Source organism: Rhinoderma darwinii, chromosome 11, assembly GCF_050947455.1.
Source record: "Rhinoderma darwinii isolate aRhiDar2 chromosome 11, aRhiDar2.hap1, whole genome shotgun sequence".
NCBI classification, from domain to species: Eukaryota; Metazoa; Chordata; class Amphibia; order Anura; family Rhinodermatidae; genus Rhinoderma; species Rhinoderma darwinii.
Window position 1 is genome coordinate 38,630,653 of NC_134697.1, and position 72,089 is coordinate 38,702,741.

Below are 72,089 nucleotides of genomic sequence, written 5' to 3' on the forward strand. Positions count from 1 at the left end.
ACGGGAGAATTGCGGCCCCATTCTTTTCTATGGGGCCGTGCACACGACCGTAGTTTTTGCGGTCCGTGCACGGCCTGGGAGCAATGGCCGCGGCCATGTGCATGTCCCACGATTTGCGGGCGGCCTGCGGCTGACAGTCCGCTGACAGTCCGCAGCCGGCCGACCCAAAAATCACAGCCATGCACACGGCTACGGTCGTGTGCATGAGGCCTAAAGGAATAACGCCTGAAAAAAACACCATACCCAGAGCATGCTGCATTTGAAGAATAACGCAACTAACCACAAAATTGGCTTAAAAACACCACAAAACAAAATGCAGTTGTGTGTAGTGAATTTTATCGTTTACTATAGACTTTAATGTAAAATTTGGCCACACTAAAAAACACATAAAAAAAACAAAAAACGCCATTAAAAACCCTCACGAAAAGCACAGAGAACCCCAGCTAAATGAACTGTGAATCCAGTTACAGTATGGGAAGATGATTTAATTGAACCATATGAACTCTAAGGGTATGTTCACACGGCAGCGTCCGTAACGGCTGAAATTACGGGGATGTTTTCAGGAGAAAACATCCCCGTAATTTCAGCCGTAACGGCATGTGCAGGCGCTTAAATGCCGCGTCCATTACGGATGTAATTGGCGCTGCTTTTCATTGGAGTCAATGAATAAAGGCTCCAATTACGCCCCAAGAAGTGACAGGTCACTTCTTTGACGCGGGCGTCCATTTACGCGCCGTCATTTGACAGCGGCGCGTAAATATACGCCTCGTGTGAACAGACAAACGTCAGCCCATTGCTTTCAATGGGCAGATGTTTGTCAACGCTATCGAGGCGCATTTTTCGGATGTAATTCGGGGCAAAAACGCCCGAATTACGTCCGTAATTAGTGTGTGTGAACATACCCTTAGGGTATGTTCACACGGCTTATTTTCGGCCGTTTTTCGGGCTGTAAACTCTCGGGGTTGAATTGCAGATTTTACTAGCCTACACATTTGACATCAATGGGAACAACCAAAACAAATATGCAAAGGACATGACATTTTGCAGTTATTACAGGAAGCTCTTTTAGATGCAATTTGTGAATAAGATTTAGTTAAATCTTATCCACTACAATAAAACATCTGGGCACTGCCTTTTTTCCACACAACTGCAACAAAATACCATTGTTTTTACTTAGACCGGTGTTTCATATGCCAGTCTAAAAGTAAAATAAATTGGAGTAAGATTCACATGCCTCCCTGGCTGTTCGTGCCAAGAGCTGGAGTCGATTTCCGCTATAATTTCCACTGCTGCTCCATTCAAAGTCTATGGAAATGACGGGAACAGCCGAGCGCTCTGTCGGCTCAATTCAAAATCCTCCTCACTGCGATCGTGAAGTGAGAAGGAACGGGTTCAGGACCACCGTTCTAGAGATTGGTGGAGTCCTAGTGGTGGGACCTCCAGCGATTATACATTTATCACCTTTCCTGTGGAGAGGTGATAAATGTCCTAAGTAGGAAAACCCCTTTAACACCCTGGACTTCAGACTGATACATTGTAGCAAACTATCAATGAGATTTGTGAAGATGTTGTTGATGTATTGTATTTTGCTCACCGACTATTGTCGGGACTAGATACAATTGTATCCACTTCTTAGTAGATTTAACAGCTCTTCTACTGATGTTATTCATGAGGTATTCCCCTTTACATTTCCTACAGATTTCCTGCCAGCCCATATCAACAGGATGTTTTATAAAAGTTTTTCCTATTAATTTATTAAAATCCACTCCATTTTGTACAGTATATGTATTGTCTACAATCTTTCCTTTATGTTATTTCTCTTCTTTTAAGGGACATAATAATCATTTTCAACATTTCCCCTTGTTTACCAGCTCAATATTGGACTTTCTATTAATAAAAGTAACAAGTGAGTAGAGAAGAAAATGGTCGGTGCTGTTCAGTAAACGGCAGCCGGGCCTCATGCAGTTACCATGACAACGCAGCCTGCACAGGGAATGAGGTGGCAGTTGCTGAGTGAGGGCTGAGGTGACTGAAGACAGGGACAGGACAAGGCCTCTGACAGGAAATAATCCACACACCTCACTATAAGGAAAAAGTACCATATAGTAAGAGGTAGATAATGTCTTCCTGTCATATATTTTATTGCTATCTTATCTCCATGGGGAATTTAAGAACATTCAAATCCTCCAGCTCTCAGGCACAGGAAAGTGGGTCAGGCACGTACAGCACGCAATGGTCTAGTGTCTCCATTTAAGTGACAACTACAGCCCCCATATACTGCAAGATCCCTCCATATAGTGACATTCACAACCTCCATATACAACCGCAACTTCTATATACAACCACAACCCCATATACTGACAACCACAACTTCCATATACAGCGACAACTTCTATATACAGCTACAGCCTCCTTACAGTGACAACCACAACTTCCATATACAACCATACCCCTTATATAGTGATAACCACAACTTGCATATATACCCACAACTTCTATATACAACCACAACTTCTATATACAACCACAATCTCCATATACAACCACAACTTCTATATACAACCACAATCTCCATATACTGACAACGACAACTTCTATATAACCACAACCCCCATATAGTAACAACCAAAACTTCCATATACAACCATACCCCTTATATAGTGATAACTAAACCTTTCATATAAACCCACAACTTGTATATACAACCACAATCTCCATATACTGACAATGACAATTTATATGTAACCACAGCCCCATATTGCCCATATAGTAACAACCAAAACTTCCATATGAAACCACAGCCCCCATATAGTGACAACCACAACCTTCATATAGTGACAACCACAACCTCCATATTCAGCCATACGCCTTAGATAGTGACAACCACAACATCGATATACAACCAAGGTCCCCACATACTGAAAACCAGCTTGGGCTGTCCCACTGAATCCAGGGCACTAAGGACTATGTTACAGCCGCAATTTGGTGCAAATTGTTTAATGGATTTCTATATCTGACACTGTTGATGTTATATTTAAAGATATTTTTTTTGCCTATAAAGTGCCGCATAGATTATTATTAACCCCTCGAATTCCAAGCCATTTTTTGACTTTTGATTTTCGTTTTTCACTCCCCGCCTTCTATGAGCCATAACTTTTTTTATTTTTCCATCAATGAGGTGGTGTGAGGGCTTATTTTTTGCGGAAGAAATTGTAGTTTCTACTGGCACCGTTTAAAGTACCATATAATGTACTGGGAAACTGAAAAAAATATATATGTGGGGCGGAATTGGAAAATCTGTGATTCCTCCATTTTCTTTTAGGTTTAGTTTTTACGTCTTTCACCATGTGTCAAAAACAACAATTTAACTTTATCCTGCTCGTCAATACGATTACGGTGATACCAAATTTATATAGTTTTCTTAAAGAGGCTCATTATAAGTGCCCTACATAATATGATCGGCGCTGTAAGGGCATGGCCAGACGTGGCGGAATTGCTCTGGAATTCCGCTGCAGACACTCCGCAGCGGAAATCCGCAGCGGACCCGTTTCTCCATTGCCTTCCACAGCTTTTTAGTAGGGTTCGTTTACACGTTGCGGACAATTCCGCTGCGGAGCATAGGCTGCGGTGCGGAATTTGGTATCCGCAGCATACAATCGTTGTTGCGGACGTGTGGCGGACTGGTTGCGGACTCATTGCGGAATTTCTCCATTGACTTCAATGGAGATTCAAAATTCTGCAATGAAGTCCGCAGATGTTATGCAGATGTTATGTGTGCTGCGGAGCGTATTGGTTTTTTAACATGACATTTCTTCATTCAGGCTGGACCTATTTATTTCTAGGTCTACAGCCAGACTGAGGAAGTCAATGGGGCTCCCATTACGGGTGACTACGTGTGTGCACCCATAATTACGGGTGACTACGTGTGTGCACCCGTAATTACGGGAGCGTTGCTAGGCGACGTCAGTAAATAGTCACTGTCCATGGTGCTGAAAGAGTTAATCGATCGGCAGTAACTGTTTCTGCACCCTGGACAGTGACTACCGATCACAATATACATCAACCTGTAAAAAAAATAGAAGTTCCTACTTACCGAGAACTCCCTGCTTCTTCCTCCAGTCTGGCTTCCCAGGATGACGTTTCAGTCTAAGTGACGGCTGCAGCCAATCACAGGCCAATCACAGGCTGCAGCGGTCACATTGACTGCCGCGTCATCCAGGGAGGTCGGGCTGGATGCCGAAAGAGGGACGCGTCACCAAAACAACGGCCGGTAAGTATGAAATTCTTTTACTTTCACTAGGGAAAGTGCTGTCCCTTCTCTCTATCCTGCACTGATAGGGAGAAGGGAAGTACTTTCACCTCAATACGCAACGGCTAGTCCGCATCAATTTAATACCCATTTTGGGCAGATCCGCAACAGAATCTGCAACGCAGATTCTGTGCGGCATTGATGCGGACAGTTGCGGAAGAATTCCGCCACGTCTTGGCATGCCCTAATGTAGATCACAGCAGTGTTTTTTTTATTTAGAAAAACGATCGTTTTTGACGGAGTTATGACCTATTTTAGCTTTATGCTAATAACTTTCTTAATGGACAACTGGGCGTGTTTTACTTTTTGGCCAAGTGGGGCTGTATAGCACTGTCTATGGGGGGGGGCTGTATAGCAGTGTCTTCAGGGGTCTGTATAACACTATCTACAGGTGGGCTGTATAGCACTGTCTACAGGGAGGGATGTATAGCACTGCCTACAGGGGGCGCTGTATAGCACTGTCTACAGGGGGGGCTGTATAGCACTGTCTACAGGGGGCGCTGTATAGCACTGTCTACAGGGGGGGCTGTATAGCACTGTCTACAGGGGGCGCTGTATAGCACTGTCTACAGGGGGGGGCTGTATAGCACTGTCTACAGGGGGGCTGTATAGCACTGTCTACACGGGGGGCTGTATAGCACTGTCTACAGGGGGGGCTGTATAGCACTGTCTACAGGGGGCGCTGTATAGCACTGTCTACAGGGGGGGCTGTATAGCACTGTCTACAGGGGGGCTGTATAGCACTGTCTACACGGGGGGCTGTATAGCACTGTCTACAAGGGGGCTGTTTAGCACTGTCTATGGGTGGGCTGTATAGCACTGTCTACAGGTGGACTTTATAGCACTGTCTACAAGGGGGTCTGTATAGCACTGTCTACAGGGGGGCTGTATAGCACTGTCTACAGGGGGGCTGTATAGCACGCTCTACAGGGGGGGCTGTATAGCACTCTCTACAGGGGGGGCTGTATAGCACTCTCTACAGGGGGGGCTGTATAGCACTGTCTAGAGGGGGGCTGTATGGCACAATCTACAGGGGGACACTATCTAACAAGGGGGGCTGTGTGTAGCATCCAGGGGAGACGACGGGGGCATTACAGTCAAAAGTTTGCTATGGGGCCCAGTGTTTCCTAGTTACGCCCCTGGAGGCTCCCTAAAGAGTTGACAAGTCCCTCAGGTGCCCTGTATCCTGACTAAATACTCACCTCTCCTTGTTCCTACAGTCCTCTTCAATCTTAGGCGCTGGCGGAGACAACGTCCTGATGCCTTGGCTTGCAGGATGGTAACAACCTGTATAAGAGACTTCAGTGCGTTAGCTATGCCTAATTATACACTGTTGAGTCACATTATTATGGCCACCAGCTAATATCCAGAGTAACCGCCGTGTGCAGCACGGACAGAAGCTAGACGGTCTGGGAGTGACTCAATAAGATATGGTAGATTGTCTCAGGTACCTAGAGCCATGTTGACTGCAGTGCATCCCTCATTTGCTGGATGTGGTTGTGGGGGATGCACTGAACTGTTGTTTTAGACACACATCTGGTAGCCCCCTGGTTGATTTTCACGGTGAGCTGCTCGACTTTAGCGTGTTGTTTGGCCCTCGTACACTTTCGTAGTCGACGTTCACCTCTCACACTAATAACCGCAGTTTCCACATCGGTTATTCCCAATGATGCCATTTGTCCACTCACGATACACTTTCACCACAGCAGCACGTGAACAGTTCACAAACTGCGCTTTTTGAGAAATACTGCCACCCTTGGCCCGAAAAGCCAATAATCATCTCCTTTTGCAACTCTGATAAATCGCCCCTTTTACCCATGGCAGCAACGAGTGATATGTCTTCAGACAGACTATCACACACCTTATATACCCACCAAGCCAGCCCACGACACGTCACTTCATTCATGGACTACGTTCTGCTCACGTCGAAAGTAGGAGGTGTTCATAATAATGTGATTCAACTGTGTAATAACTCACACGCTAACATTGTAATATGGTCAGCACTGATCTTAAGGACATTTTCTTAACTAGATGGCAGAAAAAAGCACAGACAACGATAACTATGAAGATGTTTCCAAGATGTTGAAAGACCTTAACAAAGATCTGGAAAGAATGCTAGAACAAATGGAAAAGATATCAGGTAGAATTTCTAATAAGTACACAATGGGAACACATGTTTTTCTGATAGAACCCCCCCCCCCCCCACACAAATCTATAAAATAATTCAAGTATTCAATATTTGAACTTGAACCATACCGCTAGTGAAAATAAAAGCAGTACCTCTGTAAAACCATTCTCTTCAAAGCTCAGCCGTTTGTGTTGCAGACCTCTACTACGTTATAATTCACTAACGGGAAGTCATTATCATTGTGTGCCATGTTACCGATATAGTGGAGCTGAGGTTTGGTCATAGGGACTAAATTTAGACATTACACTTGCCACCCCTCCCCCTCCCCTCTCACAGGCTTGATTGAGAGTGCAGATGCTGCTGTAATCAGGGGACTTTATTAGCTAGAAAGTTCCCATTACCCGCAAGCAGCTTGCAATTCCCTGTTCAGCTAAGATATTAAAGTTATTGTAACCATAATTGTATCTCTCTCTCTTTCCCTCTCTCCCTCTTTCTCTCCATCTATCTCTCTTTTAGAAGGGAGGAAGTAAAGGGATGCACTTATTAATTATTATTGTTATTTACTTATATATTTATTTATTTATTTATTTATTTATTTATACATAGCAATAGAGGACCCACCTCTATTAACTTAGAATTCCCTATTAGGGTATTTAACAATGGGTTTTCTAAACCAGACAATCTCTTTTATGTGATGGATCCAGTTTTATTGCGCATACTATTCTCTCATACCTATCTAGGAAACCAATAAATATCTGCTAGACAGTATTTCTGTTTCATACCTGTTAGAGTTAGCACAATCTGGTGATTTCTATAACTTTGTACTGTATTTGTCATTAGTTAAAGCTACATGGATGGTGTATGAAATGGTAATGACACGTAGCGATCCTGCCGTGGTTGACCAAATGAAAGGACTGGAGGAAAGTTTTTTGCAATGCAGAGAAGAGATAGAGAAAAAGTGGAAAGAGATGTTAGATGAAAGCAAGAAGACATCATAGAACTACAGCGGTCAACGACATTCTTAGTGCAACATTTCCTTTTAATAAAGAATAGTTCAAGCCTGTGGGTTAAATTTTTTTTTTCTGTAAATGACATCTTCTTGTGTGCACTCTTAAAAATGGAAATCCTGGAAATTGCCTTAAGTTTTCTTCAGACTGCGTGTGAATTTTTTTAGTTCTAACCATTTATTCAAGCCCACATTTATTGAATATGACTTTAAAAACAAGCATTTTATAAATCTATTTATTCTGGGGGAACATGAAACTTTGAACATAAAGTACAGGTTAATTCCTAAGACTCCAGATAGGTTAAATTGTCACATTTTAAAGGTTTCCGAAGTATTTTTTTTAATTCTTTTTTTTTAAATACCATATTAGGACATTCAGAGTTAATATAAGAAGTCCCTAATTTGGGATCTCCATAAATTAGCCTGAGTGGAGAACAGCTACAAAGAGAGTCTCTCTCTCTCCCTCTGGAGGATACAACATATTCGTACTTCAGGGTAAACTGTAAACGCCTTGAAATACGCCTAGAAAAACAATAACAAAACGCCTACAAACAGCTTCCATTGAATTCAATGGGAAATACACTCTCGCGAGATTTCGATGTAAACGAGATTTTGTTTCCCTTGCTGTAAATCTCACAGAAAAGATTCAGAAGTGTCAGGATTCTGAATACACATGACGTCCAGGCTGGAGGTCATGTATATTCATTATCAGGACACTTGATTAACGTTAATGTCTGTGTATGCGGCTGCTGTAATGAATGGAGAGGAGTGCATGACTCTGATTGGTCAGCGTCATACACTCCTCTGCACAATGCCCACTTGGTCGAAAGTAAAAACACGCCCACTTGGGCATTAAGAAACTCATTAGCATAAAGCGAAAAATCGCTAATAAAGTGGTTTAAAATAGATAGTTTTTCTAAATAAAAAGCATCACTGTCACCTACATTATAGCGCCGATCTTATATAGGAGATAGGGCACTTATAATGTGGTGACAGAGCCTCTTTAAGCCTTGGGAGCGTTGCCATTCCAAGACAGCCTTTACCTTTTCAGGATCCATTTTGAGGCCCTGATCGGAGATGATGTCGCCCAGGAAGGGTAGAGACTTTCTCTTGAACACGCACTTCTCCAGCTTGGCATATAGGTGATTCTCCCTTAATCGAAGCAAAACTTGGCGGACATGTCTCTGATGAGTTACTGGATTTGGGGAAAAAATCTAAATGTCATCGAGATACACCACAACACAGACATAGAGGAGATCACGGAAGATGTCATTGATGAATTCTTGAAAGACTGCAGGGACGTTACACAGGCCGAAGGGCATAACCAGGTATTCGTAGTGCCCCTCACTTGTATTAAATGCTGTCTTCCACTCATCACCCTGTCTTCCCTTGAAAACAGCTCCGTAATTTTCAGCCACTTCTTTTTGTACATGGCCTCACGCACACGACCGTGCATTTGCGGTCGTATACTATCCACAATTGCGGAGCAGCAATTGCAGATAGTATAAAACACCTGTTAACCCATGGGCCAATGCACACAACTGTGGTTTCCTTATTGAAATCAATGCGTGCATGGTCCGTGATTTGCAGACGGCCCGCAGATGACACTCCGCGGCCCTGCGGTGCCGTAATAACGGACCGTGCACACAGCTACGGGGGGCCTAAAATGGGACAGTTCATTGATTTCAGTGGACACCAGGTAATGCTTAGATTTCACTGCAGCACCACCACAAAAGAAAGTAACACTAAGATTACTGGTGATTACTGGGGAAATCCAGCAGCATAGCACCTTTTTATTTTTTTATTTTCAAGGGAACCTTCTAGCAAAAAGATGTAATCGTACTTCAAAACTTTTCATGCTTCATATGTTTTCCTAGTACCATGGCTTCCAAGTGACCCCACAAGTAAAAATCGCACTATATGAGGCCCATTATTTCCTATGTATGGTGACCTTAGAATCACCCTCTTGTTTTATGAGGCATAATTGTTTTTGTATTGCTGTAATGAGCCATAACAACCACAAGGTGGCAGTGTAAGTTTATAATGTCCCCAAATTCTACTTACAATAATCAAGTAATGTGATGATAATAATAATAATAATAATAATAATAATAATAATAATAATAATAATAACAAGAACCTTCATTTATAGAGTACCAGCACTCCACAGGGAATCAATTAACATAAAAAAATAACATTGAAAAAAGAATGCAAACATCTGACAAAGGGAGAGAGGACCCTGCCCATAAGAGCTTACAATCTAAATGGCATCAATATATAATTAAACTTTTTGGAAACAAAATTGTCGGTGGGGGTAAATGTTAATGCAGCCGTCAAAAGCTTTTTAAATATAATGCATGTCACTTCACAATAATAACAGGTATACAACGTGTTGGAATTCTGGCCTCATGCAACATACTGGGGGAGATCTAACAAAACTTGGAAAGGAAAAGGGGAGTAGTTGCTCATAGTAACCAATCAGATTTGTTCTTTCATTTTCAAAAGGGCCTCTACAAAATAAGAGCTTGTACCTGATTGGTTGCTATGGGCAACTACACCACTTTTCTTTACACCAGTTTTGATCAATGCTAAATCTTACATTCTCTTTTGTGCATATGTAGCTAAGACAAATTTGCACAATTTTTTCTCTTTCTACATTTGACCTTAATGTCTATTGAATAGAACACAGCTAGAGATGTTGCTTTCTCTGCATTATTTATTTTATTAAATTATAACATAAAATTCATACTTGCAACTATAAGGGACTATAGAAATGAATGCTGTACAGAAAACTTTTGCATTTATATGTTGCAAGCCCTGGACTTTCTATATGACAGAGCTGCCAAGTGTAACAAGGACTGGTGAGCCTGACGCTACTGCTTACTACAACCATTTTAAAATGCCTTGTCACTTGACCTTTGAACTTGTATCCTCGAACCCCATGAAGTGCAGCCAGAAATGTTAACCTGGATACTTTTGTTTTGTTTCTTTTTCTTACCTCTGCTGGTTTCTATAAATGTACATTGTCTCTCATCACGCACTGTAGGAGATATGCTGCCCCTTCTCCTCCTCCACTTTTCCACTAGTTTTACTATTCCTGTAGTATTTACAGTATTTATGAGTATTTTGCAGGGAAAACCCTGAGTAACATAGCCCCCTGAGTAACATAGTCCCAATTGCATTGCACAGACACAGGTGGCTGTAGTATTACTACTATCTACAGCATGATGTAATAAATACAGAACAAAAGCAAATAACTGCAATAATATTTCAACTCCAGAAAAAAAGTTAATAAATAATTCAAGTTACACAATAGACAGCTGACCTTGAGAAAAGAGGTACTTGAAATTCAGACATTGTGGAAAGGGTTTTTATCTCCTGCTCCGTATGGCTTATACAGAGTTACAGTTCTCCATTATTTATCACAAATTACTGGTGTGGAATTTTGGACTGACCTGCATTTAGTATCCATCGACATACACCTTCTATTGATATCTATGGGAACCACCTCATAAAATTAAGTACAAATTACCATAAAATTATAGAATTACTTAAAAAAATAAATGTAACTCGCGATGCACCACCCCAGAACCATTGCGGTAAGTGGATTACATCTGAAAGTACTTCAATCTAATCACTGAATTGGTCCAGCATTACAGTCAGTTGACATGGGCAAAGCTGACAGTCCAAGGACCCGGAGACAAGGATTTCTCCAAGCTGCACATCTAATTAGACCTATTCACTGAGTGTCCAGAAGCAGTACATAGACCCTCCAAACTGTAATTGGGAATGTGGCATACATAGAGGAGGGAGATCCAATAGTGAAGAGAAAAACTATCTTTCAGGTGCAACTTGACACCACGACACTCCTAACCACACACAACAGGAGGTCCCGGTGCCCAAAGGCATTTTCATGACTCAAGTACTATTTCTACTTCCTTGCTTGCTAACATTGCAGAAACTGTGGAGACCACATCTCTGTGCAGATCACCAACGATTAAATTATGGGCAAAACAAACATGGACTGGACACCCTCTCATTACGGTACACATGCCCTCACAGGCTTTGTAGGGGACTCTTAACTTTCTATAGGCGTATTATACGAGTGTATTTAAACTAAAAAATCAGAACACATCCCAGTAGAAGGAAACAGAAAAGCTTCTCTATATTAAAGGTTTTCCTTTCTTGCTCCTGCTGGGTTACAATGGAGGGGTATATGGAGCTAATGTATGGTTATGTAAATGAGCCCTAAAATGATACACCAAAATACTAGACAGGTGTAACAAATATTTATACCGATGTTTGAGATAAGGATCCTTGTAGGCTTAACACAACAGGACAAGGGTAACCTACCCCCTTAGTGGGGACTTTGCTGATCACAGATGACTCAAATATTGCTTTTTCCTCCTCCACTGAAAAGCATACAGTCGTCTCCCTGTTTAAGCAATAGATGGTACCATCCAAAACAGCACATCTAAAGGGAGCCTTGCTGTTTGGAAAAGTTGTTGTATATTCAGACCACACCTTGGCAGTGGTGTTATACTTGAAAATATGGACAGTAGAGTCCTTGTGCATGTCAAATCTATAAAGGATATGGCCGACTGCTACCATGTCACAGGAACGGCCCTTGCTGGCGTTGAAAGGACATTCTTCCCACTGATCTCGTGAAGGGTTGTATTTTAAAAGTCTGTAAAATAAATGACCTCCTGATATATAAATTTCTCCTCCACAAGCTGCAGCTTCGTGAGCCACAGCAAAAGAGCCCTTTGGGAGCGATGCTACAAAGGTCCATTTGTTTGATCTTGGATCATATCTTTCCATTGTGTGCAAGCACTCTCCTCCAATGGCAAAAAGGTAGCCATCAAGTGGAACAAGCTTCAATTGGGACCTTGCTTGGTTCATTGGTGTGAGTTGGGTCCATATGTCAGTTAGGGGATTATAACAAAACAATTTGTTGGAGCATGATAAGCCATTTTTGGTCTTTTGGATGCCTCCTCCAATGAATAGGTAATTATGCATAGAACAGATACTACAACCTTTGAGACAGGCTTCCTCAGGAATATAAGTGACTTTTTCCCATTGGTTTGATTCCATATCCAGTGAGTAAAGCTGGTCTTTAGGTTGATCTTGGCTCATATCCTCAGAACCGCTGATATTTTTATTCATGCCAAATATACTCTGTGTTTCAATTACACAAAGAGACAATTTTCCTCTCATTCTGAAGTGAAGGATTTTCTCCCTCTCCAAGCAGTTTAACTGGCCGTAAATAGCAGAGTTCTTCAGCACATTTAAGTAGTTGTCACTGATTAAAGTGTAGACAGCTTTCAGAAGTTCGGGCACACTATTCTTTCTGGCTAACCTTAACAATTCCAGGCAGTTCCCCAGGGTTAACTGAAACCTCACACCTTCTCCTATATTCTGAAAGCCCTTTGGTATACGAATGAAACACCCTCTTGCAACTTCTTCAAGTGGCCCATTCTCCAAGGAATGTAATTTAGTTGTGTAATATTCTGTAAGTAAACATAACATGCTCTGTGCTTTGTTTTTCAATGCCGATCCCTGGAATGAAGGCCCAGAATATATATTATCACAGCTCTTAGTCATTAGGGGCATCTTCCTTTCAGAAATGAACACTGATTGGTATTCTGGTAAAATTAGTTCTGGAGTTTCAGCTATAGTGGACATTATCCTATCCCTAGAAAAAAATGTAGCATCTGTTTCTACTGTATCAATTCTTTCCTGATCTCTGTGTTGTAATATTTTTTCTTGTTCCTTATTTTGAGCAGGACTTGATGTGCAAGAGGTAACAGAGTCTTTTTCACAACATGTATCATTGGAGTTGGAGTCTCTCTGTATAGGATTTTCAGCAGGAGAATACAAAGAATCAGGAACCCCAGATGTTTTTTCCACCGTGCATACATGAAAGTCTTCGTTGGACAGATTAGTGTCCGTCTTTATTACTTGCATAGTTTGTAGAAATTTTAGTTTGCTCTTAGATATGTCCATCATAACACATGAAGCGCTGTGGTTTTCGTTGGAGGAAACTGGGCTTCTACTGGAGAATTCTTCAGCAAGTGTCACAGGGTTCGGCAGAGAGTTTGATAAGGGTTTGCAAATGACAGACTGTTGATTTTTATCATAGAACTCTTCTGGCGTATTTTTGTCGAAAGAACAAACAAAACCATTCATGTCTACTGGTTTCTGACACCTACTCAAATATCCATTAGTGATTTCAGTACAGAACTCCTTATTGTCCATGGAATGAAAGTTAGCATCATGTTTGTGGCAGTTGTAAATTACTTTGTTGTCTTGTTCATTATTTACTGATTTGATACTTGAAAGAAATTCAGTCTTGGTGACCAGTGTTGAGTTGAGTGTGGGAAGAGTGGAAGGATCCCGTGAGAAATTACTTGTCATAGTGCACGGCACAGGTTTATCATTTGTTATATTGTGAGCTCTAGAACTTTCAAAGAAACTTTCCACATCAGCATTAGAATTGTTATTTTCTTTTTCTTTACACACATACATTAATTTCCCAGTTGAAAGTGAAACATTGTCATCTAAATGGGCTTGGCCTTCATCTTTCTCTATAAGAGGAATAATTGAATGTTTAGGTGCATGACAATCCATTGGGTACATCAGGTCAATAAAGTCTTTAGAATTGTATACCGATGTAGTATTCCATTGTAGTACATGCTTAGTATGATGAGAAATTGTCGTTTTGATTTTGCTTTCATCCATTGCACCAGAATTGGGTAAGTACAAACGTTTGATAGGGTTTTGAGAACCACCAGTAATGGGATCATCTCTTGAGGGTAACACTTTGTTATGTTTTCCAATATGATTATTATGCAGAGTGTTGCCTGATAAAAATAATTTCCCATTTTCCTCTTCAACAGCCACGTGCTCTTCGGGAATATGTGCAGAAGCTGGAATGAAGCTTGTACTGGAAGATTTCAAGTTTTCATTTGCTTCCTCTAGTATTTCTTCGGAAGGCACATAAATCTTGTACTCCACACTTGTTTGCTGTGTACACGTAACGTGATTACTGTGCTTAAAATTGAATGTTTCATCCTGCGAGCTTCCTTTACAAAGTGCATTTGTCAATGCAGTGTCTCCATTGGATACAGTTAGGGTGGTCTGTTCAACCTCTTGGATTACATCTACAGTTTGAAGAATATCCTGCATTTTGAATGCTGTATATATTGACAGCTGTTTAGTATTATGAGATCTTGTGAGTAATTCATGAGAATGTGGATTATAAGCACTTATAAAAGTATTTACACACTCGTGTGATTCAGGAAGGCCTGGGGCACATGCATTCATAGCGTTCTCTCTTTCACTGATATATTCCTTGGTATTGATTTCTAAATTCTTGCCACTTATTGAATCGTGCATGTTGTTTTTATTCTCAACCGAGTATTTAGAAGGAGTGTCTATTTCGGAATCATAATTTAAATTTTCATAGGTATCCAGATGGAATAGGTCTTCATCCCAACCAACGTTTACAGTCTTGTGCTTTAGACATATTCCAGGCACCATGTTGTCATCACCCATAGGCTGGCTTTTACACCCTAGGTACTTTAAATTCATAACATAAGTGCACTCACCATTGCTTGTTCCAGTATCGGGCTGTTGCACCTGTGACCTTTCATAAGATGTCTTATCCCATGTCTGTGTTAAGCAGCTAGAAAATACTTGATCATGTGCATAATTTGTTCTTTCGTCCACAATGGCAGTCGGTAATCCTGAAATACTGACATTTGCTCCCCATGAGTCGTGCAAGGCAGTCTGGGGTCCTGCCACATTGTAAAGTTTACAGGATATTGTTGTAAGGTCACCTAACAGTCTTTTTGGATCAGTCAGACATTCACCATCTTCTTTCACATTATTTTGACACGAAGTGTCTAGAGAACTTTTCAAAAGTCCATGTGAACGACAATCAAATGCTAAAACTGTCATTCCTTGTTCATCACTAACCTGAGTTTCCTTTATAGTATATTCTGGTATTTCTTCCTCTACTTTAGGATGATCCCTTGGAGATTGTCCATCTTCTATTGGATCTTGGTTGCACTGGAACTTTGACTCATTATCATCTGTATTTTCCGTCTTGTCACGTGAAATAAACCATTTGATGGCTACAGCTGCGACAGCTGCCAGAGCCAGCGTCCCCAGGGCACGAAGTACAGCAGGAATATCCTGGATGGATACAGAATCTTTTTCACTCATTGTTAAAGATATCAATGCCAATGAATACCTGCTTGTTGCAGTCGTCAGAATATGGAAGCTGAAAATCTGTTTCTTTCGAATTAAGAGCAGAAATAACAACGTATCGTATGAATCAGAGAGTGGATTTCATCTGCTAGATTTCAGTGAAGTACATTTTCCGAGAATACTGCAAACTGTTGCGTCTTGATGCTTGTGGTGCATCTCTGTTAATGTATCTCTCAGTGATCGTCTCTTGTTTTTTTCGCTGGCACCACGCCACTGGTAATGTGATGAAAGCAGACGATGGTTTTTAAGGTAGATCTCTTAATATCTCCCAGTGACAAAAAGATCTACTGAAGCTGAGATAGTGAGGTGTGTATATTGCACTTGTTAATATGATCGCCTGATTTAACCTATAAGTCATACACTTTCTGAAAATATATGACTCAATACATGTTTACAAGCTGCATCCTGTGGACATATAAGTTATTTAATGGTTAGTATAATTAAAAAAATATACATATACAGTACATTAATCAAACTATGAGACTATAGATTTTCAAACTAAAATAAAAAATACATATATATTAACGTTATAAGAAGAATTCAAATAAAGAAGCGCTCTGCAGTTCAGTTTTATATTCTAAATCATTGGGCTTTCTGCTGGTTTTGATTCCAAATTAATATATTTTTATGTATCCATAACTATTTTTGATTTCTCACCATTTTCTTGCACCTTTGGTTTCCTTTTATTGTGTAAAGAAATTGAGAAAGTAACAGATAACGTTCATATATGTTGGTAAATTTGCACCATGATGCACCACTTCACGTCTACATTTGGCTACAGCAGTCACTTGTAGGTAGTCGGCATGTCATCACTGCAGGACAGCTAAGAGTATGTTCACATGCAGTGACCAAATACGTCTGAAAATACGGAGCTGTTTTCAGGCGAAAACAGCTCCTGATTTTCAGACGTTTTTGTAGCAACTCGCATTTTTCGCGGCGTTATTGGAGCTGTTTTTCAATGGAGTCAATGAAAAACGGCTCCAAAAACGTCCCAAGAAGTGACGTTCACTTCTTTTTCACAGGCGTCTTTTTAAGCGCGGTATTTTGACAGCGACGCGTAAAATTACACCTCGTGGGAACAGAACACCATAAAAACCCATTGCAAGCAATGGGCAGATGTTTGCAGGCGTATTAGGGGCATTTTTTCAGGTGTAATTTGAGGCATAAAACACCCGAATTACGTCTGAAAACACTGCATGTGAACATACCCTAACAAAGACCAGCGGGAGTAGCAGCGCTGGAGCTGTAGGGAATACACCAGGTTAGTAGTTTTTCTTTTATTATTTTATCACATTCCTTTCCTTTAGCCAATTTTTTATAGTCTGGAAAACCCCTTTTAACAGTGAAAGAAGGATCGGACATATTTAATTTGCACATTACCATGGTTGTCTGTCAAAGCTGTCAGCCGAACACTTAGCTATAAGGGTATGTTCACACGGCAGCGTCCGTAACGGCTGAAATTACGGGGCTGTTTTCAGGAGAAAACAGCCCCGTCATTTCAGCCGTAACGGTATGTGCAGGCGCTTGAACGCCGCGTCCATTACGGACGTAACTGGAGCTGGTTTTCCATGGAGTCCATGGAAAACGGCTCCATTTACGTCTGAAGAAGTGACATGACACTTCTTTGGCGCGGGCGTCTATTTACGCGCCGTCTTTTGACAGCGACGCGTAAATACACGCCTCGTGTGAACAGACAAACGTCAGCCCATTGCTTTCAATGGGCAGATGTTTGTAAACGCTTTAAAGCCGTAATTTAGGCAGTGTGTACATACCCTAACAAGTGTATAGCAAGCTTTAGAAAAGCTTTATGGGAGAAAAGTTACAGAAGGTTGAAGATGTATGCAGGCATTTCTATATAAATAAACTAGATTATTAATAAAAGCAAAGTCTAACAATGTTTGCTTCTGCTAATAAACAAAAGTCCCAATGGGCCTGTGCTATTACTGCTAGAGTAGAGGTCTTGTCCTCCCACTTTCATCGAGAAAGACAAAGGACACCATACTGTAACTACCTTTTCAGTGATATTGATCACCAGAAGGGTTCAATATGTACATTACATTGCCTGATTGCCAAATCAGACAGAAAATTGGGTCAGTTATGGCCAACATTAGCTCAGTGCATAAATCCTGGTTAACCTCATCTACTTTCCAACCATTTTTTAATACTTCCATAAAACGTGTGATACAACAGATCAGATTGTTTTCTTACATGAAGTTCCCAGTCTACCTTAACAGCGGACCGTCCTATTCAAATGCAGGTACTCAGGTATATCATTACAGGAGTCAGAGGCTGCTCTGTGTCATGTTACCTTTGTTTATCTCTCAAGTGCAAGGCTCCAGGGACAGAGGTGTATGCTGTAACCAGTCACTTCAGAGTATATGAAGTTGTCCTTTTGCACTGAATATTCTTATATAGGGCACCATGGCATTGGTTTTTATGGAGACATATCTTCTATTGTATAGATTGTTGTTTTTTTTTGTTTAGTATTTGTCCTTTTATTCTTATTAAATTGTTCTTAATCGTAATGTTGATCACTAAGGACAGGCTAGTTGTTAGACTGCAGAAATCAGATTAGAAGTACTGATGACTATTTTCTTTAGAGAATCATTGTTAATAAGTAACATGTATAAAGATATACTTTATATGTATAAGCTATTACGTGGTTAATTTCAAGTAGCAAGAAATGGTGGGTTTTACAGGGCAAAGCACATACTGTATAAGGCCCCATGCACACGGCCGTAAAAAATCTCCATAATTGCGGACCGTAATACGCAATTACGGACCCATTAAGTTCTACTGGCCGCGGATCGCTACAGATAGGTATCCATGCCGTAGAACTGTGCAGGGAATTATGGAGCATGTCCTATTTTTCGTATTTTACGGGCCGTGCTCCCATACTTTGTATGGGAGGACGGCCCAAAAATGCAGGCCGTGATTACGGGCATGGCCATGTGCATGAGGCATAACTCAAAAACATAATGCTTATTTAGTGGGATATCATGAAGAAAATGTCTACAATGTTTTTTAATATTATGCACAGTTGCATGCATTAGCATCTGACAATACCCGTAATGCGCCACTTCATCTATGCCACAATGTTGTATTAACACATGAAATACAAACGACATAAACTTAATTCATGAACAAATGTGAATGAGCCCTTAAGCTTACCATAAACATTTAATAGTTAGTCTTGAGTCAGGCTGTGGCCAACTACTCATATACATTTCATTTTCTGTGGATTCCTTTTTATGGCCAGTTTCAGTTTAAAGATCCTAGATGACTTATGGCTAAGATCACAGAGATCTATTTTCAAGATGTTATGAATGGATGTTCTCGTATATTATAAGTGGATTTCGTGGTACTAAGATTGACGCTTGCCAGAACCAAGCAGCAGAGTCTAACAGACACTCACGTGTGAGCCCTGCAAGGAAGTAGAGTACTTCACTGCGGAGGATCAACAAGAATGGCCTCCTAGCGTAGTAGGTTGCATTGTTTGTTAAGAAAGATTTAAATATACAGATGTAGCCATCTTTATCTTGACTTTTAACGCTTTAAATGCAATGTCAGGAAACTTTAACTCTACTTTTTTAATGACATTTCAATGGCTTTTGTGATATCACGCTGCAGCAAGTTATCAGAGTCCAGATAAAGATGGCTACATCTGTAGTCAAAGTGGCCAAGGTTGCAAACCATAATTCAGAGCACAAAGTACAAAGAGACAGACAAGAACATAGTAAGAGTTAAAGGGGTTGTCCACCTTCTAAAAACTGATGACCTATCCACCGGATAGGTCATCAGTATGTCATCGGTGCGGGTCCAACACCCGGACCCCGCACTGTTAAGCCGCTCCGGTGGTCTGCGGGCACATAATGCTATGTACGGAGCCCGGAAGCAGTTGGCTCCGTACATAGCATAGCGGCCGTGCTACAGAACTGCAGGTCTGCTCCTATTCACTTGAATAGGAGTAGAGCTGAAGTACTGCAGCTCGGCCGCTATTCCGTGGCCGGAGCTAACTGCACGGAGGCACCGGACCAGCTGATCTGTGCGGGCCCCGGGTGTCAAACCCCAACAGATCATGTACTGATGACCTGTCCGGTGGATAGGTCATCAGTTGTCAAAAGCTAGAAAACCCCTTTAAGGTCGAAGAAAAAGCAGAAAAGTCAGATGGGCAAAGATTGGTACAGATGTAGCCAAGTTTATATTGACTCTGATAACTTGCTCTAGCGTGATATCACACAACAAAAGCTACTGAGTCAACGTAAAGTTTCCTGACAGTGTATTTAATGCATTCAAAGTCAAGATAAAGATGGCTACATCTTTATGCTGGAGATAGCTTTGCACACACTCTATCCTACCATGCACAGGGATAAGTGTAACGATGTAGTGTACAATGTAGAAAGGGGGGAAGCATTTGTGCAAGGAAGGAAAGGAAAGAAAATATACAAGCAACTAGGGGTAGAGTTAAGGGGAGATCAGTAAGCCAGGGAGTGGGACAGTGAGTAGAGCCACAGATTGATACTTAGGAAACACTGAAAAGAACATATTGAGAAGACTATGTAAGTGCGGGTGATCCCATCTTACACCATGACTCGTTACATTTCCTACTTTTCTGTGGCCTTATCAGTGTTATGAAAGGGGGGAATTTTCATCAGACTGCAACCTCAAGCTCCAACTGGCTTCTAAACAATTATTCTAAAATATGTTTGGGACCCTGGTTTCCCTCTCCGTCACAATATATCTTCCTGTAGCCTCATGTGTCAGTATGCCATGTGATAATAATCAAAACACTAAATTTGACTCGAAAAACTACCATTTATAAAAAACAAACACTTAATGGCCAGTTATGACCATACTAGGGGCAGACATAGACATCTGTGCAGAGAATGATCTCTGTAGTGGTTTTCCACAAATAACATTTATGGCATAACAATTTAATATGGTATAAACGTCCGAGCTATGGATGACCAATCACTGAGACCACCACGATAACAGTGAACTCAAATGTTTCTGTATCTCCTATACACTATAAGGGCACGTTCAGACGTGGCAGAGTTTTTCCGCTGCAAATGTTGGTGCAGATTTGGGGAAATTACGCAACGAGTCTGCACCAACATTTGCATATTTGACAGGTAATTGAGACGTTGCAGAAAACACTGCGGACTTGCCACAGATTTCAGTTTTTGCATTGAAATTCCGCTTCTTCTCCGCAACAGACAGTGCATGCTGCGGACTGAAAGTTCCGCACCGCAGCCTATGGTCCGCAGCGGAGTTTTCAGCAACTTCTGAACTAACTTTCCTAAAAATGTATAGAAACAAATGTAAAAAAACGCCGCTGGAGAATTACACTGCAGACTGTCCGCAGTGGAATTCCACAGCAATTCCACCACGTCTGAACCTGCCCTAAGGGAGAGTGAAAGTGCATGCATGGCAAATCCCCTGCAAGGAATGGGGAACAGAGAAACCCAACTCACTAATCTAAAATTACTTTAATTGGGCTTAATAAAACACGACACATTATGATCTTCAAAATGATTCATTTTATTTCAAGGCATACGATGGTTGCGTTTAACTTGTGCAACATAACAAACCTGCCAATAATGTATCTGTGAACCAAGGTCATTATATGGCCCATGATGTCATCAGATGTGCAACAACTAGAAGGGGAAAGGCTGAAGCTTTTTTTTTTTTTTTTGCATTCCATTTTATCGTCTATTCTTTGCTTCAAAGTGCATTTATATCTGCTGCAGTAAATGGAAAGTCCACTCTCATTAATCAATACATTTACATGCCCTTTGTAGTATTTGGCTCAGCATATGTTAGTCTTTCAAATGCTTCAACTCAATGGATCTTTGACAGACAGTCTTCAATATTTGTTCTGCACATCTCAATGTGTTAACATTTTTTTGTTCATGTTGATATATTTATTTATTTAGTTCTGACATGGCAGGTATTGGTTGTAAAGCACCAATTGTTCATAGTGCAGAAATCCGCAGCAGGCAAGCTCAGTGGAAAAGAGGCAGTCCGTCACCCTTCTAATTATTAGGCAACTTTAGAACTTCTAGTATTAGTAATAGTTAGTGGCCACAGGTTCTTCTTTCTACATTCTGCCTGAAAAGGAAAAAATAAAATGATCAATGCGCCCCTCTAGATCTGGATGATAATGTCTTTCACTGCACCTTACAGGGTAGTAATCAATGTGTATGGGCAGCATGGTGGCTTCTATGAAATTGGCGCTAGTGTGTGTCTAAGATAACAGAAACAGGGACTGATGTGAAGGGTGGTAAATCTTTGCACAGTGCTCCCGAATATGTTTACGCTATTTAAGCAATAATTATTATACACCGACAAGGGATCACATGTGGAACGCAAGCCCTGTTCCTTCATCTCTGAAATCCTTGCAAAGCCGAAATTGAAGGTACACCTATCCAGTTATTTTAAGAATTATATTATTTCAGATCACATGCAATTTCACAAATAAAGTCAGGTTTATTCTACACTGTGTACACTGCACATTTGAGCTATGAGTGTGGGTAGAGATGATCTGGCACTACATCTTTCATGTATTGAGCTTCACACACAAGATCAGGTATAGGTCTGAAAACTAGACCCACACAGAACTGCAGTGGAGGGCATCAGTTTATTATCCACCTTTCCACTTTCTGTTGCATATGAACAGAATAGGAGGATTAAAGAAACCCTGCAGTTCACAGTAAAAATGTCACTATACATGCATAACGTATAGTTAACATACCTGGCGCCCTTCTTTTTAATGTTGCTGCCACGGTTAGTCCCATTACCAATCTCCTTATGTATAAAAAATGACCGCCAGCTTTACACACTGCCCTAAGTACAGTGTGGTTTGGTAGTCTGAGACACGCCCCCTGCTTTTAAGAGCAGGGGGTGTGTCTTAGACTACTACAGCACACTGTACATAGGGCAGTGCTGGGGGGCATTTTACACACATAAAAAGAGGACTAGGAATAGGACAAGCCATTGCAGAAACTTTGAAAAGGAGGGCACCAGGTAGGTTAACTATATATTCTGCACATATAGTGCAGGGTCGCTTTAAATGGATCATTTTGTCTTTTTGGAATGAAACTTGAATCAGATGATGATCACAGTCCTGTCGTGAATTGGGCAGAGGCACAGAAGCAACTGCATATTTTGTAACTGTAACTGACCATCTCACTTACATGATGGAAGATCGGGTCACTCAGATTACACAGCATTGCTTTTCTCAGCCACTGGCACGGGCTTCTCAGCTGTGGTCTCAGTTGGCTACAGGGCATAGATAAGACAAATTATTTTAGCAGCAGCTGTAAGTACATCATTTATGGGGTTATCTGGGGACCATACAATTAAATAAAAACACACACAAAATCATATAATCTTAATACATTGCTAAATGCACTCCGCCTGCACAAAAACATATTTTCATGTTACTCTATGCCCTCCAGTGTAATGCTATTGCCGTTCAAAAACTTCCAGTCATTAGACGGGAGTTTCAGCGCGCTCTGAATACTATAGGTCGTGCCATCCCTTTCATCTCTGTCCCCCCTGTTACAATGCACATGCCCCAGGAAATGAGACTCCAAGACAGCGCTGTGAAAGAAGAGGGCTGGCGTACTTCTTCTGTATCATCCCACTGCCAGCCCCCTTGCGGCCTCATGCTATGATGTCAACACAAGAGATGAGGAGAGCGATCTCGGTCACGTGGGCCTGTGTCAGCGCGTCATCAAAGTGGAAAGAACTACTGAAATTCTGAGAAAACTTAACTGTTTTCTTAGACAGGGAATCGGCACACAACACGAATAACAACTATATTAAGTGACCTTATTTTATGTCATTAGATGATTGGCATAACATTTTCTGGCACTGAATGACCCCTCTACTTTCTCTGATAATAAGATTACATAAATAGCCAGAGTAGATCAGATAGGAAACTCTATATTTTACATATTCTTGTTCGAAGTCCTCGTCATTTATTATTCTAGTAACGTTTTGATGATTGTTCACCTGACAAACTTGTTATTATATTTCCTAAGGTCCATTTTGGAAATGTTCTCTAAAATGATTGAGCCAATGTTACAGGGACCTAATTATTATTTTTTTTACAAATACTCATCAAACACAGAAGAAAATTTAAAATAAAAACAATTTCCAAGATGTGCATTTCCACTGCCCTGCTCTTGGACCACCACAGCAAGTCAAGTGAGACTCTTTGAATTGGATTAAGATTTGGACTCTGGCAAGGCCACATTAACATTGTTGGTTATATGGCATTAATTTTCAGTTTTGGCTACATATTCATGGTCACTGTTTTTCTGGAAAATAAATCTTTTCCCAGGTCACCTATACCACTGTATTTTGAAACAGTTGTATCCATGACCCCATTAAAATACAGTTGCAACATATTAGTTTTCCAAATCTTTGTCTCATTAGACTATATGACCGATCAAAGTGTCCAATTTTCCAAACTGACTTTCTGTCCACACATGACATGCTGTGGAAGTTGGAGAGTCCTATTGCTGGTCACATGACACAGCGGAGGACCAGAAGGGAGCGGATAACTCACAAATACAGCCACAAGATTACCTTCACCACAATTTACATAATGTGCCTCTCTAATGGCCCAGATAATAAAAAAAATTGTAGGAGTGCTTCTTTAATGATTCACTCAACTGTACAGAGCTTACAGTAACCGGTACATTTTTGGTATCTAGATTTTAACTGTACATTTTCAATAATCATGTTTGAACAGTTATTTTTATTTTCATGGCATTGTGTCTGCCAGTTGGACCTTCCACAGGTGTATTTATACTACAGGAATTGTAAATGTTATTTTAAACAAAAGTTAATGTAGTGCATCTTACAAACCTTCGCCTCCTTAGTCCCCGGTATTGGAGCACCTCCTTGGTTAGGTCGACGGCGGTAGTTGTACGGTCTACGGAAACCACGTCGGTTTTGTAGATCTGGAGCCACTGACTCATACTGGTTTTCCTTGTTTTCATTTTCTCCAGTAGGTGGAACAGGTCTGGACTGAGGCATAGGTCTGTGAGAAAATATATGTACAACTATTTAAATGATCCTGTATGGTTTTCTTATTGTGTAAATACTAAGAGATATGTTAGAGTAATATAAATGAACAACAAGAATAATAATTATAATAGTTTCACAATGTGTATAGCCAGTTATTAAACTCCTTCTGAAAATTTGTAAGGGAGAAAAAGAAAAAAATGCACGGCGCCACAATAGTGCAGATAAAAATGGTAAAAAACAAAAATAAAACACAGGGTGAGGTATAAGCTCACCTATAGGAGTTGTGCTAGGTCAGGCACAACTCTGATGTGTGCATGGGTTAATAGAAGAATAGCTGCTGCCAAGGTCCGATCCGGGAAACAAGGATTGTTACCACCAGAGTAATGTGAGAAAAAGACCAAATAAGGACTTATAACGGCGCTGCTATAATGAAGTTTTAAAATCAAGGTATATAAATAAAGGTATATAGCCTACCTACCAATAAAACATTTATTTCTTTATATACCTTGATTTTAAAACGTCATTATAGCAGCGCCGTTATAAGTCCTTATTTGGTCTTTTTCTCACACTTCTGAAAATTAAGCCGGCTCGGCTCCCTCTCTGACGTCTATGGACCCTATGGACAGAAGTTTTTCTGATAGGACAACCACTTTAGCAAATCATATACAGTTTAAAGCCAAAGCAAGATTTTACTTGTTAATGGCTTGTTAACATAAACCATGTGTTATTGATTTCAGGTAACTCAAATGAAACCGAAACTCCTGTATATTCCACAAAAGGAAGCAGTGTTGACGTAAGCTCCATCCGAGAATCTGTAAGGGCCGGTTAACAAAAATGCACAAGCGGGCACCGCACATATGTTGCCACATACCCTAAAAAGCTAAAGTACAGTAGATAGAGAACACACACACACACAGGTATGTATATGGCAAAAAAGTCTGTAGACACTAAGGATATGATAAAACATATACATTTATTGAAAATAAATACTCCACAAAGACATGATAAAAACACTTAAAAAAGCACTGTGACTGGTTTTGCTGGGGGATGCCGCCCTGATAAGCAGCCCAATACAAACAACCCCAGAAAAAAACAAACTCCTGTATATTCCACAAAAGGAAGCATTATTGACGTAAGCTCCATCTGAGAATCTGTAAGGGCCGGTTCAAATCAGCCGACTGCGCTATTGATTCCGTCGGAAAAACGGAAACCTGCTGGAACAGTGACCAACGGAAACCATTAGCAATGTTCCCGTCACCATTGATATCAATGGTGATGCAAACGGAAGCTAAGGTTTCCGTTTGACTTTCCGTCCCCCCCCTTATTAGTCATTTTTTTAAAGTGTGCCAAGAAAAGGTTGTGGCTTAGTGGGAAAGGGGTGTGGTTTACCAGAAAGGGGCATGGTTTAAAATGTGCGGTTCACTGACATTAATGTCCCACAAGAAGACGGGAAGTCTTTACTAGTGTCAAAAAATCTAGTTCATGATTTAGAACATCTTGAAGGATGTTGCTGAGAGCCATGGGCTGTTTTCATTTTGTAACGGGAGCCATCAAAAAATTCAACAACTCAAACAAGGCACTTTAATATGACATAAACAATTTAGACATTAGTAAAAAAATAAAATAATGATAACTTGGAGAACATACCTGCGATACCTTGGTCTGTAGTTGGCTGGCTGGCGAATTGGTTGTTGGTTTAGGGTTGCTTCAGGGGGACCGTCTTTAATCTCTCCATCACCTCCCTGTAGTACGGCAAAGGGATATCTTAGTTATCAGGTATAAGCATTTGTACAGTATTATTAATACATAAGAAGCAAATGCAATTTGGATCTCACACTTTAAAACATTGGGCTTCATGATGAAAACTGTCTGAGAAGAAAAGTGTCCAAAAACAACCAATATGAGTTCAGATTTCATTTTCTAAACTACACTGGAAACAAAAATAATGACTGTTTGCTATGGGCAACAAGACGACTTTTTCTCTAAGACTGTTCGGACACATAAGGCCAAGTGTAATGCCTTTTAAATGCATGTAAATAACGCTCACATAACATATAGTAGGATTGAGGCTTAAACATTCACATAGATTGTTATGTGCACATGACAATCACTTATAGTGTCCCTCCCCAGTATCAGGGTCATATAATGGGTGGATAAATATAGCTATCCATACATATTACATATTTGTTGGCATATGCCATCAAAACCAACAGAATCTGCCAAAAATCTAATATTTATAGGGCAGCCCCGTCTGCTATTGGGCGGAACAAGGATTGTCTATGTTAGATGTAAACATCATCGATCCGTTGTTCAACCCAGAGAAAAGCAAAACGAAAAGTACAGATGTGTCCTCCCATACCTCTGCTTAAATTTGGTTAAGGACTCCAATTTCTCATGAAAACAATTCAATACTATGTCGCGATATGCTAGCAAAACCCTTGACAGTCTGCAACTCACATCACAACCACTGGGTGGCCACTTATAGACACATAAGGCATATACATCTCGGGACAGAGTATCGCAAAATCAATCTCGTGCCACATATCTCAGGATATATTGAGATAAAGGAAAGGTAAGAAGCGCACATCTGTATGTAGCAGCTGCTACAGTTAGATGTGCAGGTGGAGCATTGGGGATCTGAACATGGAGAAAGAAGCCCGACTGTATGGCGAGGAATATATTTACGTAGATGTTATATGGAAATTATTCATATGCAGAATAATTCTTACATATGTAGCTGTCTTTATCTTGACTTTTAACGCATTAAATATAGTGTCAAGCAATTTTAACTTGACTTTTTTAATGGCTTTTTTTGTGTGATATCCCGCTGCAGCAAGTTATCAGAGTCAAGATAAAGATGGCTACATCTGTATGCTTATTACATTAGATGAAGCTCTTCTCCAGGCCTTAAAGCATGACAAGCTATCGTGGGCATGACCCTTAGACATGTGTGCTTGTAATCTGAGTTGTTCAAGTTGACTGGGCTTTCACACTCCTTTTTCTCTTATAATCCCAGGCATCTGTTTCTCTCTCTCACAGTCTGAAATTCAAGAGACAAATTTAGACTTTCAACAACAGCAGCTGCTCTAGTTAATTCTTCATCTACCCATTCATTTCCAGGAAGAACCGACTGACAGTCATTTAGAAGTTAGAACTGTGTCATCTATATCAGCTATTAATTTGCCTGTTCTGGGTGTTGATTTAACTTGAATAACATAAATCTGTAAAAATTGTAAATAGTGAAAATATTACTAAAATTTAGATTCATGTATAGTAGGTAGAGACATATTTTAACATCTCCTGTGCTGGACAACGCTATTGCTGGGTGTGCTTGTGAGCTGCTTAGAGCACTTTTCTCTTTTTTGGCTATTAATACATAATCTATTGTCTAGCATTATTAAAGAAGTTAAAATAGAGTTTGATTTGCATAATTTCAAATAAGATATATTCACACATACTATGAAAAAATACATTGAGAATCCGTAACTATTGCAACCTATTGCATACCTCCCTTGGAGGTCCTCTTCTGCGTCCATAATAACCACGACGATATCTACGCCGATCAGCAGCATAACGACTACCTTGGACTGGAGCTCCTTTTGGGCCAGTTACATTAGCTGCCTCGGCACCCTGAAAAGATTGGTTTTGGAACACAAGTAATTCATTTTATTTATGAAAGACGCTGCAAATAAATACAGTTATAAGTCCTGCTAATACAACACTTAAAGGGGTTTTCCAAAATAAAACTACTGGGATTCCCACAATTACTAGTAAGGGGTCTTGAATCCTATTCATCTGCACAGCTACGGTGAGGGGGAATTTTGATAGAGCGGCAGCTACCGAGTACATGTAAACAATGAATGGCACTAGAATGAATGCATTGCAAGCAAAGAGAGTGACAATGTACTTGGACGATTTTAGGGTGGAGATCCACTCTAATATAAGTTTTTTTGCTTTAGAATTTTTTTTTCTGGAAACCCAAAAAATTCAATATGCTACGTGTTGACATGCTGAAAGTTGAAGAAACCAATCCTTTAGTGATATATACTGAAATATAATACATTAAATTATTTGGTGGGGTTAACCAAGAAGATATACATTAATCGGGGAAAAAAAATAACAGTGTTATTGTTTTGTAAATGGAAGAAAAATATACTATATACTCCAGATGATGACTTCCTGTGAATATGGCACATTTTAAGAACAAAGTGGTCATCACAATCCATAGCAGACCTCTTACCTTTTCCCCAGCAACAACATCAAACTCCACCACCTCTCCATCCCCTACACTTCGCAGGTATTTGCGAGGATTATTTTTCTTGATTGCTGTCTGTAAAGTGGAAAATTCGACATTTTAGAAAACTGTATACAAAAAGCACCTTCTTAAGAAAAAATATACTTAGCATAATATGTTATTAAAAAAGAAAAAAATCTGAACACTCAGGGTCATAAAGCTTTGCTTCGGTCCCTGCAATTAAACTTTCCATACAAGTAGCGAAACTCTATTCTCCCAAATTCTCATATGGAGATCAGGAAGTGACAAGAAAAATCTGACTAGCAGTTGTAATTTTTTGACACGCCAATAACCACCAGTGCTGGATCAAGGTTGGTGGAGGCCCTTGGGAAAAAGATCCCGCCGATGTTGTCAGAACCCAACGACAATCTAATGTGTATGGGTCATGAATTTTAACATGCACAATCCTATGTTTAACTGGGAAATAACTAGAGGCAGTGGTGTCTGGCAGCTGCTTATCCCCCTCTCAAGGTAAAAAACCATGCATGCTCGACCATAAGATTTCTTCTAGGTCACAGTGAAACCAGATGGGGTATTGAAGCTTTGTACAAGGAGAGCTGAGCTCCAGTCCTTAGTGATTTCTATTAGTAAAATCACATCTTCTGCTATATATTAAAACTTTTATAATGTCGGCGTTAAACTTCGAAACTTTTCAAACTCAGATGTCATGTCTTCTAGCTGAAAAATTTTGTGGAAGCACAGGAGTGAACCCTTAGCGATTTCCCCATTTGCTTTCCCCATAATTCGGCTCTGATAACCCCCATAATAAAATTGCCATCCTAGGCTGTAAACTTTTTATTCACAAGTTATAAAATTAATCTTTGGGCAAAGTGTACGAATAATACAGGGTGAACACAAGTGGTTTAAAATGAGATGTGTGACATAACCAGGACAAGCTGATGATTCAGACCATAAGGTCCACCTCATCAGCACTTTTGCTGTGCTGGGCGGTATGTGAAGGGAACAGGTGCCTGCTACATAGGACAGCAGCAATAACAGGCTCGGTGCCATCAAATGGAATGAAACACTCCTTGAAGACTGCTTATCACCAAGTTAGGAAAAGCATGCTCATACAAACAAATGGTATTGTCATTCCCCTCATCTTACTATATGATTTTTTATATTCAGTCTCTAGCTGTGATGCCGAATTGTGTGGGTGTAAACGTAAGTTTGCTATTATTCAGACAAGATTGTCCATTGATCTCTATTATTGACCCTTCTCTCCTCTCTCAGTGTTTGAATTTCTCAAGTTACAGCCTGACAGACCTGGCAGTAGATGAGTGTTCTATTTTAAGGGCCTGTTCACATTAGCGTTGGGCTTCCGCTCATCGGTTTCGTTCGACCTTTCCATCGGAGGAACCGATGAACGGAAAGCCAAACGGAAACCATGGCTTCCGTTTGCATTACCATTGATTTTAACGGTAATTCTTCCGTTGCAGTTGATTTCCATTTGTTTCCGTTCCGTAAAGATTTCCGTTTGTTTCCGTGAAAAAAGCTGAAACTTTACAGAACGGAAACAAATGGAAATCAACTGCAACAGAGGAATTGCCATTGAAATCAATGGTAATGCAAACGGAAGCTATGGTTTCCGTTTGGCTTTCTGTTCATCGGTTCCTCCGATGGAAAGGTCGAACAGAACCGATAAATGGAAGCCCGATGCTGATGTGAACAGGCCCTTACCATTTAAATAAATGGTAATGCAAACAGAAGCTATGGTTTACGTTTGGCTTTCTGTTCCTTGGTTCCTCCGATGGAAAGGTCAAACGGAACCGATGATCGGAACACGACGCTGATGTGAGCATAGCCTAAATGATCAGCACAAACTCCTATCCAGAAGGAATGAAGTCAGTAATAAATCTATCATTAATCTAACCATAAAGAATTCAGGGAACTTGTAGGTATAGACACAATTAAAAAGTATAACAGCAATACACTTAATTGTAGACCAGGGGTAAGCAACCTTATTAGTATGGCATGCCGATAACAAAAATAAAAATCTGAGATGAAGTACCCAGTTTGCCACACTACTGAACACCAGTTTAGTGGAGGGGTGCACATAGGAGAGATCATGGCTACTGAACACCTGCTTAGGGGAGGGGGTTGCACATAGGAGAAACCAATGCTACTGATACCCAGCTTCGGGGGGATACACATAGGAGAGACCATGGCCACTGAACACCAGCTTTGGGAAGGGTGTGCACATAGTAGAGACTGTGGCTACTGAACACCAGCTTCGGTGGGGGGGGTGTGCACGTAGGAGGGACTGCGGCTACTAATCATCAGCTTGAATAAGGGGGGGTGCACATAGGAGAGACTGCGGCTACTAAACACTAGCTTCGGGGGTGTGCACATAGGAGAGGCCACGGCTACTGAACACTAGCTTAGAAGGAGGGGGGTGCACATAGAAGAGACTCCGGCTATTGAACATGAGATTAGGGGCGGGGAGGTGCACATAGAAGAGAGAACAGCCAGAGATTGCCTTGGGGTGGTTTGCACATAAGAGAATAAGCTGCCAGAGATTTCCTTGGGGGTGGGGGGGGGTTTCTGGGACATACATAGTGGAAAATGCTGCCATACATTTCGTTGTGGTGGGGGTGAGAAGGACAGGGACAAAGAAGCTTGAAATCTTTGCCACTGTGGCATTGATTTCTAGAGTGACTTTAACTTACTTTTATAGAGACCAGTGATGGTTAAGCGCTGATCACCAGGACAGGGAGAGGCACTTCATTATACGCGTGTCAGCGCTGAACACCAGGAGAAAGAGTGGTGCTGCATTGTGTGATTGCCAAGCACACAATACAGCGCTGCTCAGTGTTCAGCGCCAAAAAACACAGAATGAAGCGCCGCAGCTTTTATTTACTGTCATTATGTGCATGCGTTTTCCTGTCATACCTAAAGCAGATTTTAAATAACGCCATTGACTATAAAAACGCTTCAAATACATCCCAAACCAAAATGCTATACATGTAGGCTGTCTCATATTTTTAGATGTATAGACTTTAAAGTAACATCTGGCCGCAGCGTTTTTGGGCACAAATAAATGTGGGGAAAAAAATGCAGCAAAAAAACACCACAGAAAACTCAAGTAAACACTGTGCGTGAATCCAGCCTTACAATGGATTGTATCACATCTCACCTGGTGGACAAAGACATCTTCTTTGGTGTCATTTCTAGGAACATAATAACAGATGAGAAAATAATTATTACTTACAAATGTTTGTTCTACATAGTTTGATTGTGATTTCTTATACATGGGCGGTGAGAGCGTGAGCGGAGCAGTGATAAGAAAGCACCAAACTGCGCGTCCATGCCGTGACAAGCACTATGCCTACTGTCTCGGGATAATGGTGTGGTATTGTGGTCTAGAAGATGTTATGGTGCCACGACTAGTTATGTTCCTGGCTGGATGTCCTTGGCAGGTAGTACAAGCCAGTTTTATTGACCAATAACAGCAATAAATATTACAATAGGAAAATATCTTGGGTATTTGGTTTATTACTATTATATAGGTCATTAGACTTTAATGAAATATTTGGCTGGTTATAAAAAGAACTCTGGCTTAAGATTAGAGGTCTACCCAACACAGTGTAATTGTCAATGATTGTTGAATTGGGTCTTCTGTTTGGGTGTGTATGGCCAGCCTTACTGGGTGCCAGGTGATGATTCAGTTATGCATGCAATGATTGCCTTAGGATAAGTATTTCATAACGTGACACATATATTTGGTAGTATAGTAGTTACAACAAATTTGGACCTCATGCACCTGGCAGAGTCATGTATACAGAGGCTGTACAGAGGCACAAGGAGCCCCTGAGGCCCCGTACTACAGAGCAATTCTAATAATACAGCAGACACTTGAGCAGGCCATGTGCTATTTTTTCTCTGTGGGATTCATAAGAATTGCAACAGAAAAAAACCCCTGTATTACGTTAGAGGCATATGGAGGTACATATAGGTTTATAGACACCATATAACTGATCTGTACAACTCAGAGGTTGTACAGAACTATGATATGCTTGTAACCATAACAGGAACTGTTGGAACTGCCAGAGTGATCAGCCGGCTCCCGAAACCCCTGAAAAACAGTGAATTTTGCTAGGGAAAGTTGCCATCATGGTGCCCATTAAAAACAAGAAACAATGTTTGACTATGAGGGCATAAAAAGGCATATGGACAGTGGTTGTCCTGATGGGACAATCCCATTAATATGTATATAAATATAAAAAAAAGACAAATATCTTCTCTGATTGAAAACTTACCGATTTATGAATCCATAGCCATTTCTTACATTGAACCATTTTACAGTCCCCTGGACTTTTGTTGCTGGAAAAAAATGTGTCGTTTCAAAAGTCATTTTAGACATAGTATTTTTATATCTAGTATACACTTATTTCTTGAGCTCACAGCTCAGTCGGTCATGTTGTATATGTGTACGATGGGTCACTTCTAATAAACATTTATATTTTGAAGGTGTTTAAATATGTGTCATTTGGTATTATATATTAGGTATATAACTTGTTTAAACTGTGTTAAATATAATCCTATACCTAAAAATGGATGATAATAATATAATAAAAGCAGGTCTTTACTTCTCATGCATGACTATTCTGAGCCACACTTGGCATAACAGATATGATTCATCGAGGCCAGAAATAGACCATGACAGGAACATTAGGTAATTAATTCGCAAAAGAGAGAGCACCGAAGAAAATCAACATGTTGTAGAGGTTTCAGTGCAATGAGAGTTCATGCTACTACGGGATAGGATTACTACTTATTGACTACGTTCACAATACTCACCCAACACTTTCCTCTCTTCCTCATCTGTACCAGGGGGAGCAGCACTTAGTTCAGTCCCTAAAGCTTTGGGCTTTGGTTCTTCAGCTGTTCCTTCACTCATGACTGTGAATCCTTGTTGTTTTCTTGTGTTCCCTGCTAAATGGTTTTGGGAGAGGAGGGAAGGAGAGGCAGGGAGGATTGAAGATGGTATTTCGAGGGATCTCTTTCCTCGATCTGTCTTGTTCTCTTTCTGTCACTGATCTTACTGCCCTAAAAATGGCCCTTCAGTGCCTTTTATATGGTGGGGAATGTCCACACCTCCTCATGTCTCCTTTCTTAAAGCAACATGCCATCTGAATACTCATCTGCAGTATGAGTAAAACCACTTATTTAGGTACAATGGTGTCCTATTCTGCACCATAGCAAATGTCGAAGTCACTTTTGAATTGTTTACTAGGCCAGATAAATATATATATTAGTATTACACATGCGAATGATATTCATTCATGATCTGTTTTATGTCATCTGTCTTTTATATTTTTTTGCAGATATTCAAATGCATCTTCTTTTTTACCAAATAATATCTAAAAGTTTGTATGAGATTGGAAAAAAGTGAAAAATCCAGAAACAGAGCTACTCATGTCCATAGGTGGCACCTGGTATTACAGATCAGGCCCATTTGCTTGGTTATTAGTGAGCTGCGATACCAGACACAGCCCATGGACAAAAGTGGAGCTGTTTCTAGAAGAAGAGCATACCCTTTTTTCATCCTCATACACCCCTTTAAGATACACCTAAACAAACAAAACTACAATTATTCTTTTTTTGGAAGATATAACAAATAATTTACTGGAGTATTCATTGTCTTTGAATACTATGTATACCTGTCAGTGAAATTTTAACAGGTTTAAAGATCAATTTTATTGGTACTTTTGTGTTTCAAACCATGTTAGATTAAGATCCAATAGTGTCACATACTATAGTGGCCTATAGACACTTGGCGCTGTCTAAAGGGCACACAACGGGACGATACATGTAAATGAAATGATCATGTGGAGTAGATATACATGGATGAAAAAAAATAAAAAATAAACAATAATAAAATACTGTTAGGGGATTGCTATAAGCCACCAAATATAAAAGAAAATCTTCTGGTAAGGCAAATAGATGAGGCATCAATTCACAATGAGGTCGTTTTTATAGATGCCTACAAGTACCCAGATATAAATTGAGAAATTGAAACTTGTGGATCTCATAAAGGAAACAGGTTCTGTGAATAACTAAAGATAATTAATTACCTTTCCCAACTACTGGAATACCCAAGTAGAGGGTGGACTCTTTTGATCTTAACAATAGACCTGATAGAATAACAAAAGTGCAGGTTGGGGGCACCTAGGAAATAGTGAGCATAATAAAACTAACTTCCACTTGTCTTTCAATAGGATGTTTTGTCGAGGAGCCTCAAAAACACTAAACTTCAAGAAGGCAAAGTTTGATCAGCTTAGAGATGCCCTTAACCTCACTTACTAGGACAATGTCCTCAGCAATAGGAGTACAGATGCTAAATGGCATATTTTTAAAAGCATCTTACATTTTAATTGCACCTATTTTTTATACCTTATGGGAATAAAAAGGTTAAGAACAGGAGAAAACCAATGTAAATAAATAAAAATGTAAAGGGGGCAATACATAGTAAAAAAAAAAAAAAGCATTTCAAATAGTAAAGCAGCAAAGCAGTGAAGAAGCGCTAAAAAGCTATGAGGGAAAAAAACGATGTAAAAAACAGCTGGAGACAGAGAGACTCATTGCCAAAGAGAATAAAACTAACCCTAAAAATGTTCTTCAATTACATAAATAATAAAAAGGTTAAAACTGAAAGTGTTGCCCCTTTTAAAAGTAATGAGGGAGAAACTGCGGAGGGTGATGAGGAAAAAGCACATTTATTGAGCATTATTTACTCCACTGTGTTCACAGAGGAGAATGAAATGTCAAGTGAAATGCAGAGGAATAAAGTAATAGAGTAAAGTAATAGCGCATACCAAATCTCATGCCAATATTCAAAAGGGGTCAAAAAGTGAGCCCGGAAACTATAGTCCTGTAAATTTAACATCTATGGTGAGTAATATGATCAAAGGTTTTCTAAGAGATCCTATCGTGGATTATCTCAATGAGAATAAAGGTATAACTCTAGATCAGCATGGGTTTATGAGGGATTGGTCAAACGAATGTGATCAGCGTCTATGAGGAGGTACAACTGGATCGGGGAGAGTCATTGGATGTCATATATATTGATTTCTATAAAGCATTTGATACTGTACCACATAAAAGTTTGCTACAAAAATTACATGAGAAGGTTGGGACTGGGGGAAAATGTGTGTAAGTGGGTAAGTAACTGGCTCAGTGATAAAAAACAGAGGGTTGTTAGCTGTACATACTCAGATTGGGTCACCGTTTCTAGTGGGGTACCACTGGGGTCAGTATTGGGCCCTATGGTATTTTATATATTTATTAATGTCCTTGTAGAGGTATGAATTTTTTGCAGATATTACTAAACTGTGTAAACTGTTTAACACAAAGGAGGACAGTATTCTTTAACAAATAGATCTGGAGAAGTTAGAGGCTTGGACAGTGAAGTAGTCAATCAGGTTAAACACTGATAAATGTACGGTTATGTACGTTCAAAGGGAAAATACAGTTCACCATAACATACTAAATGGGAAAAAACTGGGTAAAACTGACATGGAAAAGGACTTAGAAATTCTAGTCTACAGTAAACTGTTACAACCAGTGGGTTGTGGACCCACTGGGCTACTCCACCAGTAAAAGTAGCGTCTGGCAGTACATAGGACACAGGCTATAGCGGGTAGCTGGATACAGGCTGGTAGCGGACAGCTGAAAACAGGCAGATAACAGAGAGCTGGATACAGGCTGATAACAAAGAGCTGAATACATAGCTGTATACAGGCTGATAACAGTTGCATGCAGCTATCCGCTACCAGCCTGTGTCCAGCTCTCTGTTATCAGCCCATATCCAGCTATCTGCTACCAGCTTGTATCCAGCAATCCGCTACCAGCCTCTATTCAGCTCTCTGTTATCAGCCTGTATCCAGCAATCCGCTACCAGCTTGTATCCAGGCCTGTAATCAGACTGTGTCATGTTATCCGCTGCCAGAAGCTAATCTCACCGTTGGAGTAGCCCAGTGTGTCCACAACCCGCTGGTCGTAATAGTTCGTTCAGGCCGAGTGTGTTCAGTGTAACAGACTAATAAACGTAGTGATTGACAGGGATAGGCTGGGGAAAGATTTGGGTGCGTGCCCTGGCCCTATGGTCAGACCCAGCAACACCAGAGAAAGTGCATGTATAGCATCTACCTGAAGTCACAAATAGAAAAGCTCCCTGCATACAGATTTGTGAACCTCCTTTTGAGAACAAAACTAGCTGTAGAAATCTATATGCAGATAGCTCCCCCTAGTGGTGGCTAAATGCAGACATAAATACCATCTATCAATTCAGAAAAACAGAGCTCTCCTATACAAATAAATAATGGAACTAATGTCCACTAATTTAATTATTAGGTCCAAAATCTTGTGCTGATCAACTTTAATAATAGCGTAGTATATTTAGCTGATCTCTTACAGTGGTGCCCTTTCTAAGTTTTGCTTTGGAGCCCATACATTTCTGTGTATGTCTGTGATGTCCCTAAACACAAGAAAAATGGCTACAATGAGACAAATGTCCAATATAAAAATGCATGTTAACATACAATGAATTGGCACTTTATTAGAAACACCCATCTAGTAGCGCACTGGTACCCCTTTGGCCTTCGGAACCGCAGCAATTCGTAGTGGCATAGATTCTACTAGGTTTTGAAATATTCTACAGAAATGCAAACAGGATACCTTCTACCAGTGTCCTTCTGCCATAAGATGAAAAGTCACCATGAAGGAATGAACTTGGTCAGCCACAATGCTTAGGTAAGCCCTACTGTTCAAACGTCCATCTACAGGTATCAGAGGACCCAGGGTGTACCAAGAAAACATTCCCCACATCATTACTCACAACTCCACCAGCCTGAACATTTGATACCTGACAGGAATGGTTCTTCATGCTGCCAAATTCTGACCCTCCTATCAGCATGGTACAGCAAAAATCTGGATTAATTTGACCAGGAGATGTTTTGCTACCGCTAGGCAGGGCTGGCGTCAGCACCCAGCAAACCCGGGCAAGTGCCGGGGCCCACTCCACTTGGGGGGGCACTCGGCCGCTGGGTGATGACGCTGCCGTCGTTAAGGCATCACTGTCCATATATGGACAGTGATGTAAGAAGGAGAGGATTCCCAGGCAGAGCGCTAGAAGTGGCTCTGCTCCGGGACTCCGTCTCTGGGAAAGCCCCTGACATCGCTGTCCATATATGGACAGTGAATATGGACAGCGATGCCAGGACCAGAGCTGTGTCCCAGCCTGGCCACGCTGGTCCCGTCTTGCTCCATCATTCACTGTGCCGTGAGCAACTCGGCACAGGCAGGCGCGATGTAGTGACGTCACTACCTATCGCCTGTCTGCGACGAGTCACTCACAGGACAGTGCAGAGGAGGAGAAGGATCCTCCCCACGTCGGTAGGTAATTGTTTTTCTTTTTCTATCAGGTACATATGGGTGGCATTATACTGGGTATGGGAGGGGGGGTCCTATTGTAGCTGCTGAGGGGTAATTATACTGTATGGGACAGCTATGGAGGGCATTATACTGTATGGGAGCATTGTACTGTATGGGACAGCTATGGGGGGCATTATACTGTATGGTGCAGCTATGGGGGGCATTATACTGTATGGTGCGGCTATGGGGGGCATTACACTGTATGGTGCGGCTATGGGGGGGATTATACAGTATGGTGCAGCTCTGGGGGCATTATACAGTATGGTGCAGCTATGGGGGCATTATACAGTATGGTGCAGCTATAGGTGCATTATACTGTATGGTGCAGCTATGGGGGGCATTATACTGTATGGTGCAGCTATGGGGGGCATTATACTGTGGTGGTCAGCTACTGGGGCATTATACTGTGTGGGGGCAGCTATGGGGATCATTATACTTTGTGGGGGGCATTATACTGTGGGGGCAGCTATGGGGGGCATTATACTGTATGGTGGATTTATACTGTGGGAGCAGCTATGGGGGCATTATACTGTGGTCAGGTACTGGGTGGGGGCAGCTATGGGGAGCATTATACTTTGTGGGGGTAGCTATGGGGAGCATTATACTGTGGGGGCAGCTATGGGAAGCATTATACTGCGGTGGTTCGCTATGGGGGGCATTATACTGTGTGGGGGCAGCTATGGGGGCATTATACTGTGTGGGGGCAGCTATGGGGAGCATTATACTTTGTGGGGGTAGCTATGGGGAGCATTATACTGTGGGGGCAGCTATGGGAAGCATTATACTGTGGTGGTCAGCTATGGGGGGCATTATACTGTGTGTGGGACAGCTATGGGGGGGTCATTATACTGTGGGGGCATTCATGGGGTCTGTCGGGCAAGGCAGCTGGGCATAGGCATGCGGCGGGACCTGGTGGTGTTGGGTAGGGGGGCCTAAGCTGAATTCTTGTAATTATAGACCCATTAATTAATTTGACCGACGGACGCCTTCCCTTATATTTACAGGAAGGTGTCCGGGCTGTAGAAAACATCCTAATACGTTACAATGGGAGCACGTCCCACAAATGTGGACTGTCCGCGGCCATCCGTAGCCATAATCACAAGCTGGGATTACGGCTATGGCCGTGTGCAGGGGGCTTTAGACAGCAATGGCACTCAAACTGGTCGTCTCGTGTTATAGCCCATCCGTGGTAAAGACAAGTTGGGTGTTTGGACGCATTAATTGAAGCACCAGCGTTTTATTCGGCTGCAATTTGCTCAACTGTGTACCGCCTAATCATCAGAACGATTCTTAACATCCTCCTCTGCCCTGTCATCGACGAGTTGTTAGCGTCCACCATTCTCGGTATACTCCTTTTCGGTATACTCCCTACACCGCTGCATGAGAAAACCTTACAAGGTTGGCAGTTTTTTAAATACTGGAGCCACCTAGTCTAGCACTAACGAGCACGCCTCAAAGTCGCTCAGATCGCTCGGCTCACCCATTCTAATGTGGATTCACACAGGATCTACGTAAAATTGCTTACTTGATTTTATGCTGCACTCCAGGGTCACGTGTCTAATTTCCATTCAGAGAAGATCCAATAGTGAAAGGGCAGGCGTCTCTAATAAAGTAGCCAGTCAGTGTAATTAGCCAAGATGAGAAAATCATTAAGTTGTAGTAAAAATGCTTCTAACTGTTGCATTCGGAAATTCTGAGGCATTTATTATGATCGTAGCAATAATGAGCAGTAACCAAGAACATCAGACAGTTGCAAGCCGGTTTCCTTAGCTTACGGCCTGCACTGCCTCCCCTGCACGGTATCCAGACAATAATTTTGAAACTCTGGGAGGGAAATCCAGCATGCTTCATGTGGGGCAATGCCTTAAGAAAAAACTAGACAGGGAGATACAATGAGCCCATCATGCCGTGCTACCTCCAAAAGCACAGCATTATGAAAATAAAGAAGAAATGCACTGCAACCTGGCCATCAAGTTCTCCCTGGCAGCTGGAACCAGAAGAGCTGGTACTGCCCATGAATACATAATGTACTACCAGGCCTTCTACTGAATGTGAGTAAATAGAGCAGGGGTGGGGAACCTTTTTTCTGCCAAGGGCCATTTGGATATTTATAACATCATTCGAGGGCCTTACAAAATTATTAACTTAATAATGCCCACCCCTATAGCTGCTGCCCCCCACACAGTATAATGCCCCAATACCCCCCATACACTATAATGCCCCCATAGCTGCTCCATACAGTATACTGTCCCCCATACAGTATAATGCCCTTCATAGCTGCCCCATACAGTATAATACCCCCATAGCTGCCCCATACAGTATAATGCCCCACACAGTTTAATGCCCCCCCCAGAGCGGTCTCATACAGTATAATGTCCCCCACAGCAGTCCCATACAGTATAATCCCCGCCCCTAGCTTTCCCATACAGTATAATGCCCCCCTCAGCTGTCCCATACCCATATAATTCCCCCTCTGCAGCTACCATGAGCCCCTCTCCCATAACCAGTATAATGCCCCCATAGGTATGTACCGAACAGAGAAACAATAACATAACTACTTACCTATCCCCGTTCCCACAATGGGGGGTGGATCCTTCTCCTCCCCTGCACCCGCAGACGGGCGCGATGCCGTCACTAAATCACGCCTGCCTGCGCCGAGCCGCTCGTGGCACAGTGAATGCTGGAGCAAGGCTGCAGCATTGAACCCAACTGAAAGTGCATCCTGCGGACGCAGATTCAGTTGGAAGCAAGACCAGTGCTGTGTGGCAACGGGGGCCCTGCAGACCCCCCCCCCCCCCAGGCTTAGGGGCCTGTTCAAATTGCGACCCCTATTGCTACGCCACTGCCAGCCCAGGAGTGGACCAGTCCGGTCACCTGACCCCACGTCACTGACTCAGGTCTGCTGACCAGACTGGTCCACTATTGGGCTGGCACAGTCCAGTCACCTGACTTCACGTCACTGACTCAGGTCAGGTGACTGGAGTGATCCACTCTTGAGCCGGCACGCACCGACCTCACTCAGACTGCCGACATACTTGGCTCCTAAACGTGAGTGAGTAGGGCGGAATCACGGCGGTCAGGCCGGAACAAATGATCCCGCGGGCCGGACGCTCCCCATCCCTGAACAAGAGCATGGAGAGCAGGCTGTGTTACCCAGCCGCTATGGCTCAAAGATTTGTGGTAGACATTGTTAAAAATGATTCATATAATGAAGTTTGATTATTTTAGAGCATTAGCAGTTACTTTCTTTTCTTACAATAACAGACAACCCCTTTAATAAAATCTCAGACATTAGTAGTTATACCCAATTACCCGAGATATCGTAAAACGTGCCAACAAATTCTATTGGCTCACGTATGTATAGCCCTTGCTAGATCAAATACTTATATTGCTGACACATTTGCCAATCAGTAATACATTAGTGTAACATGCCTGTTCTTCATACATCAAGAAAATGTATTTAAAGCCTTTTGATGGAGTAGTTCATTTATACTAGAGCTATTTGACCTTAATAAATGTCCAGAGCAATCCTAAATGTCAAATCCATAAACAGGATTACTTTTTAACTAAGACCTAGAGCACTGCACTGTATCAGTCTTACTTGTTAATTATTACAAAGCAATATAAATATCCAAAACTTATTTTTAATATTACAAGAGTTATACCTGCTCTATTGAATACCTGGATTAGTATATACAGTTAATAAATCATTATTTTCAGCATCACATATACTACTAGGCAGCTCATGACAAAGCCTCCTAGGAGTCATGGCACATATGCCCAGGCTTAGCTGCGCCCTACAGGCAGCCAAGTGGAGACATACATAGCCAGGTTTCCGATATCTAAATTTCAGGACATTGTAAGGGCTTGTACACACGCAACAGAATTGCTTTGTATTTTCCGTCCAGAATTGTGGTCGGAAAATACGCAGAAATCAGTAGCAGCAAAGTGGGTAAGATTTAACAAATCTCATCACTACGCTGCGTAAAATTTCTGAGCAGAAATTGACTTGCGGCACGTAATTTTTGCATCGCAGCATGTCAATTCCTGCTACAGAAAGTGGACTGAATTGCTGTGCTTTTCAGAGATATAACCATCTCCCATAATTTCAAAAAACTCTGCAACATCCTCACCATTTGTCTGCTGTAAAAACCGCAGGAAATTGCGCGGTTTTTCCACAGCGGAATGTCTGCTAGGTTTAACGGAAATGCTGCAGAATTTTTTTTTAGGCCAAGCCCTAAAAGACCATAAGTTAACACTTGGCCAAAGCTGAATTTTTCGTTTTGCCTGATGTTTTACATTAAAGACCTCAAGCCCTGGTATGATACTAACGGGCAACCAGTAATCGATGATCTAGACCAGTGGTCCCCAACCAGTTATCGATGATCTAGACCATGGGTCCCCAACCTCTTGTAGCTTATGAGACTCACAAACAGGTAGTCTTAAGCCATGCTGAATATTAATAGGGAAAAAGCCTATGATATATAACCAAGTGACATCACTCTTACCCCAGTGTTAACTACCCGGGATATGGTTTTGACCCTGCTACTAACTGCTACGTTCTAGTAATGCCATAACCTTCTGGTGCACAAGATTATTTTGAACGACCAACAGCTAGGGAGCCAAACGTAGCAGGCTAGGAGCCACTTGCTGGGAAAAACTTGTCTACGCAGAAATCTGTTTATATGACATTGTACAGCACTAGAATACCATACTAATAATACTGTAATGAAGGAAATCCATTAAAAAGGTAAAGGTCTTCTTTATGCTGCATTTCACACCTACCAGATTTTATGACTGATCTCACATGCCATGTTTTGTGTGTTTCAAGACAAATACAGCCCAGGATTTTATTTATAGTTACTTCATACCGCTATTGCTGCAGATAGAATGCTTGGAAAAGTATAATAAAAGGATCCTAGGCAGGCGTCGCAGAGTATATTCAGCCCAGTGCTCTGAAGAGTTCTTACATAAGCCCCAGTGAAGATGTCTGCTGGGCAGGATTAAAGTAGTGGGCTCATCATCCAGCTACCAAGACCCCCTCGGGTCCGATTTGTCAGGGGAAGCTGCGACCAGTCAGACATTTCAGATAAAGGCCATCCATGTAACACATATATTGCCTGAGTTAGCAAGAGCTGCTGCTTCTTAGCAGCGCTCTACTCTGGCTCATATAGGGGATCTCGAGCAGGGAACCCAATGCTACGTCATCTGTATGCCCTTATAGGACATAAAAGGAAAGCGGTTGACCTGATGACCTTTAACCGATCCATTAGAATAAACCTTATAAGGCCCTAGCTTTTGTAACGGTGAACACATAATATACAAGTTTTTTGGATTGCAGTTAAAGGAGCATTTTTCTAGATTTCCTTTCATGAATAAGGCAACTGAAATTGCAGAAAAACATAAATGTCCCAACATCCAGTTTCTCGGTCATTGTGAAATTGTGCAGCAGACTAATAAAGTGTGACCTTTATAGCTTTATTTATAAAGAGGCCAATAAACTTCAAAATATACAATCTGACATCTTTAATTAAGGCAAAAACGGTGAGAATTATAGATTCTAAACCTAATCTAAAAGTCCCCTAAAATCTATCCTTCTAACTTGAATATTTTATACATACATTTTTAGCAACACAGTACTTTAATATGTTACTCCTGGTATACGTTAGTGTAAAAACCAGTAATAGAATATATGGAACTCTTGCTACATTATTTCCTTTATCTGATGAGGAGGTCACAGCCGGGATTTTTGTGGCATGGGTCCCAGCCATTTTTCACCTGCAAGAAAGCACAGAGAAGACAAGAGTTGAGTTTTTCAGCATGAAATGGAATCTGTCACAATGGTAAAGCAATCATTTAAACATAGATAGTATTGCTTCCTAAGGACCTGTTTTTATGGCGTAATTTTTGTGGCAAAATTCTGCCTCCCATTAATTTCAATGGTAGTTGGACGCTTTTTTCCCCTGCTTGCCGATTTTTTTCAGCTAGTGGAAAAAAGAAGCGTCCTGCTCGATCTTCCGGCGGATGTGACACAAACCTCCTATTGAAGTTAATGGGAGGAGGAATAATTCTGTGGCGGAACCCGCCCCACAAAATCCACCGTGTGAACAGGGCCTAAAGATACACAGCAGTATTCTCGACTAAAGAATTTCACCTATTGTGTAATTTTCTTAGGTGGCATTAGGGTAATATATAAGGACTTGGTATAAAATTAATCTTATAGCTGCTTTGCCATAAGCGAAGCCAAAAAAAAAAAAAAAAGAGATTTCAGATATGTGCAGGGACAGGGTCTGTGACTTTAAGGGTATGTGCACACACACTAATTACGTCCGTAATTGACGGACGTATTTCGGCCGCAAGTACCGGACCGAACACAGTGCAGGGAGCCGGGCTCCTAGCATCATACTTATGTACGACTCTAGGAGTCCCTGCCTCGCTGCAGGACAACTGTCCCGTACTGTAATCATGTTTTCAGTACGGGACAGTAGTTCCACGGGGAGGCAGGGACTCCTAGAGTCGTACATAAGTATGATGCTAGGAGCCCGGCTTCCTGCACTGTGTTCGGTCCGGTACTTGCGGCCGAAATACGTCCGTCAATTACGGACGTAATTTGTGTGTGTGCACATACCCTAATAAGAAAGTGACATAAGTAAAAGGTCATCTCCACATTTCATCAATAATTAAGTTTAGATATAGATAAAGCCACATAAAAAGTTTAGTAACTTCGCAAAGACATATTTTGCACTGGTCCGGAGTTAAATCATGCATATGCTTCATTCACAATTCTGCTGGTCATCATTGCAAAGAGTCAAGTCAGACACCACAACCCCCAACAGATCAAATGTGCTCGTATTATGCAGGGGAACAGATAGTTTCTCCTACATCAGATTACTGTACGGTGGCTGATGTATAGATTACACTTTCAATCAACAGAGCAGGCTGTATGCAGACACAGCGAGTAAGCACTGGGAGATTTCAGCTCTGAAGCTTGCAGAATTCTGAAAACAGATCTGGCATATAATACCGGATGTTGGGGAAGACTAACGGAAATTGAGAATTACTGACAATGGTATAATACCGGATGTAACTCAGGAACAGTACAGTGTTAAATAACCCAATGTATTTATTAAGTTTCTCAGCTTTTTATGTAGATTATTCTATATGTAATTGGTAAAAATGGTGTTCGAAGATGGACGTACGCTTTAAAGGGCTTTTATGCAGTTAGAAAAAATTGATGGCCCATCCTCAGGAAAGGCCATCAATACTTGATCGGTGGGGGTCCGACTCTAAAACACGCGTCGATCAGCTGTTTAGAAGTGTCTGCGGTGCTCATGCAAGTGCCGCTTTCCCTTTGTTTCTTACCAGCTCCGTATTGTGAATCACTGACACACTTGAAGTGGCGGGTCACAGTATTACAGCCTTCTCCCATTTAAGCAAATGAGAGAAGGCTGTACCAATGTGAACCGCCGCTACAAGTGTGTTGGGGATTCCCAGTACGAGCAGTGACCGGAATGAAGGGGAAGCAGCACTCGCATGAGCACCGCGACCCCTTCTAAACAGCTGATCGGCAGGGGTGCAGCGAGTCGGACCCCCACTATTTAATATTCAAGGCCTAGCAGATTGCCCATCAATTTCTTCTAACTGGAAGACCCCAGTTAGGGGAAAACCCGTGAAAAGTGGATAAAGAATTCATTCTGCTCAGATATATATTATATATATAAATTTATAGTACACTTTTATTTCCACCCTTCATTCACTATATCAAATACAGTAAAATGAAACAAATATACTCTGTACTGACCTAGTTGATGTGCTAGAAGTTCAAACCGATCAGATCCAAAAAACATCTCTGGCTTTTCACTTATATGAGCCACTATGGAGGGCATTCCAAAAACCTGCACAATTAAAAGTTAATCAATGAGGATCCAATATAGTACAAGAATAGTAATAGTAACATACTGTACGTACTTCATAAAGGGGATAGGAGCAATGGACAGGGTGAGCTGTGCCTGCATTGGTTACATGCGGCCATAGCTAGTGGAGGGACACTGGATATATATTAAAGGCAGCAGAGCTTTTTAGAAGAAGATCATTTATTTCTATTAACATCTACAATTATCGGACATTTTGAAGTTTAAATTTTGACAACCCCTTTAATATATTATGAGCACAGGGTAGCCACAAGGAGCCTTATGCGTGTAGTGGGCATCTATAGCATGGCTCCGGAATCTCCAACTCCATGTTCTAGTGAGAATGTTGGCACGGATTTGGAACACAAAACATCTCTCCTTGTAGAAGTGATGAATCATAAATTGCTTCTGCTTGCTGAAATTTTTCAATGCCCGTCTCTGGCTGGAGAGACTGGCAAAGGAGGTCGTCGCTAAATTAAAGTGGCTGCTCAAATGAAAAAGGTTGTAAGTGGAAAGCAGTGGAGGACTATGGAGAAAACAAATGTTCTGTATTATAAAAGGCATTGTGCCTGGCACATTTGAACGGGCACTGACACGACAGCTCCTACACCGAGACTACTTTCTTTAATGCGATCTGGCTTATACCATTCTTTGGGTAATTCAATGTGGATGTTATTAACGTGCTGATTCATGTGTCGGGCCTACGCTACTGTATAGTCAACGCAGTGATGAATATTTAATGGTAGTAACACTGTGTCGGTACTTTGTGGCACTAACATGGAGACAGTCTGCGATGATCAATAACGTTTTGAACAGACCTATTAGCATCAGTAAATCTGGGCACTCAGAAGCACAATATCACTTTATACCACCAGGCTGATTTTTGAGGTAGGAGGCAAAGATAGGTAGAAGGGAACCCTTCTGAACAGCTTGATGTGGCACGTGTCTTTATGCTTAATTCTATGGCAACTAGCTGGAACTACGGCTTCCAAAAGGAGACAAAAGTTGCTTCAGCATTCCTGTTAATTATAAATTAAGATCAAGGCTCTTGTCCGATACATTCCCATTGGACATTAAACATTCGGTCCTGGGTACCAAACAATGTTTCACACTCTCTAGGCATAGATGTAATCAAACATAAGAGGGAGAGAGATGATTCTACAATTGTGATTGACTGCCAGTTACTAGAAATAATTGCCTCATGAAAGTAAATAAGTTAAAATGGCTGACAGGAAGTCGCTGTCAGACAATGGGATAGGCATGACAAGATTCGGATCAATGAAGCAGGTTTACTTTACTTCAAACTTTTTTTTTTTTGGTTCTCTTTTGCGTCTTGTTTGCATAAACGACATAATATAAAAAAGACTGCTGCATCATTGCCAGTAGATATTAAGACTCAAAACACAAAAAACAGATCTTTAGGAAAGAAAACAAAAATGTAAAACATTGTGCAAACAAAACAAAAAAAAGCATGCGATCCGGAGCATAATAAAGATTTAAGAGTAAACTTAATGTTTTTCTCCAGATCATCAAGTGTCATTTACAATAATTGGTGGTCCACAAAACATTTAAGAGGGCCTCAAAATTCTGCCAGGGTCGGGGTAAAAGGGTAGATACACACCTTGTCTGTGACTAGTGCTGTCTCCATATATTTTAATTTAGCTAAAAAACAGCTTTGGACATATTAGTAAGAAAATGGCTACACCATGTGAATTTCCAATCATGTGAGTGCTATATCCAGCCCCTGGGAAACCAGTTGGGCATTACTAAAGTAAACCAACAGAATTCAGAAAATTAAAAAATTATTGTTGTTTTTTTTGCATATGCTGACTATTCTGCTTACCCCATATGCCAAAGCTTTATCAGTTGTTTCCTTAAGCTTGTTTTTGACTTCTGGAGATGTGATTGTGGAGAATAACTTTTTAGCCAGATCTTCGGGCATCCCAGCTTTCTTAGCAGCCTGAGCAAAGATAGAAAATATTAAAATTCAATTATGAAAAAGCATCTATGTTATATATACACACTGGATAGTCAAGTTTCAGAAGGTGTCTAACATTTTTGAATTTTATAAAAATTCTACTCTGTTTATATCAGCCGCTGTATCTCAACAACAAGAAATGGGGCTTCCATGAACTTTTTGGTTGTCAAATCGGTCTAGTTATGCAGCGATACAGTGAAGTGACTATTTCACTGTATAATTAGACATGATTGCCTAGTAAAATAACCCCCAGGACTCTAGTGAAAAAAGTTACAAAATAATTCTGCTTTCCATTTCACCCCAATTGCTAAAACGTCTGTCGGGACTTACAGGTTCAGTGACAGTGGGTCCTGCATGTCTGACACAAAGGATACTCCTGTAATTGATCACATCTAAGTTATGTACTTAGATGTGATCGGTAACAGCTCAATCCTGCGTGTCCGAGAGGCAGGACCCACCGTCACTGAACCCTTCAGTCCCGCGAACCCGACTGATACAAGATTCAGTGCAAGATACAGCTGCTCTGTATACAGAATACAAAGCAGCTTTATCTCAAAAAGTAAAAATATTTTTTAATAAAATGTATTTAGGAAGTTGCACCAATCACACTGATGCACAATTATATAAAAAAAAATAAGTCAAAAGGTGTACATAGACTTTAAGTCTTCTGCAGCTTTGTACTGGAGAGCAGAAGGGACTTTGTGTGCCATCATATGTCGAAGATATTCTCCCCGAAAAGCAATGCTCCGAGGGGAGAATACCTCAGTAATATGGAATCTGATGGAAATGTATCATAAGAATCTGTATTAAAATCGGAGACATAAGGAGGTACAGTAAGGTGCCATAAAATTCTATGGGTACCCTATTACTGTTCCTACGAGCCGTTAGATATCTATATCCATGCAACCTTTTTCTTACCTGAAGTATGCTCTCTGGTTCTGTTATGTCTTTGTCCTGGAAGAAGGAAATTCAGTTAAAGACAGATAAAACCATGCATAAGAGACCAATATAGAACGCTGACATATATACAGGAAACTGAATTCACACAAACATGCATTAAAACGCTTTTCTTTCTATTCATTGACTTTAAATTGTAAAAAAACAAAACGTTTTCCAACTATATAGTTGATAACTGATGTAAAAAAAATAATTCTAACATCAGTTAAACTGATAGAAGTCAATGGGAAAATAAATGACTGCGTATCTGTTTTGTAAAAAAAAAAATGGAACAAAAAAGTAAATAAAAATTACATTAAAAAAAAAAGGTAGTGTGAACAGATTCCTATGGACAGAGTACTATAGAATATAATGTAACGCCAACCTCAGACCAGATTCGCAGCCACAACTCCCTGGAGACCTCCTCCAGGAACTCTGGATGTGACATCTGAACGGCCGTCACAAAGCGCATGGCTGAAAGACTCCCTGCAAAATGGACCCAAACAATTAAAAAAAGTGAACTGTGCAAGAAGGCAAATTAAAGATTTTCTTCTAAGTGTAACGTAGAAGTGCAAAATAACATCAATGTAGGTCCTTCTCAATTTTAGTTATGGTTTATTGTAATATTTTTAGAATATTGACTTACTCAGGTCTTTTATATGCAGAGTCAATACATCGTCAACTGGCCACAGTATATACCATATTGTTTGGGGCTGGCACTTTGAAATAAAGTGTACCACCAGTTATAGAGAACTTGTTTGAAGTTTTCATACTGTAAGTGGGAGTCTGGGCGCCGGGGCTCCTACCGCTTCATAGCTAGAATGGAGGAGTTTAAACTTTGCAGAGAATCGTGCGCATTCAGCTCCACTTGGAGATGTGAAGACAGGTCATAGATTTATATTACAGTGCCATCTTTGCCGCTACTGAATAGATGCGAATTTCATGGCCAGTACTGCAGTATCATTCACCAGTAAGAGCGCACAAGATGCTGCCACTCCCCAGTGATCATGTTTACAAAAAGGTGCAACAAGATGCCCGTCCTGTAGCATCCAGTTGTCATTGACTTCTATTACAAGAAGCAGGTGGTGTCTGGATTCTTTTTTTCAACAGTATTCAAAAGCGACCGGCTATGTCTCAAACAGGATCCAGACCGACTCAGGCAGCCAGGAATTGATTACATTTTATATTTTATTAAAAATATAAAAACATCCTAATAAGATGCAACAAAAAGAAAGAATGCAATCTAACTGGATGTAGCCTCCATCTTGAACAACAATGCCCCCCCCCCCCCCAGCAAAGGTAACACGAACCTTTCTTAATGACAACATGAAAGAAATCACTCGGCTGCCGTAAGGGAACCTGATAAAACTCGGACAGCCTTTCCAAGTCCTTTGTCATGTAACTGCCTTTCTTCGGAACCATGGCAGGTGCGGTGTTACCTGTTTAAGAAAAATAAACAATTTCTGGTATAATAATCATCACTGAGTCGCATTAACATAACAACATTTTAAAATTCATTTTAGTTAAAAAGTCAATGCCTCTGCCTGGTAATTTTTTCCCTTAATGGGTTATAAAGTGATAGCATATCCCTTGAATATACATCACTTAATGATCAGTGATGCTCCAACCTCTGGGAACCCCATCGTTCCAGAAAATAAGGGGCTGCAGAACTGATTTAGCGATGCATTTCTCTGCACAGTGCCGCTGCTGGTCACCCAGCTGTGCAGCCTGAATGGGGTCGTGCTGCAGTCACATACAAAGCAGGGGCCCAGTACGCCAGTAGGATAGGCCATCAATATCATATCGGTGGGGGCCCGACTCCCAGCACCCCCACCAATTTAAGGGGTCGTCTTCCGTTCATCGATTAGTACTAGTACTGCAGCGGACTACGGCTCAGACCCATTCAAGTGAATGGGACTGAGCTGCAGTACCAGATATGGCCACTACCAAATATATGGTGCTCCTTCAGCCAACTGATCAGTGGGGGTGCCTAGAGTCATAAACCCACCCATGTGATATAATAAAATCCTGGAAAACCACTTTTAACAAAACTGGTATATAATGGGTATTTTGATGTGATTGAACGAACGTGGTGAGCTGACAGGTTTAGTGTCAGCGTGTGATACGCAGGATCCACCTGTAATCGATCAAATCCAAGTTTATAACTCAGACGTGATCGAATACAGGTGGATCCCGAGTGTCAGACACACAGGAACCGCCGTCACTGAACCTGTCAGGTCCACGGGACTGAAGGATTAAGTGTAAAACGAACTATACAGCTGCTCTGTATGGAAAATACAGAACAGCTGTATCTCCAAAAAAAAGAATTATTTTTTTTAAAATAAAGGCTAATTACAAAGTTACACTAAACAGACTGACTAATCTATTTATATAAAAAAAAAAGTGCCCTCATAAGGTGTCCATAGCCTTTAATGTTGATAAATGTAAGGTTATGCCCTTGGATCGAGGAAACACATTTTACAATTATACATTAAATGGTAAAACGCTGGGTAAAACTGCCACTGAAAAAGACTTTGGGATATCTGTGGACAGTACATTTCCCTTTAGCAACCAGTGCCAGGTAGCTGCTGCCAAGGCAAATAAAATCATGGGATACATCAAAAGAGGCATAGATGGTCATGACAAGAACATAGTTTAGCCTCCATACAAATCAATGGAATAGTGTGTACATTTTTGGGCAACTGTGTATAAGGACATGACTGAACTAGAATGGGTGCAAAAAAGGGCAACCAAGGTAATTAAGGCTATGGGTGGCTTGCAGTACCAAGAAAGGTTATCAAACTTGGAATTATTCAGTTTAGAAAAAAGACCGCTTAGGGTCAATCTAATTGGAATGTACTCATATAATTGGACAGTACAGGGATCTTTATAAAGATCTTTTTACACCTAGGCCTGTACGTCTAGAGGAAAAAAGGTTTCACCATCATCACAAATGGAGATTCTTTACTGTGAGAGCAGTGACACTATGGAACTCTGCCACAGGATGTTGTGGTAGTTGATTGTTTGAACAAGTTCAAGAAGGGCCTTTCTTGAAAAATATAATATTACAAGTTATGAGTACTAGATTCTGGAGATGGGACGTTGATCCACAGATATATTCGGATTGCCATATTTGGAGTCGGAGAGAAATTTTTACCCTAATGAGACATTTGGCATCAGCCTCGTGCGGGTTTTGCCTTCCTCTAGAGTAACACGATAGAATTATAGGTTGGACTTGATGGACCGGTGTCTTTTTTTCACCATATCAACTGTGTAAGTATGTAACGTATGGACGGGAAGGGTCTGCCTGAACGGGAGCCGCTCTAACGCACTGGTTTTCCATTTTGACTCCGAGGGTGGTCTCCAACTCAAGACCCGCTTCTATGATGTCCATATGCCGTTTAGATCTAGGATCTAATCCAGGACAGGGTCCGATCCCACCCTCGCTATAATATATACGGCTCATAAACGGAACTTTAATATGGCCATGTGCATGAGACCCCAGATTAGGTTTCACATGTAGAAGTGTTCTGGTGCTTTTGTTTTTTGTTAAAATGCTTTAAAGGGATTTTCCAGCCAATAAAAGTTGATGGCTTATCCTCAGGATAGCCAAATAGCGCTACTTCATCAAGAGAAAAGAGGTCATCAAACTAGTTAGTCGTAGTTTCAGCTTTTAATAGGGCGACGCGTTTCGACACCAAACCGGCATCTTCATCAGACCATTTGATGAACTAGCGCTATTTGGCTTCCAAATTTTTCTGAATTTAACCTCTTCAGGACGCAGCCCTTTTTCAAATTTTCACTTTTGTTTCTTTCTCCCCACCTTTCAAAAGCTATAATTTTCATATTTTTCCGTCTATATAGCCATATGAGGGCTTGTTTTTTGTGAGACAAGTTGTAGTTTTTCATGGCACCATTTATTGTACCGCATAATGTACTGGGAAGCCGCCCAAAAATTATTTGGGGGTGAAATGGGCAAAAAACTGCGATTACGCCATATTTTGGGGGGTTTTGTTTTTACGGCGTCCATCAGGAGGTAAAAACTACGTATTCACCTTATTCTACAGGTTGATACGATTACGGCGATACCAAATGTATATGCTTTGTTTTATGTTTTACCACTTTTAAAAAAATAAAACCATTTGCTAAATAAAAAAAAAACTCTTGTCGCCGTATTCTGAGAGCCATAACTTTTTTATTTTTCCATCAATTTAGCGATGTGAGGGCTTAAGTTTTGCGGGGCGAGCTGTAGTTTTCACCGATACCATTTTGGGGTATATGCGACTTTTTGATCATTTTCTATTTCATTTTTTTTGAGCGCTAAGGTGACCAAAAAACAGCAATTTGCGTTATATATATATATATATATATATATATATATACACACACTTTTTTTTATTAATTACAGCATTCACCAAGCGGGTTAAAAAACACTATATTCTGATAGTTCAGACTTTTACGGACGCAGTGATACCAGTTATGTTAACTTTTATTTATTTTTTTAACATTGATTTAGGAGAAAAATGTGAAAAGGTTTTTTTTTTTACTTTTAATACTTTATTATTTTTGGAACATACCAAAAATCTTTATTTAACTGTTTTTTACTTTTTTTATTAGTCCCCCTAGGAGACTTGAACCAGTGATCGTTGGATCGCTTGCATGATATACTGCAATACTAATGTATTGCAGTATATCGTGATTCTGACAATCTCCTTTGAAGTAGAATGAAGAAAGTTGATCCAGCGCTGCAGGTATGTGGTTTAAAAAGGAACGTATTCCCAATTTTATTGTATCAAAAAAGCTTTAAAATTCAATATCAGGTGCATTTGGGCATCAAGGCAGTAATAGGTGGGTATTTAGTGCCTACGCGTTTCAAGCACGGCAAGTGCTCTTAGTCATGGCATCCATTCACTCACTAGGACCCAAGAATATGGGCTTATATGTTCTGCAGCGCTGGATCAACTTTCTTCATTCTACTATTGTTTGCCGTGGACCGTTGCCGAGATCCGAGCGAGGCAGAGGTGTCGGGCGTTGGACTGGAGGTTTCCTCCCCCTATTCTAATCTCTTTTGAAGCCCTGCCGGATGCAGAGCGTCAAAGGAGTACAAAGATGGTGGACCTGGGGGCTTTTGTTCGGCCCCCAGGCTGCCATAGCAACTGTTGTAACCGGCCAATCGTGCCGCGGGGGGGGGGGGGGTTGTGGGGGTGTTGCGCTTTTGAGGGGGCGCCCCCGTTTTGAACACCTTAAATGCCGCGGTCGCGATTGATTGCGGCATTTAAGGTGTTAAACGGGCGAAGTCAAAGTGAACTTTGATTCCGCTCCTTGCAGGGAGGTGTCGGCTGCGTGTAACAGCCGTCACCTGCTGTGTATGGAGCGAGCTCAGCCCGTGAGCTCGCTCCATACTTCCCCTTAACCCTGATCACGTACATTTACGTGATTTTGCGTGAAGGCGTTAATGCAAAATGACGCGGTGGAGCCTTGTAGTTCCACCGGGTAGGACGCAGCTGCAACTACATCATTCCTTGTGTGTAATCAGAGTTGTGCCTGGATATCGCACAACCATCCCAGGTGAGGGTTACTCCTAACACCTGTATCGTTTTCTTCTATTGTTATTGGGATTTCTGCACCATGAGGCGCTTTCTTCTTTGATTTTTACAGATTAACAAGAATCCTCAGGATAAGCCATCAATAGCTGATGGGTTGGGTCCGACTCCCGGGACCCCCACCGATCAGCTGTTTTGAAGGGGCTGCAGCGCTTGTACGAGCACGGCTTCCCCTTCATTTCTCCTTGCTCACTGTGAATCTTCGACACGCATTTAGCAGGGATTCTCAGTATTGCTGCCTTCTCCCATTCACTTTTTTCCAATCCATTCAGAAGGCAATACCCCGACCCTTCAGCTATTGATGGGCTATCCTGAGGATAGGCCATCAATTTTTATTGGCTGGAAAACCACTTTAAAGGAGTTTTCCAGGATTATAACATGCATAGCCTATCGGTAGGATTTTCGGGACGCCCACCAATGAGCACAGTGAAGAGGTTCTGTGCCTGTCCTGCAGCTCGTTCCATTCCCTCAAGTGGTATGAGTTGCAGTACCAGGCATATCCGCAGCTATGCTTATGTGAACAATGATAGGCACGGGTCCTGGAAGTCAGACCCCCACTGATCAAACATTGATGGCCTATCCTAGGACCAGATAGAAAACATCTACAAACCCTTAAATGGATACAACTCTAATAAAATTAGGCTCCAAAGGTGGAATTTTACTTTAACGTAATCATGTATGTCAGACTGTTATATCAGAAAGGTTCAAGGATTTATGCAGGCTGGCACGGATAACGGACACAGGATTATTGTTCCAGATAATATAAGCTAGTATGTATTGTCATAAAACTGATGAGGTGCAATTATAAAACATAATTAATACCCCCTATGGGTATGGTCTCACGTGGCAGATTTTTAGTTGTGGAAATTTCTGCAATAAATCTGTTCAATACATTTGAATTGGGTTGTTTCTGCAGCACCTGCAGAGAGGTTTCCAAACCCCATTCACACTATATGTTTGGGGCAGTTGTAGAAATTGCCACAAGAACTCATGTGAGCATACCTTATGTCACTTTCACTGGGGCGTAATACTGATGCTCCAGCTCTTTATCAGAACAGGGGTTAGAGCACCATAGGCTTCTATGGTGTTCTCCCATTCTGATAAACAGCGTGAGGTTGCGTCCGTAATACAGGTGTAAAACGTATCTGTATTTCGTCCAGGTGAAAGCGGCCTAAGGGCTCATTCACACGAGCCAGAGAACCATTACTGCACTGTGGTAAGAGCACATCAGTAGCATGATAACACGAGTCCAAAACCACAATCAGGGTAAAACCACATCATGAGAATGAACCCTTCACATTGTACAGTGTTACATACCAGATGCGTGCATTATTCCCCCAAGGAACCCAGGGCGTAAATGAATATCTATGTTCCATATGTTCTTATATCGGCATAAAATCTGTTGAAAAAACAAAAGTGACATTATTCCAGCAAATCCTGAAGCTGCCGGTGGCACCGGATCTCATGTGTGAAAATCATAGCTCAGACATTAGGAGGGTCAGTTATGCCCTGTTCACACAGAGTTTTTTTGACGACTGACTCGGAAACTGCGCCGCAAAACTCCTCAAAAACCGCCCGAAAATTCCTCCCATTGATTTCAATGGGAGTTGGACGAGGTTTTTTACCGCGAGTAAAAAAAACGCGTCGCAGTAAAAAGCAGCATGACCCATCTTGAGGCGGTTTCCGCCTCCAAAACCCCATTTCAATGAGTCAGAAAGAGGAAAAAAACGCCTCGACGAGTGTTTTGACGAGTTTTTGTCAAACCACTGTGCAAAAACCATCTGGAGCAGTTTTTGCAGGAGGAATTTTCCTCCTGCAAAAAAACTCTGTGTGAACATAGCCTTAAAGAGGCTCTGTCACCAGATTATAAGTGCCCTATCTCCTACATAACGTGATCGGCGCTGTAATGTAGATCACAGCAGTGGTTTTTATTTTGAAAAACGATAATTTTTGAGCAAGTTATGAGCTAGTTTAGATTTATGCTAATTAGTTTCTCAATGGACAACTGGGCGTGTTTTTACTTTTTACCAACTGGGTGTTGTACAGAAGTGTATGACGCTGAGCAATCAGTGAGCAATCAGTGAGCAATCAGTGTCCTACACTTCTCATTGTTCCAGCCCAGCTTCTTTCACTGCATAATCACACTGTGCTGTTACGAGGCCGTACATCAGGCAACGTGTGACCAGATTTACCGAGACCTTATAAATAAGGATGGATATAAATAAGGGTGGATATACCATTGGTGAAGCCTGTGCACCAGCACAGGGGCCAAGTAGCTACGGGGGCCCACTGTCTCCTTAAGGGTATGTGCGCACACAAAATAAAAAACGTCTCAAAATACGGAGCGGTTTTCAAGGGAAAATAGCTCCTGATTTTCATAAGTTTTTAACGGACGTTTTTGGAGCGTTTTTTTCTATAGAGTCTATGAAAAACGGCTCCAAAAACATGCACTTTTTCACGGCCGTTTTTTATGCGTAAAAAACGCCTCGTTGGAACAGAACGCAGTTTTTCCCATTGAAATCAATGGGCAGATGTTTATAGGCGTTCTGCTTCCAATTTTTCAGCCGTTTTTCAGGGCGTTTATGGCCCGAAAAGCGGCCGAAAACACTCCGTGTGAACATACCCTAAAGCAGCCGCCTTCTTTCTATGAGATTTCATGTAAATGCTTAAAGCAAAAATCGGCACATGCACAGTACAGTACCCGGCTGTAGTGTGACGTAATCGGCGCATGCGCAGTAGAGTCAATTCGACCGGTGAAACTCCAGTGTTGTACTGCGCATGTGCCGATTCAGGAGCCGAGGCGCAAGCGCGCTCAGGAGAATGCGGGGCCAGACGTGATCGTGGCTTCTACACTGCCTGGCCCTGTCAATCAAAGAAGGAAGGGATGGACTGGGGATAGAAGGTAGAGGAGTTTGGAGCAACGGTGAAGTCCTCCTTGCTCCAAAAAGCTAATTTGCATATAAGGAATAAAGTGATTATCGCTGAAACTGAGCCACGCATCTGAAAAACTAAAACAGCGTTATATTCAGGTGAGGATATACTATCTTAGGCCCCATGCACACGACCGTAAAAAAGATCAGTTTTTGCGGACCGCAGTTGCGGTCCGCAAAAATGGACCCATTCACTTTCATTGAATGCAGACACGTTTCCGTAGCGCTACGGATGGGTCTCCGTGCCGTAGAAATGTTCCGAAAATTATGGAACATGTCCGTTCTTTTGCGTATGGGATTTTGCATTTTATGATGCTAGGAGTCTGACTCCCCATGGAACTGACAGTATGGAACAGCAGTTCCATGTGGTGTCAGGGACTACTAGCATCATAAAATGTCTATAACGCCAGGAGTACCGTTCACCTGTTCCGTGGTCATGCCAGGAAATGCGGCTGACACACGGACCGTTTTTCACAGTCCGAACTTAGTCGTGTGCAAAAGGTATTAGGCCATACCGCCGGCATTGCCCAATAGGCAGTTGCTGAAGGCAGACCTGGGGGACTTTGTTAGGCCCCCGGCTGCCATGGAAACCCATCGACGTCCCTCGATCTTGTCTCGGGGGTGCCAATGGGGTGACAGAGGGAGCTCCCTCTGTCAAACACTTAAGATTCTGCGGTGACAGCGGCATCTAATGGGTTAAACTGCTGGAATTGGAGAGCGCTTTGAATCCGGCAGGAGTCTGGCTATAACAGCCGTGCTCCTGCCGCTGACCTCATGGGTACAGTGGCAGTACCGAGATCAGAGTGACGGATTTATCCATCCTTTAAGGGGTTAAACTAATGAATTTTATCATTAACAGTTAATGATAGATTCGAAAACAGTAGAACTTGAATCCAGCGCTGATACTTTTAATAGGAAACAATGTTCCAATTTTATCGCAAAATAAGTTAAAATCTCAAGATGTAAAGAGAGGTGATTGGTAGTTCGCCTAAGGGTATGTTCACACGCAGTGTTCAGAAGTAATTTGGGCGTTTTACGCCCCTAATACGCTTACAAACATCTACCCATTGCTTTCAATGGGAATTACGGTGTTCTGTTCCCACGAGGCTTAATTTTATGCGTCGCTGTCAAAATAAGGCGCATAAAAAGACGCCAGTGAAAAAGAAGTGCATGTCACTTCTTGGGACTTTTTTTTTCATTGAAAAACAGCTCCAATAACGCAAGTAGTTACAAAAACGTCTGAAAATCAGGAGTTGTTTTTAGTCACTGCGTGTGAACATACTCTAAGCGTTTCAGACACAGTTCCTGTCCTTAATCATGGCATATTATGCTATCTGCCGTGAGTCGTCACGAAGATGCGGACGCAGTCTGAACAGAGACATAACACTGGTGAGCTGGAAGATTCCTCCTATCTTTTTACTGATGGATTGTTAGAGAGACAAAAGGGGATGAATTATGGAGAGATTTTGGCGATCAGGGGCCCATATACTGTTCTTGCACCGGGGCCCTCAGCTGTGTGTCCGCCCCTGCAACAATGCACAGGAATAACAGCCACACTCAGCTACGATAAAGAACTTTATTGCCATTATCTTCAACCGTACAACTGTAATAAACATCAGGCTTGTAGGTGGAAGTTTGCAGCTTTATTTATAAACAGAGTTTATCACGGCTGTGTGAATGCAGCTTTAGCCACATATTAAGGAATTGCACTACAAGCTATTCCCTACATATCATTAGAAAAAGGGTAAAAGTAATGAGCGACAGGAAGGGAAGCTCTATGCAGAACGCACGGGGGGCAGTGTAGCGCGCACGGGGGCAGTGTAGCGCGCACGGGGGCAGTGTAGCGCGCACGGGGGCAGTGTAGCACGCACCATGTGATGCAGAAACAATGCACCGAATAAAAGATCTTACCTCAAACCCCAGCCAGGAATAGGGGGAGACCACATCATAAAACAGCTCAACAACCTTTCGTGTAGACATGTCTGCTGCATTACACTCGAAGGAGCATTGTGGGAAGAGAGCAAAGTTTACTCCCGCCTCTTGTAATCGTCTGACCTTGTCTAGATCTTCTGTATAGTAAAGATTATTACTGCCATCTGCTGTTAGAGTTAATTATTGCACCCAGCTCTATATAATCAGCTGCAAACAGCACTTCACACAGGTTTATACAGTGTGGCGCTAAAAGCGGGAGTTTAACCGCGCCTCTTTTTGGATCCAATCCCAATTCTGGAACACACAATAGCTGTACTAAAATTGCAATGTGTGAACCTGGATCCATTTTTAACAGATTGAAATGGAATTGGCTGGGGTCTAGATGTAGACTTTTGTTTTGTAGAGAGCAATTAATAGCTGTCCATAGGAATGCTTTAGGCTATGTTCACACGGAGTATTTTGCAGGAGGAATATCTGCCTCAAAATTCAGTTTGGAAGTTTGAGGCAGATTTTCCTCTCCCTGCACGCCGATTTTCGCGGCGATTTTTGCGCCGTTTTTTGCCCGCGGCCATTGAGCGCCACGGGCATAAAACACAGTGAAATACGCTTTCTCTGCCTCCCATTGAAGACAATGGGAGGTCAGAGGCGTAAACGCCCGAAGATAGGGCATGTCGCTTCTTTGGGAAAAAGACGCCGACGCCTCCCATTGAAATCAATGGTAGGCATTTTAGGGTCGTTTTTGCCGAGTTTTGCGTCGCGGTTTCCGCGTCGAAAAACGCGGCAAAATACTCAGTGTGAACGCCCTATTTACGGATGTAATTCAGCCGTTTTTTGCCTGGAATTACGGCCGAAAAAACGGCTCCAAACCGCTGGCAAACATCTGCCCATTGAATTCAATGGGTTTTACGGTGTTCTGTGCAGACGGGCTGTTTTTTTTACGCGCCGCTGTCAAAAGACGGCACGTAAAAAGACGGCCGCCTCAAAGAAGTGCATGTCACTTCTTGGAACGTAATTGGAGCCGTTTTTCATTGACTCCATTGAAAAACAGCTCCAATTTCGTCCGTAATGGACGCCGCAAAAAACGCCTGCACTTGCAAAAACTTCTGAAATTCAGGAGCTGTTTTCGCTTGAGACATATTTTACGTTTGCGTGTGAACATACCCTTAGGCTAGAGCCAATTATCTCACTACAAAAAAGATCGCTGTGATAAGTCGCTGTCCACAGGAATGCATTGAGCAGCTTGAAGATCTCTTTAAAATCGCTCCAGACAAGTGTGTAGCTCTGAAATCCCAGCACGTAGCGACTAAAAGAAACAAAAAACGCTAGAAAGTCACTTGACTGGGGAGATTTTCAAGCTACTCAATGCATTTTATCCAAATCGAAAAAAAAGCAGCATGAATCAATGTAGCCCACTAATTATACATAGTGAATTTTTTTTATATATTAAACCAAGTAGCACGGGCTGTTCCAAGGGTGTTCACCCAAAAGCATCGCAATGGAATATATATAATCTAGAGAAGAAAGATGCTGTAAAGACACATGATGTATGAAAAATAGAAAAATACTTTATTAGCATACATAATATAGGACAATGAACATTATGTATAAAAGCAAAAGAATCCATAGACCAACAGTTAAAAAAGGACACAGGACTGGGTATCTATCAAATACTCATGAAAAATTGCAGATATGTATCTGTGACTTAACTTCCAGAAAAAGACACATATAATGAGAGACCAAATATGAAAATAGGAAATATATTATATAAGTTTGTGGGAAAAATTAAGGCCCACAATGTGATGACAAATTTGTCAAATAGCCGTATATATATAGCACTCAATAAAATACCGACAGACCATTTGTGCAAGGTATTATAGACCACATAAGCACAAAGGGAAGGTAAACAGACCATACATATGGTTAAATATAAGTATACCTGGGGTGGACGCTGGCTGTGTGTCTCTCCTGGCATCTCATAATGGGTATGGTTTATCCCATGTAAATACGCTATCTTTATTGTATATTTATTGACTTCTCTTCCAGCTTCTATTCATCTACATGTACAGTGACCCTATATGTACAAAATACTGCTGTGTGTACTTATATTTAACCATATGTATGGTCTGTTTACCTTCCCTTTGTGCTTATGTGGTCTATAATACCTTGCACAAATGGTCTGTCGGTATTTTATTGAGTGCTATATATATACGGCTATTTGACAAATTTGTCATCACATTGTGGGCCTTATTTTTTCCCACAAACTTATATAATATATTTACTATTTTCATATATATCTCTCATTATATGTGTCTTTTTCTGGAAGTTAAAGGGTTATTCCCAAGTTGACTCAAATTTATTTTTTTAGACATTCTAAGCAGGAAATTAATTTTAAAACATTTGCTGTTAACATTTTTTAAAAATTCATTTCCTAAGTGCCTTTTTTTTACACTTGATAACTCAGCAAGTGTGGTTATCTTTTCTAAAAAGGGGCGTGAGCGGCTCGATGTCAATCAAGCTGCTCTGCTCTGCAGTGTGCGCCCTCCCGACGTTGCTAGATACTGTAGTTCTAGCAACATCGGGAGAATGTTCGTCTCAAGCGGGCATGGTAAGCCTGATTGAGACGAACTTACCGTGAATGTCAACTACACTACACTTCACTACACTCACCCCGTTTCGGCAAGCCACTTTTCCATCACCCACCCTGTCACTACATGTAATTTTTTTTATCCGCCGCACCGGTGCTGCATCAGCACCCGTCGAACAGCTAAAGATATATAAAAAAAAATAAACTCACCTAAGACGTTCTAACGGCACTCTGAACGGTCCCGTCACTTGCCATCTTCCTGCTACTTGTCGCCGCTCGCATTTATAGTAACAATGCGTTGTGGCGCAGATGACGTAATCATATCAGGCACACGTGATTACGTCATCTGCGCCCACCCGCTCTGTTATTGTGAATGGGAGCAGTAAGAAGAAAAGTGACGGGACCGTTCAGATCTTCGTGGGAACGTCTTAGGTGAGTTTATTTATGTATGTTGTCATGTATGTATGTTGTCATGTATGTATGTTGTCATGTATGTATGTTTGCATGTATGTATGTTGGCATGTATGTATGTATGTATGTTTGCATGTATGTATGTTGGCATGTATGTATGTTGTCATGTATGTATGTATGTATGTTGGCATGTATGTATGTATGTATGTTTGCATGTATGTATGTTGGCATGTATGTATGTATATATGTGCATGTATGTATGTTTGCATGTATTTATTATTGCATGTATGTTTGCATGTATGTTTATATATATGTGCATGCATGTAATTATGTTTGCATGTATTTATGTTTGCATGTATATATTTGCATGTATGTATGTATGTATGTATGTTTGCATGTATGTATGTTGGCATGTATGTATGTTTGGCATGCATGTATGTTGGCATGTATGTATGTATGTTGGCATGTATGTATGTTGGCATGTATGTATGTATATATGTGCATGTATGTATGTTTGCATGTATTTACTTTTGCATGTATGTTTATATATATGTGCATTTATGTAATTATGTTTGCATGTATATATTTGCATGTATGTATGTATGTTTGTATGTTTGCATGTATGTATGTTGGCATGTATGTATGTTTGCATGTATGTATGTTTGTATGTATGTTGGCATGTATGTATGTATGTATGTTTGCATGCATGTATGTTGGCATGTGCATGTATGTATGTTTGCATGTATTTATTTTTGCATGTATGTTTGCATGTATGTTTATATGTATGTGCATGTATGTAATTATGTTTGCATGTATTTATGTTTGCATGTATATATTTGCATGTATGTATGTTTGCATGTATGTATGTTTGCATGTATGTATGTTGGCATGTATGTATGTTGGCATGTATGTATGTTTTCATGTATGTATGTTGGCATGTATGCATGTTGGCATGTATGTATGTTGGCATGTATGTATGTATATATGTGCATGTATGTATGTTTGCATGTATTTATTTTTGCATGTATGTTTGCATGTATGTTTATATATATGTGCATGTATGTATGTATTTATGTTTGCATGTATATTTGTGCATGCTTGTATATATGTATGTATGTATGTATGTATGTATGTATCTTTGCATGTTTGTTTGTATGTATGTATGTATGTTTTCATGTGTGTATGCATGTATGTATGTATGATAGTTTGCATGTATGTATGTATATATGTGTATGTATGTATATATGTGTGTATGTTTGCATGTATGTATATTTGCATGTATATATGTGCATGCTTGTATATATGTATGTATGTTTGCATGTATGTTTGTTTGTATATATGTCTGTATGGCCATGTATGATACTGTCTGCTGGCGCCCTGTATCTAAGTCAACTTAGTCTAAGGGCATGACCACACATGGCGGAATTCCTCCGCAACTGTCCGCATCAATGCCGCACCTAATCCGGGTTGCGGATTACGGCTGCGGATCTGCACAAAATGTGCAGAAAATTGATGCGGACTGGCCGCTGCGGACTGCAGGAAAAGTGCTTCCCTTCTCCCTATTCAGTGCAGGATAGAGAGAAGGGACAGCACTTTCCCTAGTGAAAGTCAAAGAAATTCATACTTACCGCCCGTTGTCTTGGTGACGCGTCCCTCTTTCGGCATCCAGCCCGACCTCCCTGGATGACGCTCCAGTCCATGTGACCGCTGCAGCCTGTGCTTGGCCTGTGATTGGCTGCAGCCATCACTTACACTGAAACGTCATCCTGGGAGGCCGGACTGGAGACAGACGCAGGGAGTTCTCGGTAAGTATGAACTTATATTTTTTTTTACAGATACATGTATATTGAGATCGGTAGTCACTGTCCCGGGTGCAGAAACAGTTACTGCCGATCGCGTAACTCTTTCAGCACCCTGGACAGTGACTATTTACAGACGTCTCCTAGCAACGCTCCCGTCATTACGGGAGCCCCATTGACTTCCTCAGTCTGGCTGTAGACCTAGAAATACATAGGTCCAGCCAGAATGAAGAAATGTCATGGTAGTAAAAACAATACGCTCCGCAGCACACATAAGATTTGCGGACTTCATTGCGGAATTTTGACTCTCCATTGAAGTCAATGGAGAAATTCCGCCATGAGTCCGCAACCAGTCCGCCACTGCTCCGCAACAGACAGAGCATGCTGCGGACACCAAATTCCGCTCCGCAGCCTATGCTCCGCAGCGGAATTGTACGCATCGTGTAAACGAACACTGCTAAATTAAAGTGAAAGTCAATGGAGAAACGGCTCCGCTGCGGATTAACGCTGCGGAGTGTCCGCAGCGGAATTTAAGTGAAATTCCGCCATGTGTGAACCCGCCCTAAGTCAACTTCGCGGCAGGCTTCTATACATGGTATAACAGTCACACATTAAACTGAATCTAAGCCTACGACATGTTTTATTTCATATTTTTTTTATTTTATTTTTTTACAGGTTTGGTGTTTGGACTACGTCGGTTTCGAGGACTACTTAGATGACGTTTTTTTTTTCTACAATAAAATCGTTAATGAGGGTTGTGTTGGGGGTGCTTTATTTCAATAAAATATTTTATCTATATCTTTGTCTTTTCTTTTCAAATTTTATTACTACCACTTTAGTAATGGCCGCTGTCTGAGTGACAACATCCATTACTAAGGCGAGGCTTAGTGTTAGCCGGTGCAGAGGCTAACACTAACCACCATTATTACCCCGGTACCCACCACCACCAGGGGTGCCGGGAAGAGCCAGGTACGATCCAGTACCCGACCATCTGTTGTGATGGTCGGGCTCTGGGGCGGCCGCAGGCTGGTATTATGAGGCTGGGATTGGCCAAAAACAGTGGACCTTCCCACCCTTGTAATGCTAGGCTGCTGCTGCTGCTGTGTTGTATCTGGCTGGTTATAAAAGTGGGGGGGACCCCACATCATTTATTTTATTATTTATTTATTAATTTTGTTGTTTTTTTTAAAAAGACATGGGGTTCCACCCAATTTATCATAACCAGCCACATACAACACAGTGTTATTAGCCTGGGAATGGACAAAACCAGTGGCCCTTCCCACCCATGTTACGCCAGACTTCTGTGGCCTTGTATATGGCTGGTTATTAAAAATGTGGGGGACCCCCCATTTTTATAACCAGCCCGATACAACACAGCAGCAGCAGCCTAGCATTACAAGGGTGGGAAGGTACACTGTTTTTGGCCCTTCCCAGCCTCATAATACCAGCCTACGGCCGCCCCAGTACCCGACCATCACAACAGATGGTCGGGTACTGGATCGTACCAAGCTCTTCCCGGCACCCCTGGTGGTGGTGGGTACCGGGGTAATAATGGGTGGTTAGTGCAGAGAGAGGAAAATCTGCCTCAAACTTCCAAACTGAATTTTGAGGCAGAAATTCCGCCTGCAAAAAACTCAGTGTGTACTTAGTTATAGGGTGGGGTTGGATACGCTGCGTAAAATCATGCGTGTTTTTTTTGGATGGAATTTCCGCTGCGGAAATCAGAGCTTGAAAAAAAACAAAACAACTTACTACCTCCCTCTTCTATGCGCATAGTCCGGCCTCCTGGGATGATGTTGCAGGCCATGTGACGCTGCAGCCTGTGATTGGCTGCAGTGGTCACATGGGATGAAACATCATCCCAGGAGGCCGGACTACAGGAAGAAGGAGGGTGTTCTGGGTAAGTATGATTTATTTTTTTCCGGAGTTGCGATTTTTGCGTGTAATCGCTGCGATTAGACCGCAAAAGTTGCAACACTTGGTTTTCTGTTGTTAGTTTTGCATCCCCATTGAATACAATGGGGAAAACCCGCAACAAAAACGCAGTATAAATTGACATGCTGCAGAATACGGGTATGTGCACATGATGTTTTCAGGCGTATTTCGGGGCTTTTACGCCTCAAAAAACGCCTCAAAAAAACAGAAGCAGGACGCCTACAAACATTTGCCCATTGAAATACGGCGTTCTGTTCCGATGGGGCGATTTTTAACGCCTCGTTTTCCAACAACGGCACGTAAAAAGACGCCCGTGAAAAAGAAGTGCATGTCACTTGTTGGGACGTTTTTGGAGCCGTTTTTCATTGACTCTATAGAAAAACAGCTCCAAAAACCCGGCCATAGAGAGTAATTTATCACAGCAATTTTTTTTTGTAGTGAGATAAATAGTCCTAGCCTAATACATTCCTATGGACAGCGATTTATCATTCACTGCAAAACAAAAGTCTATGTTTAGCCCCAGAGCTAAAGATCCTAACATATCCCATTGATTTTAATGGGATCGGTCAGCTTTACGTTTAGTTTCTAATGTAGCGCACTGTGCTATTCTGCTGCCCCTCAAAAGCTATGGCATCCTGATCAAACAGAATGAAGGCCCAAAATCCTATCTAAATAGGGAAATTAACAGAAGCAGAATGTTTTTTTTAATAGAAATGACAAAACGGGACAGAAAATCACCAATGTGAACAGAGCCTTAGGTTGTTTTAACACGAACTTATATTTAATCTGTGGGCTGTCAGTTTTAACAGCACACTGCCCCAATACAAGTCCATGGGCTATTTACGCATCCAATTTTACGGGGTGTTTGTCCATTGCGAGAAACTCAAAATATGCCATATTTTGGTTCTTTATTGCGGACCAGACTCGCCCATTGTAATTTATGGGTGCATGGAAAAAAAAATCGTTTTTCTACAGATCAGTTGCTTAAGAAATGCAGAAAAAAAGGAAAAATGAAATCTGGAAGTGCTTGCAGAGGATGAAAAACAGTCCATTCTTTGCAAGCCAAATTGGGCACGCTTGTGTGAATAAGGCCTTAGAGTCAGTCCTAGAATGTGCCTAATACCTTATATGGTCAAAGACGGGATAATATTAGGATTTTAAAGTGAGGACATATCCATGAGAGGGATGAATAGTGTAATCTAATCCCATGTTTCCTAAAAAAAATTGTATTGTGTGTGGGAGGAATGTGGCTGGACATGCTTGTAGCCGGACGTGTTTCAACTCCATTCCTCAACTAAACCTGACTGCCTTGGTCAAATCTGCAATTGGAAGCAGTTTTAATGAAGGCTTTCAATAGCCTTTGTGTAAGGAGGATGAACTAAGTAACTCCCATTCATAGCCTATGGACTGTCCATACATCCCTTTGGTAAATGGTTATGAAAATACACTGCCTGTCTATACGTTTAAAAATTAAATTTTATTGAAGAATTATTATAAAAAAAATATTGCACTAATTGCCAAGGATCTGAATACATTCGTTGGCAACACAGATCATAAATGCTTTATGCAAAATCCTCACTCCCCTTATGTGTCCCACTCTCCAGTAGACTATATGTATTATGCACGATGGCTAATTGACTTCTGTATGCTTTATTTTATATCAGCTGCCGGGGGGTGGGGTTTCTACTCCTTCTCACTCGTGTCCCGTTTCGTCTGGGAATTTATTACATTCGGTCTTCCTATTATCATTATAACCTGTAATCCGGGTTTTAATTATGTGAACTCTCTGATTTTAACTGTTGCTTCCTTACTCACCTCAGTTCCTTCAGAGTAGTCTAGCGGTGTATACATGGCCGCCTGAAGCTCCCCTGGAGACCATTGATGCTGTATGCGTCTATTCTATTGGTCGCGCCGTTACCATGGGGCCGTCCCTTTCGGTGGGCGTCAGCTTTGACGTCTCAGTCACCGATTGGTCCAGGGCCAGCCGACGCGATCAAGGTAGGTGGGGCTATAGCCGTATAAGGCTCTATGGTTTCCCCGGCGCGCGCTAGACTAGTCATTAGTGTCTAGTTCACGCCGGAAAACCAACAACACTACAGCATAATATGTGCTGAGCGGCAGCTAGTTAGATTTTACGCCGGAAACCTAATATCACAGCATAATATGTGCTGACCGGATTAGATAAATCAAGGCAATTTATACCCCTGAGGACGCTCCCCTATGTCTATAAAGGCGCAAAAACGCGTTGGGAATTTTGCTTGTTTGTGGCAACCAGCCAAACAACTATTTATTCATCACGTTTATGGAGTGTTGTAGTGATAGGCTAATTATGACCATCCTGCTTCAGACACTTGTAACCTAGTGTTCCAGTATTTGCTAACGTCTATACTCCATAAAGCATCTATGATCTGTGTTGCCAACGCCTGTATTCAGATCCTTGGCAATTAGTGCCCTATTTTTTATAATAATTCTTCAATAAAATTTAATAAAATTTAATTTTTAAACATTTAGACAGGCAGTGTATTTTCATAATCTAATTCAAACGTGTACCTTTCACACTGACTAGTTTGGAATATGGTAAATAATTACCTGTCGATTTAAGAAAGACTGTGAAGCTGCTGAGAGACCACGATGAGCAATGTGCTGGCGAGAGGTAAAGTTTGGTGACGCTCATGCGCTGTGCAACCACGCTGATGGGAGGAGGGAGGAAGACGGATAGGGTTCTGTGTTTTTTTTAGGGATAGCTGGCGAACCGCATGAGTTATTGGACGTGGCTTCTATGATCGGTGCAGTAGTGGGAGGAACCTGGTGACCAGAGCTGGCTCGTCTCCCTGGGATGAGACAGGGGAAGGTTGGGGGCTGCAACTACGGGAGTAGTGAGCCAGACGGTGTGACGCAGGCCTACGTAAAGCATGGAGGAGAGATTGCCGGTTGCATTGAGCAAGTGCTTGTATGAAAGCAGTGTGACTGCTTTGCTGAGAAAAGCTAGTTATTAGGTTTCACGGAGCAGACGGTCAGCTATTTCACAGAGGTGGGCCGAGGAGGAAGGTGACCTGATGGAGTTCTGCACAGGTTATCGCTGAAGCATTGCCAGTGACAGAATATTGTCGGCCAGAGGGCTGGCTCTGGGACGTTTGCTGGACTGTGGAAATAGTCAGACCAGGAGTGGGGACCAGTAGGCGAGTGAGTGGTAATGTGCTAATACACAGGTGAGGTTGTAGTGTGCTCAAGTGAGGAGACTAGAGGGGTCCCTAAAATAGAGGGCCTGTTAGGAAGTTACAGTGAGGACTGGTTGACCTGAAGGCCTGACATGGCTTAGTAACTGCAGTCCTGGAAAAGTCTGGACCCCTCGTGTAGTCATTGGGAAAGGTAGCGGTTGGTAAGCCTTGAGAGTCAGGAACCCAGCGAGAAGGCCACCTTGATCCTGTGTTGATTTTCAGAGTAGATGGACACCTAAGAAGGGGTCTTGAGACCTCCTTGTGAAAATGCCTGTCATGCATGACTGAAGGTAGAATGTTGGAAGACAGTGCCCTTGAAGTACTTAATCCTTGAGAGTGAGGCAAAGGGGAAACACTGAATCTTTTGCAAAAGACGGAACCCTTGAGAGTCATGGAACTAGGTCGTAAAGACTATACCTTGTAGACTGAGGCTGTAGGAGAGACAGGGATCTAGAGGGTAGGGAAATAGAAGGAAAGGAAATTAAAGGATAGGCGCAGGATGAAAGACAGACATCTGAGGAAAGGCAGGAAACCTGTAGAAGTGGCGTAAGGCTGTGAAGTAATACAGGCTGGGTCTCGGAAAGACATACATACAGAGACCTATATCAGGAGATAGTTCTGGGTGATTAAATGTTCATCTGGTTAGGCATTTTGTACCATTAAATAGACTGTGCCACTTTATGTGATCACTAAGTTTATTGTGCCTCTTAAAGATAAAGCTGTGAATTTGTTATGTACGGGCACCACTATATTTAAATATATGTAGTTTGGGGGGATACAAGAAGTGCAAACATGTAGCTATAAAAAAAAAATGGGAGAAAGAGCACATCAACAAATAGCGCACACCCAATGCAATAAGTAGAAAAATATGAACCAATATTTATTATATTCAATGCAAGTCAGATTAAAAGCAATTAAAATTCACAAAAGCCAAATGCCCATAATGTAATACAGGACAAGCCGCAGCAAAATAATTGATCTCTAATAAGACACAACATAAAACTGGGGTCTACAAATAGTGCACTCTAATGCCTCTATACAAAACACAGTTGTGTTCAGCAAAAAATCAACCTGTTCAACATTCATTTGGTCTTTGATTGTATTTTCATGAAATGGAAACCACTTGAGAAAACCCCACGTTACAATCGGATCCCACTCAACTGGATTTTAGTTCTGACAGGGGTGAGATGCAGCCAGTATTCCCCTGTTCCCCCGAACCTGTTGTTGAAATTAAAGGCCAGTTCACGAAAACATTGTGAAGCGTCCCCCCAAAATTAATTTTATCTGTGACCATAAGATACGGATACAATTGAATATGGTAGTGGCATTGCAAAGGAACCCTGACCACGCTGTCTGCATCATTCCATAGGAGCCTGGCCAGAAGAGGCTAAGTCTTGCCTGGATGATGGCGAAGAAGGAAAGGCAGGTGAGTATTGTTTACTGGGGAAGAATTCTTATTTATAGGTGTATCAGGCTGTGGTACTATTAACAGGGAGCATTATTTGTGGAATTATTTTATTCAGGGGCACTGTGTGGGGCATTATTTTATTGAGGCGGTAATGTGTGTATTATTTTCAGGTAGCACAAAGTGTGGCACTATTTTCAGGGGGGGCACAGTGTCTGGCATTATATTCATTGGGCACTACATGTGGCACTATTTTCAGGGGACACAGTGTGTTGCACTATTATAGTCAAGAGTCACAGTATGGTGGGCTATTTCAACCTCGGCTACATCACCAAAAGTACCTTCTACATGGGCATATCACATTTTCATTGTTATGTTTTTCAAAAAATGTGCAAACACCTGGCACAACAACATTACACACAAAACATAGATTTGCAAGGTAACCATAATGGTATCTCCTTTTTGCCACTAATCCTCTTTGCCTAATGCAAATAATTTGGGAAGCTTTATCCAGTTGCTTGATTTGAGTAGCATGTAAGTTGTTTTAAAACAAGATGCAAAAAAAGGATTTGTTACCCAAGTCCAAGCTTAGGCATGAATATGAACTGTTGTGCTATTTTTTCCTGACCAGCAAATGGTTACGAGAATTTTGCAAATCTAATGAAAGGATTATTACTATGTTAAAGAAGTTCACAATCTGATAAAAGCATAGGGGAAGACTTATTAAGCAAACGGAGTACATGGTGCGCTCCAAATTTATTATGTTTTAGACACTTTGTACACCTTTACATATCATGGAACCATAACCATTCTTAAAACATATTTTATTATTAATAATAATAATAATAAAATCACATCTAAAAAGTAAGTAAAACAACAATGGATCCGTTGTACTACCAAGTACGCAATACACAAAACTACAAGTGGTATAATTATAGGTATCAGAAAATGAATACATTT

The 72,089-nt window shown here is 41.4% G+C and overlaps 4 protein-coding genes across 6 annotated transcripts; 1 reads left to right on the plus strand and 3 right to left on the minus strand.

The window, feature by feature from the left end:
- The first annotated feature begins 1,955 nt into the window (after window positions 1–1,955).
- SYCE3 (synaptonemal complex central element protein 3) lies at window positions 1,956–7,500 on the plus strand. Of its 2 annotated transcripts, none has more exons than XM_075842427.1 (3): window positions 1,956–2,105; window positions 6,341–6,449; window positions 7,278–7,500. In XM_075842427.1, exons 2-3 carry the CDS (start codon window positions 6,341–6,343, stop codon window positions 7,433–7,435), a joined length of 267 nt encoding a protein of 88 aa, XP_075698542.1. In that variant the 5' UTR covers window positions 1,956–2,105; the 3' UTR covers window positions 7,436–7,500. The 2 variants fall into 2 exon arrangements, with proteins under 2 accessions (XP_075698542.1, XP_075698541.1); XM_075842426.1 differs by having other exon boundaries at window positions 1,961–2,112.
- A 3,358-nt stretch (window positions 7,501–10,858) lies between these two features.
- On the minus strand, window positions 10,859–13,429 carry LOC142663675 (kelch domain-containing protein 7B-like). The gene has a single exon (XM_075842428.1). It carries the CDS (start codon window positions 13,408–13,410, stop codon window positions 11,734–11,736), a length of 1,677 nt encoding a protein of 558 aa, XP_075698543.1. The 5' UTR covers window positions 13,411–13,429; the 3' UTR covers window positions 10,859–11,733.
- A 7,817-nt stretch (window positions 13,430–21,246) lies between these two features.
- On the minus strand, window positions 21,247–41,228 carry YBX3 (Y-box binding protein 3). 2 transcript variants are annotated; one of them, XM_075842431.1, is made up of 10 exons: window positions 41,051–41,228; window positions 40,014–40,091; window positions 33,313–33,376; window positions 32,190–32,223; window positions 29,000–29,089; window positions 28,267–28,389; window positions 26,407–26,501; window positions 24,598–24,772; window positions 22,914–22,998; window positions 21,247–21,828 (listed from the first exon to the last, which is right to left on the minus strand). In XM_075842431.1, the coding sequence occupies exons 2-9, from the start codon at window positions 40,054–40,056 to the stop codon at window positions 22,939–22,941; spliced, it is 684 nt and encodes a 227-aa protein (XP_075698546.1). In that variant the 5' UTR covers window positions 40,057–40,091; window positions 41,051–41,228; the 3' UTR covers window positions 21,247–21,828; window positions 22,914–22,938. The 2 variants fall into 2 exon arrangements, with proteins under 2 accessions (XP_075698546.1, XP_075698544.1); XM_075842429.1 differs by lacking the exons at window positions 40,014–40,091; window positions 41,051–41,228 and adding an exon at window positions 33,854–34,096.
- Window positions 41,229–43,999: 2,771 nt separating this feature from the next.
- GSTK1 (glutathione S-transferase kappa 1) lies at window positions 44,000–59,895 on the minus strand. Its single transcript, XM_075842432.1, has 8 exons — window positions 59,757–59,895; window positions 56,233–56,314; window positions 50,623–50,751; window positions 49,698–49,798; window positions 49,295–49,330; window positions 48,242–48,358; window positions 46,290–46,383; window positions 44,000–44,266 (listed from the first exon to the last, which is right to left on the minus strand). The coding sequence occupies exons 1-8, from the start codon at window positions 59,823–59,825 to the stop codon at window positions 44,223–44,225; spliced, it is 672 nt and encodes a 223-aa protein (XP_075698547.1). The 5' UTR covers window positions 59,826–59,895; the 3' UTR covers window positions 44,000–44,222.
- Between the last annotated feature and the right edge of the window lie 12,194 nt (window positions 59,896–72,089).

What these genes read in the sequence shown, in the direction of transcription:
- SYCE3 (XM_075842427.1), top strand. Translation starts at nt 6,341, where the DNA reads ATGGCAGAAAAAAGCACAGACAACGATAACTATGAAGATGTTTCCAAG. An exon ending in ACAAATGGAAAAGATATCAG is followed by an intron (nt 6,450 to 7,277) that starts GTAGAATTTCTA and finishes ATTTGTCATTAG; the next exon opens with TTAAAGCTACATGGATGGTG.
- LOC142663675 (XM_075842428.1), bottom strand. Translation starts at nt 13,410, where the DNA reads ATGCAAGTAATAAAGACGGACACTAATCTGTCCAACGAAGACTTTCAT.
- YBX3 (XM_075842429.1), bottom strand. Translation starts at nt 33,953, where the DNA reads ATGAGTGAAGGAACAGCTGAAGAACCAAAGCCCAAAGCTTTAGGGACT. An exon ending in GGAAGAGAGGAAAGTGTTGG is followed by an intron (nt 33,377 to 33,853) that starts GTGAGTATTGTG and finishes ATTTTTTTCCAG; the next exon opens with CAACAAAAGTCCAGGGGACT. An exon ending in AAGATGTCTTTGTCCACCAG is followed by an intron (nt 29,090 to 32,189) that starts GTGAGATGTGAT and finishes TCCACTTTACAG; the next exon opens with ACAGCAATCAAGAAAAATAA.
- GSTK1 (XM_075842432.1), bottom strand. Translation starts at nt 59,825, where the DNA reads ATGTCTACACGAAAGGTTGTTGAGCTGTTTTATGATGTGGTCTCCCCC. An exon ending in TCATGTTGTCATTAAGAAAG is followed by an intron (nt 49,799 to 50,622) that starts GTTCGTGTTACC and finishes TCCATTTTGCAG; the next exon opens with GGAGTCTTTCAGCCATGCGC. An exon ending in ATAAAGCTTTGGCATATGGG is followed by an intron (nt 46,384 to 48,241) that starts GTAAGCAGAATA and finishes TTAATTGTGCAG; the next exon opens with GTTTTTGGAATGCCCTCCAT.